At 38.7% G+C, this 53453-nt stretch overlaps 4 protein-coding genes and 1 pseudogene across 8 annotated transcripts; all 5 read left to right on the top strand.

Moving 5' to 3' along the window:
- Positions 1–4870: 4870 nt before the first annotated feature.
- Positions 4871–7515, top strand: LOC109177564. Its single transcript, XM_019326951.1, has 3 exons — positions 4871–6178; positions 6489–6965; positions 7051–7515. The coding sequence occupies exons 1-3, from the start codon at positions 4871–4873 to the stop codon at positions 7513–7515; spliced, it is 2250 nt and encodes a 749-aa protein (XP_019182496.1).
- A 625-nt stretch (positions 7516–8140) lies between these two features.
- On the top strand, positions 8141–10489 carry LOC109177860 (actin-related protein 2/3 complex subunit 3). The gene is made up of 5 exons (XM_019327335.1): positions 8141–8450; positions 8659–8707; positions 9364–9472; positions 9601–9870; positions 10007–10489. Exons 2-5 carry the CDS (start codon positions 8705–8707, stop codon positions 10147–10149), a joined length of 525 nt encoding a protein of 174 aa, XP_019182880.1. The 5' UTR covers positions 8141–8450; positions 8659–8704; the 3' UTR covers positions 10150–10489.
- A 1747-nt stretch (positions 10490–12236) lies between these two features.
- LOC109177857 (putative pentatricopeptide repeat-containing protein At3g47840) lies at positions 12237–15762 on the top strand. 2 transcript variants are annotated; one of them, XM_019327330.1, is made up of 4 exons: positions 12237–14604; positions 14720–14946; positions 15349–15457; positions 15550–15762. In XM_019327330.1, exon 1 carries the CDS (start codon positions 12257–12259, stop codon positions 14462–14464), a length of 2208 nt encoding a protein of 735 aa, XP_019182875.1. In that variant the 5' UTR covers positions 12237–12256; the 3' UTR covers positions 14465–14604; positions 14720–14946; positions 15349–15457; positions 15550–15762. The 2 variants fall into 2 exon arrangements, with proteins under 2 accessions (XP_019182875.1, XP_019182874.1); XM_019327329.1 differs by having other exon boundaries at positions 15349–15762.
- A 2529-nt stretch (positions 15763–18291) lies between these two features.
- LOC109177858 (galactinol synthase 2-like) lies at positions 18292–42932 on the top strand. Of its 4 annotated transcripts, none has more exons than XM_019327331.1 (4): positions 18292–18783; positions 19194–19517; positions 19707–20030; positions 42646–42932. In XM_019327331.1, the coding sequence occupies exons 1-4, from the start codon at positions 18439–18441 to the stop codon at positions 42703–42705; spliced, it is 1053 nt and encodes a 350-aa protein (XP_019182876.1). In that variant the 5' UTR covers positions 18292–18438; the 3' UTR covers positions 42706–42932. The 4 variants fall into 4 exon arrangements, with proteins under 4 accessions (XP_019182876.1, XP_019182879.1, XP_019182877.1 ...); XM_019327332.1 differs by lacking the exons at positions 18292–18783; positions 19194–19517; positions 19707–20030 and adding exons at positions 41278–41808; positions 41899–42219 and having other exon boundaries at positions 42331–42686; positions 42744–42932; XM_019327334.1 differs by lacking the exon at positions 42646–42932 and having other exon boundaries at positions 19707–20178.
- A 3956-nt stretch (positions 42933–46888) lies between these two features.
- On the top strand, positions 46889–49572 carry LOC109177859 (annotated as a pseudogene).
- The last annotated feature ends 3881 nt before the right edge of the window (positions 49573–53453 follow it).

The raw sequence follows: 53453 nt of genomic DNA, 5'->3' as shown, positions 1-53453 counted from the left end.
TACAAGGTTGAGTTTAATTTAATACACATTATTGAGTAGTGGTTACGGGTAATTTGAATTTAATAATAAAATTACAAAAATAAATAAACATGTAAGATAGAAATGTACCGGACTAAATATAATGCAAACCTATAACTTACTGTTTTTCAATTGGGCAACATAAGTGGAAACCTTAAACCGCCTCTTAAATCTACTTTCGTATCGTAAAAGCATTAGCAATAGGTTGAAAGGGTAAATTCAAAGGCATTTTACTAAGACTTACATATAAAATCTTGATTAATATAATATTGCCAGTTGTATATCATGTTAATTTGTTTCTAGCTAGGTATAAATGTTGGTAATCTAGGTAGGACGAAAATGAGTAAGGATAAAAACCCTCATTTATTATTTGACTCAATTTTTTAAAAATCTTTCCATTAAACCCCTAAAACGCATTCCTAAAGTTTCTAAAATTACACCCCCCACCCCCAACCCCCCCCCCCCCCCCAAAAAAAAAAAAAAAAAAAAACCAATCCTGAAATATTTCATGATTTTTTTTAATGTACAAATGCGACTTAAGTTCAAAAATGCGAAATCACCCAACTTTAAAAGTTTTTGTGACATAGGTTATAATGGTTGCATTTTAGCTTGTTCTCGAGTTACTGTATAGAAGGAAAAAGAACTCATAAAGAGGCTAAAATAAAGAGCAAATTACACTTTTGGTCCTATGACTATAGGGGGCGTGTTAATTTTGGTACGTGACTTTTAAAACTAACAATTTAGTTCTTTAACTATGATTTTTTAGCAGATTTGGTCCTTCCGGCCAAATCACCGGTGAAAATTGACCGGAAAAATGTAAACTTTTTAAAATTTTTATTCATGGAGGCAAAACGGTCATTTTATGTTATTAAAAAAAAAAAAAAGGACTATCTTTTACGTTTTTCTTCAGGACTATCTTTGCTTCAAATTTGTGAGAACTTCACCTCAAGAAGCACAATATACGCTAATAGCTCGGGTACATGGATGATCTTCACCGACGTCGACGAGTTTCTATATTCAAAATTGTGAGATGATTTCCACGAGCCATTGCGATTGCTGTTACGCTTTGTGTTTCTAGAAACCGGTGACATGGCGCAACTCAACATTGCTTGTCTCAAGTTCGAGCTGTCGAACTGGACTTCCTATCTGCCGGCGGGCGTAACACAGAGCGTAAAAGTGATAAAAATAATTTTCTTTTTTTTTTTACAACGTAAAATGACCGTTTTGCCCCTATAAATAAAATTTTTTAAAAAATTTACATTTTTTCGGCCAATTTTCACCGGTAATTTGGCCGGAAGGACCAAATCTGCTAAAAAAATCATAGTTAAAGGACTAAATTGTTAGTTTTAAAAGTCACGTACTAAAATTAACACGCATCCTATAGTCATAGGACCAAAAGTGTAAATACACTTGACTTTGAAAGATTAAAAATGTAAGTTTTCTAATCAAGCTAGAAATCTGCCTATCATACCCAGAAAATGTAATTTATAAAAGGAAATTAAAGGCTAAAGTAGAACGAAGACGTACAAGATGATAGGTCAATCTTTACGGCAAAATGAATGAATGATTTATTAGGACAGGTAGGGATTAGGAGAACTGCTCCTCCATTTTTCTTCTTCTTTTCAAATAAACAAAGAAAAATAGACACAGCATTTGCAAAATTTGTAATTCATGTATCTATGGTGCATGCGATTTCAAGGTTGTTTCTGGGTACGATAATTATGCAAGCAATGACGCAATGATTGGGCAAATTTTTAATTTTCTTTGATTTCTGGGACAACCTACACTAGCAAGATGCATTACGTGTGAAGCTCATCTTGTGATCTTAGTTAGCAAATGATCACAAAGAAATAAATCAGTTTAAATTATTTATTGTTGATCAGCTTAAACTAAAAAGACTTACAACTCTTATAAAAAATCAAAATTATAACTTTATAATTATCAAGTTAACTACGTGATTTGACTCAATTGGTGTTCGCTCTAAACTTTGATTTTTGTTGTGTTGCATAAAATTATCCCGTGACTTTTGACATCCTGCAGCAGGTACTTCAATCACACCGCCCAAAACCTGATATATTAATGTGTGTTTGAAAACTTTACAAAACGACACATATCACTTGACTAAGTCAACATATATAGCTTTGGTAACTTGTAATTCACATACTCTAACATCATATATTTTAGTACTTCTGTAATATGATCTTGTATTAAAACATAACACTATTTTGCGTAAGTGTTAATTACTTGAAGATGAGAAAGGATTGAGAGGGGATGAACCGGAAATGAGGATTAATGGGGGTATTATGAATAATATGAGTTGCATATTATTATTATTCTACATATATATTTGCAAAAGATGAACTCCTATATATAAAGCATATATTAGAGAACATTCTAACTTATTGTCTTTCCTTGTGTGTGTGTATATATAATTCTTACATAGAATGCATTTCTAGATAAATTTTAACACCTAAACCAAATGTCGAGCACTTTGTGCTCAGATAGCATGTAGTGACGGACCTCTTCCATGTTAGAGGTCATGTGATCAATGTTTGAACAGCTACTACAATGTAATAGAGTCAAGGGTTTTCAATTCAATTATGTAACTCCCAGTTATAACTACTACTCCAATTTTCATAAGTACATTCAACACGCTTGGGTTAAGATTCATATGTATGTGCATCCCCTCATTCCTTGGTTTTGAATTCTCCTCTAATCTTATAGGTTTGTTTATCTATAGTAGATTATACTTCCTAATTTGAGTCATATCTCTCTTATTTTGTGTTTATCTTTTGTGTATATGTTTTGATTTGTTTTATTTTGTTAATTATCATTGCTCACTACTAATTATGAATTGGGTAGCATTTTTTTGTTAATTCTCTTGTGCTAGTATCTAGTTTCTAGTTATTATATATTACGTGTTATAAATCTCAATTAGGAAAAAATGAAAAACACACATACAGACTCTTTTATTTCCTGCAGTGTTGATAAGAATCAACTTGCATCGACAATTGAGTTGATGTTAAGATGATAATTTGTAAGCAAATGTTGGCAAGAATCGTATGCATATCATTTGAATGAAAGAATGGACTTTTGTAGGTGCACACCACCGAGTTGAATCGGATGGGAGCAAACAAAAAAAAAAAAATCAACTAACTAAAAAACATGAAAGAGTTTATTACCAAAATGGTCTCTTGACTATTATAAAATTATTAATTTAATTCTCGATAATTTTTTTATCCAATTAAATTATCGATTTTAAAAATGTTAACCATTTTCGTCGTCCGTTAAAATTACATCCATAAGTTATTAAATTTAGGGAAAAGGTACAAATAGGCCATTGAACTATTTGGGGGTTAGCAATTAAGCCACCGAACTCAAATAAGCTTCAAATTGATCTATGAACCTGCAAAAAAAAGTGCAATTAACATTTTTAACAGGTTAACAACAAGTTACTGCTGACTAGGATGCCATTTGTAATTTTTATTTTTTATTTTATTATTTTTATTATCCTAATCAGCATTTGACACCAAAAAAAAAAAAAAAAAAAAAAAAAAACTTAAGCATTTGACCCTCTTGACCAAGACTACTGTCAAAATAAACCATATTTCTTCTCTTCTTCGTTGCTCCGAATCGGCTCCGATCTCTCCTCTTCTCTTCTTCGTTGCTTTGTCGCGAACATCAAATCCTCTTCTCTTCTTCGTTGCTTTGAATCGGCTCCAATCTCTCCTCTTCTCTTCTTCGTTGCTTTGTTGCGAACATCGAATCGGCTCCAATCTCTCCGACTCAACTTTACTTTTCTCCGGAAAACTCTACAATAAATTGGTAATTTCTTCTCTATTTTGCTGTTTTTCTATCTTTTGCTGTTGTTTGCGTTATTTTTTAACACTTACAAGTGAGTAACCAACTCATTTTTATCCTTCACTGCTTTTGGGAACAATTACAGGTATTGTTGTTACTCACTTGTATTCTTGTTCTTTTGGGTTCAGGCATCAAAGTAGAAGAACGGTCTGTTCTGGAAAGCGATAACCCTCCAGGTCTTCTCTTTTTTTCTATGTAATTCTGTGTTCGGGAAATTTCCATGTATTTTTTTTTTTAATTTTTGAATTTTTCTTCTAATTCATTTTGGTTTTTGAATTTTGTAAATGGAATCAAGATGATGAGGTTTGGCTTTGTGTGATAGTTTTAGTGAAAATAAAGAAATCTTGTACTGTAATTGAACTTGGGATTTTTGGGGGATGATGAGCTGCAATATAGCTTGGTATTCATGAAACTGAGGGCATGGTTTTGCTTTTGTTTTGGGGCCTGGTTTTGCTTTTGTTTTGTGTAACAATTGACACAGTTTTATTTGGAGTGAAAAGTTGAGATTTTGAATCTCATGTTTTTATGATAAATTGGATGCTGGTGTAGGTGTTCTTATTGCATTTGATAAAGTCAATTTTGTTAGAATATTTGTTTCACTAATTTTGTTAGTCATTAATTTCACCCCTAAAGTTATAATGAGCAGTTATAATGCATCCATTCTGGACAGTTTGAAACACTATGCTTTTATGGTCTAAATATTTCATTTTGGGCAGTTTCATTCTGAGCAGTTATAATGCATTTCCTTTACTTTGATGCATAATCCCTGCAATTTTATGTATTCCATTTTACAATTTTCAGAATGTATGACATAGTAGATTTGAGAATTCATTATGGGGGTAGTTTTGTGCAAGATCCAAGACTACGATATATAAATGGAGAAGTTGATGAAGTAACAACTGATCCCGATCTTATTTGTGTACCTCACTTGATGAAGTTCATAGCACATGAGAGATATGGTAAGGTCAAAAGTCTATCTTACAAGTTAAGTATGGAGGCGATGGAAAAGCTTAGGCCATTCTTTAATGACACCCACACGATGGAGTTGATGACGCTAGCACGTAGATATAAGAAGGTGGACATATATGTTGAGCATGGTGTTGAAGAAGAAAATGAAGGTAATCCAAGTGTTGATCTTGAGGAAACAAATGAAGGTAATGATGATGATGGTGAAGAGAATAATGATGATGAACATGATGAATGTAATAAGGATGATGAAGAAGCAGAAAAAAGAAATCATGGTGCAGAATTGAAATCAGGAGCAACACATGCACCAAGTAGAAAAAAGAAACATACAGTTCAAGAAAACACTATTGAGGATGATGAAGTAGATAGTGTTTATTATGAGTCAGATAATCCACCTAGTTACCAATCTGAGATGGAAGATGATGAAGCTCAACTACAACTGGAACAATCAAGTAAAGCCAAGGTCAAATGTAAATTTCCATCTTACAATCCAAGTGTTGAATTTCCCGAGTTAGAGTTGGGCATGTTTTATGAAGATGCATCAGAGTTTAAGAAAGCAATGATTAATTATGCAGTGCACTTTAAGAGGGACATATGCTATTATAAAAATGAGAGTATGAGAGTGATGTTTAAATGTGTTGGCATTGAGAGTATTGATGGTAAAGGCTGCCCATTTCATTGCACTGCTTCATGGGAGGAGAAATACAAGTGTTTTCAATTAAAGACTCTTGAGGCCAACCATAATTGCAATCAAAAGTTCAGCTTGCGTTTGGTGAGTCAAAGTTGGATAGAAGATAAATATGAAGAAAAAATTAGAGATAATCCTTGCATTGGACCTATAGAGTTGAAAAATCACATTGAGTCAGAATTGAAAATAAATTTAAGTATTAGCAAAGTGAGAAGAGCAATTAGGTCTGTGCTCAAAAAAATTAATGCAAGCTTTGAGGATCAGTTTAGGAGAATAAGGGACTATGCACAAGAGTGTATGAACTCTAACCCAGGAAGCAAAGTAAAACTAAAAACCAGTATGGTCACACCTGACAGTCCTTGTGTGTTCCAAAGAATTTATGTATGTTTTGATGCACTAAGAAGGGGTTTCTTAGATGGATGTATAAAGATTATTGGATTGGATGGGTGTTTTCTCAAAGGGTTGCTAAAGGGAGAAATATTAACTGCAGTAGGAAGAGATGCAAACAATCAGATGTACCCTATTGCATGGGCTGTGGTGGAGATTGAGAACACAGATTCATGGGGATGGTTTTTAGAGTTGCTGAAAAATGATTTGGGAATCACCAACACTTACCCTTGGACAATAATCAGTGACCAGCAGAAGGTATGCACTCTTAAATGTATTTAGTGATGTCATTTGCTCAAAATGTATTAGTAGTTCTTTCTTGCTATTTACGGTGTGAAAGAGGCTATCTTGCTCTTGTTTTTTGAATCTTAATTTTATTTTATCATGTTCTTATTTTATGTTGCTCTTGTTGCAGTTTTAATTAGTAGTATCTTAATTACATTGACTAGCTTGTGTTAATTACAATCACTAGCAGTATCTACATTACATTGACCAATGTATATTTGCTTCATATACAGTGACTAGTGTCTTTCTTACTGCATCATTATATATATAATTTTAATTTCAGGGATTAACAACTGTTATCCAAGAGTTATTTCCGGATTCAGAGCACCGAAATTGTGCAAGGCATGTGCATGCAAATTGGAGTAAGCGCCATAAAGGAAAAGTTATGAAGAATCACTTTTGGATGTGCGCCAAGTCAACAACAGAAGTTCAATTTCATGAACAACTAAAAGCCTTAGAAATGAGAGACAAAGAGGCTAAAGCTGACCTAGAACGGTATCCACCTAAGTTTTGGTGCAAGGCTTTTTTTAGAACAACAAGTAAATGTGACATTGTTGATAATAATATATGCGAAGCATTCAATGGGACTTTGCTTAAAGCAAGATGCAAGCCAATAATTCCCATGCTTGAAGACATTCGAGTGCTTGCTATGAGAAGGATAGCCAAAAAAATGAAGTTCGTAGACACTTGGAAAGGTAGATATGGACCACTTATTATGAAGAAACTAATTGCAAATAAGAAAGAAAGCATTGGATGGAAGGTACATTGTTTATACAATTTTTTTAAAAATAATATAACATTACATTTGTTGGGGTTTAAATTTGAGTGGTAAATTTTGTTGCTAGGTTGATTTTAATGGAGATGATGGATATGAGATTAAGAAAGGACGAAATCATTTCAAAGTCAGGCTTGAAAATAAGACATGTTCGTGTAGATCATGGGATTTGACAGGTCTACCTTGCCCTCATGCTATATGTGCCATCTTCGACAATGGCAGGAATATGGAGGATTATCTTGATCCATGCTACTCAAAAGAAGCATATCAAAGGACTTATGCACATGCTCTTCTACCGATGAATGGAGAACTCTTCTGGCCTAAAACAAATTGTGAGGAAATTTTGGCTCCAATCCCAAAAAAAATGACAGGTAGGCCAAAGAAGAAAAGAAATCGTGAGGAAAGTGAAGGTTCATCAACTGCTAGTAAGAAGACTCAACTAAGTAGGAAGGGTCGCATAATGAGATGTTCCATTTGTAGACAAGAAGGGCATACTAGAGCAAAGTGTAATTCTGTTAGAGGTGTTTTGGGTTAATGTTTTGGCAGAAGAGTAGTTTTGAGTTAATGTTTTGGCAGTAATAGATTAACAATATATTTATGCATATCAAATGTTGTAGTGTTGCAATTAACAATGTATTTTTGTATGGCAATGCAAACTATATTAACAATATTATTAATTTCTGCTTAGCAATGCAAATTTATATTAACATTATATTTTTTCACTAGTTAGTAAATAGACAAATTTTGTATTATATTATGCGCGTAATTTCTTAAATATTGAAATTTCAATGTATTTTTTCTAATTCAAAAATGTCGCAAACAATCGAAAAAGAGAGAAAACAAAAAATGTCGCAAACAATCGCGAAAGAGATAAAGCGAAAGGGTCAAATGTTTTTTTTTTTTTTTTTTTTTTGGTGTCAAATGCTGATTAGGATAATAAAAATAATAAAATAAAAAATAAAATTACACATGGCATCCTAGTCAGCAGTAACTTGTTGTTAACCTGTTAAAAATGTTAATTGCACTTCTTTTGCAGGTTCATGGATCAATTTGGAGCTTATTTGAGTTCGATGGCTTAATTGCTAACCCCCAAATAGTTCAATGGCCTATTTGTACCTTTTCCCTTAAATTTAACTCAAGTAAATATGTTTTGGCTTTTGCTAGACGGCCCAGACCCAATAATCTCTCGACGGAGGATCAAGATCTGCTGCTAATATCTCCAATAACATCAAAGTACGGGGGATTCTGATCTTTGTTACTGTCACCTTAGAAATCAGAATTGCTTCTCCGGCAAGCGCCCAGCGGAATCCAGCACCACCGCCGGCCCCCGCTGCTCGTACCCCTTCCAACTCTGCGCTCACATTTCCTGCGAAGTTCGAACACCTGCCGGCTGCTCCGATTTAAAGTTCTAAACACTGCGATCCGCCCACCGCCGACCTGTCAGCAAATCGTCGAGGTCGGAGCCCGGAGGTAATTTACTGTGATTTGAAACAGTTTGAAAATTGAAATTATTCACCACTTTTCTTGTTTCCGACAATACTTCGCATTCAATTTGGTGTGAAATTGAAATTACTCTCCGGATTACATTTGTTTAGTTACATTAACTTATTGAGCTCTGGATATTTGGACTTAGTTTTAAAAATTTTGGTCTATTTGTGCTTTCGGATTTTTGTTGCAGATAGTAAGAAGTTGGAAGGTAGAGAACAATATTGTATTCAAGCAAAATGGTATGTGGGAATGATTTTTTTTTCTTTTCTTTTAACTCAAAATACTTTATTAAGCAGTGTAGAGATTGCATTGTGATTTGTCTTAGTAGCTGAGAATGATTATCATTATTCAATTCTTTTCCTCCATTGTTTTTTAATGTTTATGTTGGAGGTAGGGATGGCAAGTGATCTTGATTTCACTAAATCTGGATTGGGACTGAATTTGACTGAGAAAAATCATGTTTGGTTGGGATGAGTAATGGCCTAGCCTTGATCAAATGAGTATCTAGACTAGTTGTACATGAAATGGTGCACTCTGGTTCCTACTGCTTCTTTTGGAACTAGACCGTAGGCCAGATTAAGTGGTTTTGTTTGGTCCAAGGTTGTTGCTATTTAAAGTTTGGTAACTACAAGGTTACAAGTTTGACTCCCAGCGGGAGCGGCCTAATGGCCTTCTTAGTTTGAGCCGGCCAGATATGGGCAACCTATGTTGGTTTACCTCCTTATTGTCCTTTGCCAACTAGGGTCACAAGGCAGGGTTCCTTAAGTCTGGTTAGATGATCCAGTTTTAATATGAAATCTTGTCAGTTGTCAGGCTGCTTCAGCTGTCTCTAGTTTTAGGGTCTGCAAGACCTAATTCTTTTCCTCATAAGTCCCAATAATGGTTTTGCTTGCAGGTATATCACTCTAGTTTTGTTGATGAGGAAGGAGTTTCTAAAGCTTGTGGGTGCCCTTTACTGCCACTTAAAAGCCACATAAAGGGACCTGCTCCAGTTTCAGAACAAGGTTAGACTTGCCAAGACATCATCTTTACCTGGATACGTACTCTAATAATCTTAGAGGATTTCTCTTTTCCTATGTTTCTTTTGTTCTTGAGAAGGGTGAGAACTGCTTATATTATATTGTTCATGCAGATAGCACGGATATAATTGATGAAGCAATCACATTCTTTAGAGCGAATGTCTTCTTAAAAAACTTTGATATTCAAAGTTCAGCAGATAAACTCCTTATCTATTTGACATTATATATAAATGTGGCATTGAAGAGGCTTGAAGGCTGCAGGACTTTAGCCGAAGGAACTAAGGCTATAATAAACTTAGGACTTGAAAAGGTTCCTGTACCTGGGGAGGCCGGTTTTCCCTTCCCTGGGTTATTCAGTGCACCGCAATCTCAAAAAGAAGCAAGTAAGTGAAAAATGAAGGGTGTACTCTATTGCACTTCAATCTCAATTCTTTATTGGTCTGATAATGGAATATGTTTTACGTGAGATTCTATAGTGTAGACTAAAATCTTGTACTCAACTATGACTTCTTATCACAGAGCTATTTAGAGAATACCTGAAGCAAATAAGGGAGGAGACAAGCGGGAGATTACTCAGTGTTGCATATCGGGCTAATGGGACTCCGAACAAATGGTGGTTAGCCTTCGCAAAGAGAAAGTTCATGAACATAATTGCTACTTGAAGCCGCCTAGTCTTGTAAAAGAGATGCAGAGAAGATTATATCTACTTCTCTTGACAGTCATTGGTTCATCCCCTACAACGGCCATTTGTCGAATGAGCAATTGTTGATAAAATGACTGCTTGTCAAGTTACAAAGGCAAAAGAATATCCTTTTTAAACACTTAAACTTACTACTCTATACATTTTATAAATTGTTGTTTAAATATCACATGTAGATAGTTGAACCGAAGATATACCCATGGCTGAAAACTCCATTTTATGATTGACTGCCCCTTTCCATTATATTCAGCTACAAAGATTGATGAACAGATGCAATGATTCAATACCAGTCTTCTTTGTAATGGGTTTTCTTGTTTTTATCTAATTTTACATTCCTGGTGTTCCTTGGTGGTTTACTCATCTACTTTGATTGCTGGAACAGACGAGTCTTTCTGTCTTTGTTTATGTTTCATTCATTTATTGAGGAGGGATAAAGTGCAGCATCTATCAACAAATGAAGACAGATTTCTTTTGAAGCTATAAATAATTTTAAAAAACAGGCACACATATCAAATGAGAAGAAAACCCAGGTGGTAGTTTAGATGGTAAATGACCTCTCTTTGTGGGGGAGAATTTTGAGATAACTTGGGTTCGATTCTCACAAGTGACGATTCCTCTCGAACTAGCTAACACGGACCGAGAAAGACTCGGATTACCTCGTGGTTACATCTAAAAAAATTCGATAGGAATCTAATTGTACAACAATTTAGGCTAATTAATCTTTTTGAACTTGCAATATATTAAAAGGAACTTATATCGGGTTAATGGAAAATTTTCTGTTTACAGAAACGGAGCTATCCAAAACGACGTTAACGGAGCGCGCATTTTTTGTGTTAATTACCAACTGAAACTACAATGTATCTATGTTAATTACCAACTGAAACTACAGTGTATCTAAACTGACAGTATAGTGTATCTAAACTAACACTGCCTCACGTATTATTTTATATATTATTAAATGAAACTGCAGTTATATCAAAATGATACTGTAGTTGTGGTGAAATGAAACTGCAGTGTATATAAAATGAAACTGAATAACATTTCACATATTTGAGTGTATATTGTGCATTGAAGTTGTAGTTATATCGAAATGATCATGGCTCTGTTTGGCAAAGCTTATTTAGGAGCTTATAGCTTATTTAGGAGCTTATAGCTTATTTTAAGCTACTAATAAGCTATAAGCTCTGTTTGGTAATGCTCCCAAAATAAGCTCCTAGCTTAAAATAAGAGCTTATTTTGGAACGCTACCTTAGGTAGCGTTTCAAAATAAGCTCCTAGCTTCCTAACTTTTTTTCCATCTTTATCCTTATCATTTTAAAGAAATGACATAATTTACCCTTCCCAATTAAAACTATTTTCTCTTCTTCTTTATCCGCAACTTTTACAGCAAATATTATTATTATTATTATTATTATTATTATTATTATTATTATTATTGAAGAGATTATTATTATTATTATTATTATTATTATTACATTTTTAACAATATTGTTACTTCATTATGAGATGCTAGATCATGATTATGCTAATAATGTTATTTCAAAATGTTAAATTTTAATATGTAAACAAACTAATTTAAATTTTATGAAGATGTCATTTTTAGTCTTTTTACATTTATCAGCTTATCAAAAAGCTAATTTTACCAAACACTTTCAATCATAACGGCTAGCTTAACAATTCTTCAGTTTTCAGCTCCGAGCTTATAGCTTTTCAGCTTTCAGCTCCTTTTCAGCTTTCAGCTCCTAACTTATAGCTTTTCAGCTAGGTTTGCCAAACAGAGCCCATGTAGTTGTGTTTTAATGAAACTATAATGTATATAAAATAAAATTAAATAACATTTTCACATATTTAAGTGTATAAATGTCGAATGAAACTGTAGTTGTGTTGAACTGAAACTGCAATGTATACAAAATGAAACTGAATAACAGAGGTACTTTTTGCGAAAGGGAGCAAAACGGGTACCGTTTCTTTTTCATTAAACAAAAATGTCGATTTGAAGCGCGGTGCATAATCGATTATGCACCGCGGTGCACGATATAATTTGACAGGGTGCTCTAGCTATTAGGCCCATGTTTGGAATAAAAGATGTAATGATTTGGTGTTGCGCTTCACACCCAAAAATGGCCTTAGCAGCAAGGCGATGGGGTTGCATCAGACAATGGCATGCAACATCGAGTATTGCCTACGCTGAATCCAGAGAAATATTGGCTGCGTGGAATAGCAAAGATCAACTAACAAAAGAAAGCAATGGCTTCGACGTGCTGGTAATCAATTCTCAGTTGAAGGAGCTGATAAATAAAGGACGTCTGGGAGATGCTCGTCAGGTGTTCGATAAAATGCCACACAGAGATGAAGTCTCATGGACCAACATGATAGCTGGTTACGTCAATGCTTCTAATTCATTCGAAGCGTTATCTTTGTTTTACAATATATGGGTCTGTCCTAGTCTTCAACTAGACCCATTCATACTTAGCCTTGCGGTAAAGGCTTGTGGGATCAGTTCAAATGCTAAGCATGGAGAACTTATTCATGGGTATTCTGTAAGAACTGGTTTTGTGAATTCTGTTTTCGTGGGAAGCTCACTTCTTGATATGTATATGAAATTGGGAAAAGCTTTGGAGGGTTGCAGACTCTTTGATGAGATGCCTACTAGGAACATTGTTTCTTGGACTGCTTTAGTGACTGGACTTGTTCATATGGGTTATAATGATGATGCTTTACAGTATTTTTCGGAAATGTGGAAAGATGGGATAGAATATGATTCATATGCTTACGCTATTGCATTGAAGGCGTGTGCTGATTTGGAGCATCTGAATTATGGAAGGGAAATTCATGCTCAGGTTATAAAGAAAGGCTTTGGTGCAGGCTCTTATGTGGCTAATAGTCTCTCCACAATGTACAATAAATGTGGGAAGCTAAATTATGGTTTGTGCTTGTTTGAAAGAATGAACTTGAGGGATGTGGTGTCGTGGACGACTATAATAACAACATATGTCCAGATGGGTCAAGATCAACGGGCAATCCAAGCATTCTTGCAAATGAGAGACTCAAGCACGAGTCCTAATGAGTATACTTATGCTGCAATCATTGCTGCTTGTGCTAACCTTGCAAGACTTGATTGGGGGGAGCAACTGCATTCTAATGTATTACGTGTAGGTTTCATGGCTTATCCATCCGTTGCAAATTCGGTCATGACAATGTATTCTAGATGCGGGCTGCTAGATGCAACTTCCATTGTGTTTAGTGCGATGAACAAGAGAGACATTGTTTCTTGGAGCACTATTATTGCAGGCCATGCTCAAGCTGGACGTGGAGAGGATGCATTTATACTTCTTTCAAGGATGAGAAGGGAGGGAACGAAGCCAACAGAGTTTGCCCTTGCTAGTGTATTGAGTGTATGCGGAACTATGGCAATTCTTGATCAAGGGAAGCAACTTCATGCTCACGTCCTTATTATTGGTTTAGATCGGACAGCTCTGGTACAAAGTGCTTTGGTAAATATGTACTCAAAATGTGGAAGTATTACAGAAGCCTCAAATATATTTCACATGGCACAGAGTAATGATATTGTATCATGGACAGCTATGATTAATGGATTTGCTGAGCATGGGAAAAGCAGAGAAGCTATCAGTTTATTTGAGAAAATTCCCGAGGCAGGTTTGAAACCAGATTCCATAGCCTTTATTGGAGTTCTCAGTGCTTGTAGCCATGTTGGACTTGTTGATCTTGGGTTTCATTACTTTAATGCAATGATCCGGGACTATAAATTAAGTCCGTCTAAAGAACACTATGGTTGCATGATTGATCTGCTTTGCCGAGCTGGACGATTAAGTGATGCTGAGGACATGATCAAGAGCATGCCATTTGAAAAGGATGATGTTGTTTGGTCGACTCTTCTTAGAGCTTGTAGAGTGCATGGTGATGTCGAATGTGGAAGACGTGCTACAGAGCAGATTCTTAAACTGGATCCTGACTGTGCCGGAGCTCATATTACTCTGGCTAACTTGTATTCTTCAAAAGGGAAGTGGAGAGAAGCAGCAGAACTGAGGAAGCTGATGAGATCAAAAGGAGTCATTAAAGAGCCTGGATGGTCTTGGATAAAACTCAAGGATGAGATGTATGCATTCGTTGCTGGGGACAAAACACACCCCAAAAGCGAAGATATATATATCATTCTTGAGTTATTGACTTCAAAAACTGATTTAACTTCCCAGGAAATTGCTTCCCTTGTAGAAGATAAGTCAAAACCTGCCATTGTATCAGCATGTAGTAATTAAAAATTCTTCAGACTATGAGCTGTGTCTGAAATAGAAAGAGGGCAAAACTTGTACAGTGCATTGCTACTCTCAGCTCCTCTATGTTGAATTATTTATGTTTGCATCTCCATGAATTTTGGAGAGCATTCACTGCACTTAAGGTAATCATTCAACCTGTGCCCTCCAATTGAGCTGTTCCTGTATACTCTATTGTTAAGGTGCATAAGTTTAGATTTTCATATTTTGGCTGATTTGGCATTGCTTATTCTATTTAAGGCTACAAGACCGAAGTTGATGAAATGAAGTTGCTCTCAGGGGCCAAATCACACCATCTCCACAGCCTTTTTAAATTGGTGGTGTTGAGTATGGCATTGATGAGATCCCATGCATTCATACCTTGACTATAGATGCTAGATACTCTCATAAGCAGAGGATGTTGTGTTGGAATGTGGAACTTGAACACCATTGAATCTCCAAATTTGGAGCTGCAAATTTGTCTAAAGGTTTGTTGCTATTGCGTTCTTTTTTCTGTTCCAATTAACCATTTGTTGATAATATTTATATTCAAAAATCAGAACCTACCAATATTTTGATAAGGAAAACAGTACAACCTTCAACTTTAACCAATATGCCCTGCAACTTTTATCCTTGTCAAGATTTTGTATGTGAGAATCTGCATCTATTTGGCCTTTTATTGCCTGTTATGCTACTCTTTTATTTGCAATTTTAAAACTATGTTCCTAAACATAGATGAAAATGGTCAAAGAAGATTAAAAGCTTGTTTACTAGTACTGAAATCTAATTCTCCTTCCATTATCAGGTAGAGTAATATATCAATGAAAACCTCAAGTTCCTTATGGTTTTTGAGATGTTCTGCATTCCTGAAAGAGCATTGTTTGTTGCAGATCACCTGTGTGTTGAATCTTCTGTTGTAACAACAATTTCCATGTTCAAGGTTACTCTATAAGGTGACAGTGATTTGCTGGGGCAGTTGGAGAAAAATATACTAATAAGGTAACTACTTTTCGACCAAGCATTATATTTATCAGAAAATCCAAATATGATTTGTCATTATACTCTCTAATTTCTCATATCTATCTATTCAGCTGGGAATGAATCTTGAGGAATATTCCTTGGTAGGTTAAGATTGTTAGTCGTTAGTCAATGCAAGCTCTAATGAACCAGAGACAACTCCAGTCAAGTTGGTTGGACAGTTAACTTAACAATTACAAGGTTCCAAGTTTGACTCATCGTGAGAACTGTCTATTAACCTACTTAGTTTGAGTTTTCCCTTAAATCAAAAGTTTTAATGAACTACCGTAAAGAATCCAGTACACAATTACAGCAATGTCAATATAGTTTTGATATTATATCTAAATTGCAGTTTTGTTATCTACTAATAAATTATATATAAAATTATAATAAATATATATAAATTATATAAGAGTCAATGATACTAAGGTTCTAATTGGAATATAAAATGTGTTGGTGTAATTATGTGCATTATTAACTTTTACCCACTTATCAATTATCATAATAATCGCATTAAGGGGACTTCATTAATTTTAAAATAAAATTGTTATGACAATTTTTTTTTTTTATTCTAATGATTTACATCAACTCTCATTTTTACTATTATTTTTTATCACAAGTTAAAAATACTTATTTTGATTATATTAAAAATAATCATTAATTTTATATTGATTAAATGAGCAAATACCAATTTTGGTCCTAAAAAAATTAACATGCGGTGGGGCGGATTGAATTCATGTTCCATGTACATTAGTAAAATAAGTATTAGTATGTAAATAATTATTAAAATTTGGAATAAGGGTCAAACAGGTAATTCTGGGTTGAATTGCGTGAGTTTGTGTTGTTCAGTAACCTAATTGCATTGTTTTTGAGTTCTATGACATAATTGGAGTTTGGTGTGCAATTGAGTGACTTATTTGATCCTTATTCCTTAAAGTTTTTATAATTTTAAGAGGAAATTTCAATTTTGGTCCCATTACTATAGGGGTTTTGTTAATTTCATTTCCTGACTTTTAGAAGTATCAATTTAGTACCTTAACTATATAATTTTTGTCAATTTTGGTCACTCCGGCCAAATTTCGCCGGAGAACTGATCATTTCACGTCTCTTTTCTTCTTCCCAAGCGAGTCCATCCCTTCCTCTCCCGTTTCCCACGAATGAAATGAAATAAAATGATGGGTAAAGGAGGCTTGATGATATTAAAGATAAGGTTTACGGGGAGAAAGAACGCCGGAAACGGGAGAGAAAGGGATGGACTCGCCGGAGAAGAAGAAAAGAGGCGTGAAACGACCAAAATACCCTTATTATTTTAATTATTAAAATTTTTCGGCGAAATTTGACTAGCAATTAGGCCAGAGAGAAAAGAGGCGTGAAACGACCAAAATACCCTTATTATTTTAATTATTAAAATTTTTCGGCGAAATTTGACTAGCAATTAGGCCAGAGACAAAAATTGACAAAAATTACATAGTTAAGGTACTAAATTAACACTTTTAAAAGTCAGGGACTAAAATTAACAAGATTCCTATAGTCATATGACCAAAATTGAAATTTCCTCTAATTTTAAGTAACTTTTTACTATTTTTATATTTAAACTATTAAGTTTATTTTTAAAAATTAACAATTTAGTTATTATATTTAGATTTTTTTATTATTTTTTATTTTAGTATAACTAATGAATTTTATTATATGTAAGTAATTTAAATATTATTTAAAAAAAAAAAAAAGTTAATAAGATGATAAGTTGTAGATAATCATCGTAAACACACCCGCATTCAGTGGAATGAAGTGGATTTTGAAAAAATATACCCAATACAAATCGGAAACAAAAGTAGATGAGTGAAAAATATAAAGTGGGTGGGGTAATCCTCCCAAACTATTGCCATTTATACTCTTTGATTTCACTCCATCGAAAAGTACGAAGTAATTACTAAGACAACCCGACATAACACCTAAAAAATGTTAGAAAAGTCAATTAGCCATGCAACTCACGAGCTGTCGTCCCTCAAGCTTTATTTCCATCCACGTGGCAAGATATTATCCTCTATCCAAGTCGTTGCAACGTGGCATTGCCGGTCCCACTTTTGCCAGAAACGTCGACAATTTACAGCACAAGTACTGGCGGCACTGATGCCATCATCTTCGTTTGGTAGGCTGTAAGGATGCTAATTAATTGAATTTACAAAATGTCTTAATTGTATTTGAATAAAAATTTTATTTTAAAATTAATTAAATTAATTTTTTTATTTAATCAGTTACTTATATGATTAATTGAAATATTTTAGTAAAATTTTTAAAAATTTACAGTAAATTTTATAAATAAAAATTTTTAATTTATGAAGCTGTTAGTGATATGATGTTGTGCAGTCAATAAAATATAATATACTGATTCAATTGTTATTTTCTTTTTTCCCATGGGAGCCAATTATTTTGTGTTGGTGAGCATCCATTCTGAAGGAGATTTTTAGCCTTTTTTTAGGCGCTCACCAGCTTAGGATGTGTTTGGTTCACACATAGGAATCAGAATCAGAATGAATATCAAATACTTGGTAATGTTGATGAGTTTTGGTGAAATTATTTAACATGTTTGATAGTAGGGTAGAATGAAAATAGTTAATAATAGTAGTGCTTGAGAATGAATAAGGAAATGAAACTCTTATTTTATTTGGGTATGAGTTTTTTAATTGATGGGGTATTCAAAATCCATAGTAGTATTCTAAAAATCTATCAACCAAACAATAACAATCACTTTTATACCCATTCCTATTGGCAAAACCCATCAACCAAACACACCTTAATGAGTCCCTTTATGTTGGGTGGTATTGCAACCTCAAAATTAACCTAACCTTAATCCTTTGCTTTGGTTTCAAGAATTCCCGACATAAAAAAACGTTACCTCAGTCAGCTCTTGTCACTGAAACCTAGCTTCAAGCTTCTCATAATATCTGTTGGTTGGGGAAAAAATGGCTCCGGAGATCGTTAGTGCTTCTGCTAATGCAATGGAGGATGGTGGCGGTTTAGTAGTGAACGCTGCTAGCCTGTGTAGCAGAGCGTACGTGACGTTCTTGGCCGGCAATGGGGATTACGTGAAAGGGGTGGTGGCGCTGGCCAAGGGGCTGCGGAAGGTCAACTCTGCTTACCCGCTCGTGGTGGCGGTCTTGCCGGATGTCCCGGAGGAACACCGCCGGTTACTGGTGAACCAGGGCTGCATCGTCCGTGAAATTCAGCCGGTTTACCCGCCGGAGAACGACACCCAGTTTGCTATGGCGTACTACGTCATCACCTACTCCAAGCTCCCTATCTGGGAGGTATGTTAATGGACAATTGAATCACTATAATTTAGTTCTTTAGTATTTTGTTGTCTTTCTTCCCATAAATGTTGAATCTCCAACCTCAATGGCCCTAGGTCTCTGAACCGATAGCTCGTGTTCAGCTGAGTTATCATGATTTATGGAAAGGATGATGTAAATATGGTAATTCATCTGAACATTGACTAAATCTTTGCTTATTAGTGTCTATATGGACAGCTCAATTAGTCACAATGACTTAAATTGAATCTCACCAACTGTAGAGTAGCCTCTCAAAATAAGGAGCTGTGGTTTAGTGTAGCGATTTTGCTATTATGGGCAAGAATAACCTTCAAAGACATAAATTGGGATTAAAATTATATTCCATGTATGGTTTTGAAGCTAAATGATGGTTTTTGAATATAATGCAGTTTGTGGAGTATAGCAAGATGATATACTTGGATGGGGATATTCAGGTGTTTGAGAACATTGACCACCTGTTTGACCTGCCGGACGGCTACTTTTACGCCGTCATGGACTGCTTCTGCGAGAAGACATGGACTCACACCCCGCAGTACAACATCGGATACTGCCAACAGTGCCCGGAGAAGGTCCAGTGGCCGGCGGCGGAGCTCGGCCCCCGCCCGCCGCTTTACTTCAACGCCGGAATGTTCGTGTTTGAGCCCAATCTTTCCACTTACGATGACCTTTTGAACACCCTTCAACTCACCCCTCCCACTCCTTTCGCCGAGCAAGTACGTAACAGATCTCAATCAGTAATTAACAATTTCTATTGCAAATTGAAGCATGTGTTCTATCTCAACTAAAAGTTTAAGCTGATAATTGAATTGCACATTTATGTTTATATATTATATATGAATGTTGATGAGTTTTTCCGGACTAATCCTGCTACTAATACAAATTGTCTGTTTTTAATTTTCCAGGATTTCTTGAACATGTTTTTCAGAAACGTTTACAAGCCAATCCCAAATGTGTACAACCTGGTACTAGCCATGCTGTGGCGCCACCCGGAGAATGTGGAGCTGGAGAAAGTGAAGGTGGCTCACTACTGCGCGGCGGGGTCGAAGCCGTGGAGGTTCACCGGAAAAGAGGCCAACATGGACAGGGAAGACATCAAGATGCTGGTGAAGAAATGGTGGGACGTATACAACGACGAGTCATTGGATTACAAGAATACGCCGCCGCCGCCGCCAGCGGTGGCAGTTGGCGGTGGCGGGCTTGAGGTTGAAGACGACAAGTTCAAGGCGGCCGGCGTTGTTCGTTACATCGCCGCCCCATCTGCTGCGTAATCAGCAGCCTCTGGTCCTTATATCAGAGGAAATGATTGGTTATTGGCATTTCATATTTAATTTTCAAACTATTAATTGTCAAAAACTAACCAAATGCATGATAATCATTATTCAAATAATAATAATAATTTTATCAAATCTTAAAAAGTAACATGATAAGAATATAAACTCCTACAAACATAAGTAATGTTTCCTAAATTTCTACGTATAAAAAAAAAGAGGATAGAACCTAAAATACTTGTGAATCTCTCGCAGGAATCTTTTAAACTTCAAAGTACATGAATAAATTACAATATAAAAAAAATATTGAAGTCAATTAAAATAAGGGAAAATGACATCTTTGGTTTTTTTTTTTTTTTAAGGTTGCTCTATTTTCAAAGCTAAGGATCAAACCCTTGACCTTTGGTTAAAGATTGATGAACATCTTTGGTTTATGAGTTATATATGTAGCAACAATTCAGTTCCTTAGTTATAATTGTAATTATTATTTTTTTTTTTGACACATAATTGTAATTATTTTAAATCTTCAGTTTTGAGTAAACAAGTGCGTGAATTTGATCCCTAACGTTAGGTTTCTGTCTCAATCTGACAAAAAATTTAAAATATGATTTAAGAATTATGCTTCAATAAAAAATTTAACATTTATTTTAACTTGGCAATCTTTAATACAATTGATGATACATAGATACCATACATGTACAGGGGCATTAAATATTTTTTTCAATTTATTATTAATACCAGTTATAACATGCGCATTGCGTGAATACATTTCAGGAGATGAGAGTGACAGCACAACATTAAGCTCAACCACCTCTAACCTCTCTCAACTAATTCTGTTACCTATTGTACTTACAGTTCTTTGTGTATCTCTTTTCTATTCTTCCCGCTCTCTTTTTACCCTCTGTAAATATATAAACTCTGTATAGCTTCCTTAATAGCTTAATGAGAAAACACCTTTCACAACTTTTGGTTCCCTTTGCCTTCAATCTTTCTGTTCCAATTTTACAACATACAATAATGTTCAATGTAAAAGTTAAAATAATTAATATAATTTTTATATATATAATTTAATCAATATAAAATATAATGATTATTTTCAACTTGTGATCAAAAGTAATAATAAAGATGAATATTGATTTAGATCATCAGAATAAAAAAAAAAAAAAATTCTCATAACAATTTCATTTTAAAGTTAATGAAATCCTCTTAATGCTATTATGATGATAATTCATAAGTCGGTAGAAGTTAACAATGCATATAATTACACTAACACATTGTATATTCCAGTTAGAACCTTAATATCATTGGCTCTTATATAATTTATATATAATTAAACTGCAATTTAGATATATATAATATCAAATCTATATTGACATTGTTGTAATTGTGTACTGGATTCTTCGCGGTAGTTCAATAAAACTTTTAATTTAGGGAAAAACTCAAATCAACTAGGTTAATAGACAGCTCCTAAGGTGAGTCAAACTTGAAACCTTTGTGATTGTTAAGTTTTAACTGTCTAACCAACTTGACTGGAATTGTCTCAGTTGATTAAAACCGACCATATTGAGAGCTAGCATTGACTAACGACTAACAGTCTTAACCTACCAAGGAATATAATATTCCTCAAGATTCTTTCCCAGCTGAATAGATATGAGAAATTCCACGTTCAAGGTTACTTTATATGAGAAATTCCACGTTCACAAACATGTTTGTTAATAAGCAAGTTCACGAACATGCTCATCAATGTTTGTGAACATGTTCGTTCACGTTCGTAAACACGTTCGTGAATGCTTAATAACCAAACATATGAACATGTTTATGATCACAATTCGTTCGTGAACTAGAAATAATCTATGTTCACGGAAAATAATCAAACAAGTAACACAACTACAAAGAGAATAAAAACAAATATTAAATGAACACAAATGATCTTGTTTGTGAACATTATTAAACGAACACAAATGAGCATTTTCACAATCTCTTAGCAAACGAGCTTATAATTGTTCATACTAATAGATATGAGAAATTCCACGTTCAAGGTTACTTAATATGAGAACACCTAACAAACATATATGAGAACGAGAAATTAGAGAATATAATGACAAATCATACCAAGACTATGTGGTCTAATGGTACCCGGGTTGGACTTTCATTTGGAAGCGTTATTGGTTCTTTGTGTCTCAGTAGGTTGAGAAAGTATATGAACGGATACTACAACGTAATAGAGCCAGTAGCATTCAAAAAAAAATGACAAATCAAATATAATGCTTGGACGAAAAGTAATGCATTTTCCTATACAAGTAATAAGTATTTGTGTGAGACCGTCTCACGGACAAATCCTTGTAATTTGAAATGTAAAATTTATACTAACAAATTTAATACTAAATCATGAATAAAAATATTTATTACTTAATATGGGGAAATGCATTATTTTTTAAAGAAAATGTACTATTTTACATTTTAATGTAAAATTATTACTTTTTTCATCAAAAATATTATATTTTTTCTTATAAGTGATTTACTAATAAACATGTTTTGTTGTAACAATATATTATAAAAAAAAAAATGTAAACATATTATATTTTTTCGTTCTCATATATGTTTGTTAGGTGTTCTCATATAAATGGAAACAAAAGTAGAACAAAAAAAAAAATTTAAAAAAAATGAACCGAGTAATGGATTAACTAGGGGCGTTAGTAAACAGAGCTTTCGTTAAACTACTCGTGTTCGTGTTCGGTAAGCGTTCGTTTATGTTCGTTTATTAAGGTAAACGAACATTAACAAACAAAATTTAGAGCTCGGTTAATAAACGAACAGAGTATGAACCGTTATAAGCTCGTTTGCTAAGAGATTGTGAAAATGCTCATTTGTGTTCGTTTAATAATGTTCGCAAACAAGATCATTTGTGTTCGTTTAATATTTGTTTTTATTCACTTTGTAGTTGTGTTACTTGTTTGATTATTTTCCGTGAACATAGATTATTTCTAGTTCATGAACGAATTGTGATCATGAACATGTTCATATGTTTGGTTATTAAGCATTCACGAACGTATTTATGAACGTGAACGAACATGTTCACAAACATTGATGAGCATGTTCGTGAACTTGCTTATTAACAAACATGTTTGTGAACGTGTTCGTTAATATTAACAAACGTGTTCGTTAATATTAACAAACATGTTCGTGAATCTGTTCGTTAATGTTTACGAACACGTTCGTAAATATGTTCGCAAACTTTAATAAACACTAATGAACGCTTAACAAACGAACATGAACAAAATTTTCAAAAATCTTAACAAACAAACATAAACCTAAACACTCTAAAAACTTTAACAAACACGAACAATCTCCATTTATTTATGTTCGATACGTTAACATCCCAGTAGTCCCCAATCCATTGCCATTCATACTCGTTGATTTCACTCCATCGAAAAGTACGGAGTAATTACTAAGACAAACCGACATAACACCTAGAAAATGATTGAAAAGTCGATTAGCCATGCAACTCACGACTCACGAGCTGTCCCTCAAGCTTTATTTCCATCGACGTGGCAAGATCATATCCTCTATCCTAGTCGTTGCAACGTGGCATTGCCGGTCCCACTTTTGCTGATTCCTTGCCAGAAACGTCGACAAGTGGCGCCACTGGTGCCATCATCTTCGTTTGGGTAGGCTGTAAGGATGCTAATGTAGTAATTAATCGAATTTACAAAATGTCTTAATTGTAATTGAATATAATTTTTATTTTTAAAATTAATTAAATTGAAATTTTTTATTTTTAAAAATTTTAATTTATGAAGCTGTTAGTGATACGAATCGTAGGCGGTAAATTATTATATGGACCATAGTCCATACAATGTTATGTAGACTATAATTAAAAGTACATTTTTAATATATTAAATGTACATTAATTTTGTACTGAATGTATATTATACAATATAATATACACTCAGAATAAAAATAATGTATATTCCCTGAATACAATGTATATTATTTTTGTACTGAATGCATATTATTTTTATACTGAATGTACATTATTTTACAGTAGACAAAATATAGTCCACATAACTTATGTGGACTATGATCCACACAATAATGATTGATTATACGATGTTGTGCAGTCCATAAAATATAATATACTAATTCAATTTTTATTTTCCACTTTCCCATGGGAGCCAATTATTTTGCGTCGGTGACTTGGTGAGCATCCATTCTGAAGGAGACTTTTAGCCTTATAGGTGCTCACCAACTTAATGAGTCCCTTTATGTTGGGTGAAATTCTGGCAACCTCAAAATACTATGTTTTCCATTCTTCCAAAAGGTCGAATCCCAACCCTAAGGGGCCCCATACTATTCTATTTGAGAGAATATATATATATATATATATATATATATATATATATATATATATATATATATAGAAAATCGCTCATATGTGGTCATGTCATTAGGTGTGGTCGTGTGGTCGTATCTGTGTCGTAGAATCAGTTTAATCTAAAGGCTGTGGTAATTCTGAGGATTTTCGCGCGTTTTAGTAAGTGGGGTGTTATGGTAATTACAGTGACCATTTATAGCGGGCGCGTTCCAGAATACACCAACAGTGTTGACAACATACACCAATAGTGTAATAAAACACACCACAGTGAAACACACCAATGGTGTATTCCCGTGTTATGGTAATTACAGTGGCCATTTATAGCGGTCGAGTTACAGAATACACCAACAGTGTTGACAACATGCACCAATAGTGTAATAAGACACACAACAATGTGATTTTCCATATTCCGGTGTTTTATGACAAGTTTACCCTTACAGTTCACTGGGTAGGAGAATGTGCACGAAAATACTGAAAAAATCTTGATTAATATGATTCATTAGATCTATCTAATCTAATGGTCTATAATTGACCATATGACCACACCTAACAACATGGCCACATATGATCACTCCTCTATATATATATATATATATATATATATATATATATATATATATATATATATATATATATATATATATATATATATATATATATATATATATATATATATATATATATATATATATATATATATATATATATATATATATATATATATATATATATATATATAGGGATCAGGTGCGGGTGGAGCTTTCTGTGCGGTTGTGCGATTGGACTCACATTAAGCATTAAACTGAACGTACTTTAAGTACACAACACACACACATTAAGCACACAGACAAAATACCTTCAGAACACAAACTCACGCATCTTAAGTACAACACTCATGCACCTTAAGCACAAACTCACGTACTTTAAGCACAAGACTCACGGACCTTAAGCACAAGACTCACACACTTAAGTACAAAACTCACACACTTTAAGCACAAAACTCATGCACCTTAAGTTTCAACAACTTAAGTTTAATTACCAAATTACCATAGTAATTACACGAAAAATATGAATGATAATTTATTTTGTTCTAATAGTATTATACCTTAAGTATAAATAAATAAATAAATAAATAAATAAATATATATATATATATATATATATATATATATATATATATATATATATATATATATAATTGTAAATAATTATTTAAAAAAATTCAACAATCTATGTTTACCATAATAGTTATTAGTCAAATAAATAAATAAATAAATAAATATATATATATATATATATATATATATATATATATATATATATATATATATATATATATATATATATATATATATATATATATATATATAATTGTAAATAATTATTTAAAAAAATTCAACAATCTATGTTTACCATAATAGTTATTAGTCAATTATATTATTACTCGTGTAATTTTTAACTTAATTACCATAATAATTATTAGATTTTATATAGTAATAATTTTAGGGTAATTTGAGTGAAAAGTTATAAAAGAATGATTTTGTTTTTATTAGTAGTATAGATAAGTCAAACGGTCGTTATAAATTAATTAAGTAATATAATGATACATAATTGTTAAGAGTTATGATATGTGAGTAGGTCTAAATGATCCAGTATCATCAACCAATTCACCATATGCTTCATTGAGTCCAATGCCATAGCTTTTCTAATTTTATACATAGCTAGAATGAGACACACTAATGGGCTGTTTGGTTCACAGAATAGGCTTGAAATGGCATAACATTCTCAGTAATAGGCCTATTCCTCTGTTTGGTAACCCCTTGTATTCTCAGGAGCATTGTTCTCGGGAATGACCTATTCCCCTTGCAAGGGGAATAGAGATTCCTGGGGGAGAGGGGGGGGGGGGGGGCAGGTATTAGGCTATTCCTGAGTTCTCGGGAATAACCTAAATTTTCTATTTCCTATATCACCACCACCACCGCCATCACCACCACCACCATCGCCACCTCCGCTACCACCGCCACACCACCGCCGCCACTACCACCACCATCGTCGCTGCCGCCGCCACTGTCGCCACCAACACCACTGCCACCACCACCACCATTGCCACAATCACATATTTTTATAAGGGTATTTATGTCTTTTAAAACATATTTCATTTATATTCCTTAAATCAACCAAACACTGTAATGTAATCCTAAAGTTTATTCCTTCTGCGAACCAAATAATAGAATACAATTCCTATTCTATTCTTTATAGAATAAAATTACTATTACCTCAAAATTCATTCCGTGAACCAAACGTGCTGTAAGAGTTTAGACACGCGTTAGAACACACAAAGGTCGGGTGCCTAGGATTATACTGAATAGTACCATGCCACTCTCACGTCTTCCATTGGCTAAAGCAATAATACAAAGGACTCCTTTATGTATGAATATAATATATTCATATATTATATGCAACGTTGCAAAAATCTCACCTAGGTATCAATTTATTGGCGCCTAGACGCTAGGCACTGGCTGGACGCTTAGTGCATCACCATAATCGGTAGTTTAGGTGGTTGGCCGGCTTGGTGGCCGGCTAGGCGGGCAACTAGGTCGCCTAGCTGGCTGATTAGCTATTGTTCCCTTCTTTTTTAAATGAGTTATTTCACTCAAAGCAATATTGTTTTGAGCGAAATAAACCTAAATTGTTCAAATTCTAGATGTTTTTTAGGGGGCATTTGGTTCAAGTCATCTTAGATTACCTAGGTAATCTGAGTCTGGTAATGTTATATTGCCTTGTTTGATTCAAGTTATGATATTACTTGGTAATGTTATATTACCTGAAAGTTGATGTGGCGGTAATGTTTCATGGTAATGTGATTACCCCCGTTTTCTTAGGTAATCTTAGATTACCTTGAATTATTCCAACTTTGCCTTTGTTAACTACTCTCTCCGTCCCAAATTGATTGTCTCATTTGCTTTTTACACGGTTTTTAATACAACATAACAAACGGTACTAACTTTTACAATTTTGCCCCTCAAAAGTAGGTGTTGTTTGTACAAAGTACAATTGTACTTACCTCCATAAATTTGAAAAGTCAAAAGAGTAAATTGAAAAATGTAGAGTGGTAGTTATGTTCAATTTTGGAAAGATGACACTATTTTGGAACAAATTAAAAAGGAAATTAAGACACATAAAATGGGACGGAGGGAGTAATTCTTAAATAATAATAATAATAATAATAATAATAATAATAAATATATATTTATATAATCAAATATACATGTGTGTATATTTATATATTTATTTTGTTTTTTTAATATTTAAGCATTCACACACACACGCACACACACACACACACACACACACACACACACACACACATATATATATATATATATATATATATATATATATATATATATATATATATATATATATATATATGGTAGGGAATATCCCGACCGACACAGCTTCACCACGACCGAGATGCCTTCGTCCTTTTCTCTTTGTCTTTGCAGGTAACAGGTCGGGCTCCTTGTGAAGAACCCGGTCGGGGTCCGACCGGGAATTGCCCGAACCGATCATGTTGACCACCGAGCGGTAGCCCTTTGGCGAGAGAGCTGACGAAGGACACGTGGCGGCTCTCTACATCGACAGGCAGGGCACCCGGGAGGATGACACGTGGTGGCTACGTGGAGGACATGCCGAACGGCTGGAATCCTGTCCCCGGCACAGCGGCTATAAATAACCACAGTAGCTACAGTGTAAGGGACTTTTGGACGATCGATAGGTTGTTGTTAGAGAATCCCGACCGCAGTCAGTCGGTACTCAGAGCAACCAAGTAGATTGTACTTAGGGCCTTTACCGTGATCAATAAAGACATTTACTTGCTTTATTCGGTCTCGGGTTATTTCATATTGCTTGCGTATAATTAGCAGTATCATTTTGGCGCCGTCTGTGGGGAACCGGTGCAACAAAGCTACGTCTTGACGAGCACTCGGCCTCTATATCAACATGTATCCGTGGGCACACAACAACTTTGCCGACGACCAGGCGGATGCGGCGAGCTCCTCCGACCACTATGCTACCCAACAGCAGGGTCAGACGATGGACCTCAACCTCAACCTCTCACCACCGCACCCATCAAATGCATACCCGGCCACCCAACAGCCGGTGAATTACATACAACCGGGATACCTAACACCCGGTTTGCCATATCAACAGCAGCCGATGATGTATCCCGCCCAGTATCCGTACCCGGTCCCACCTCCGCCGTATGGGTATTGGCCAGGCCAACCGATGTGCTACACTCCCCCGGTTGGTTATCCACCATATACGCCTGCTTATACAGCTCCAGCCGCCGCCCCTCCAGTACAACCGACCGCACAGGTAGAGCCGCAGCGTCAGTCCGCGTCCCGGGCTCGACGCTCGGCTCATTCGCGGTTGGGGTCGGGGGGTGCTGATGCGATGGAGGCACCAGCTCAGGCCGTCCAAGCGGAGGACCCTGAAGAAGTTGCCCGAGCGGTAGCTTTTGATCGTCTTCGACCGGAGATGCGCCAGCGTTTGGGACCCCAAGACCCGAACCGCAGGCAAGAAGACGTACAGATGCAGGAGGCTAGTCAGGAGGCCTCATCTGGGTATAGCGGGTCGAGATCTCACCGACGGCGACGCGCTCGGGATACAGCCCAAGCCGCTCAAGCCGCCGAGCTTAACGAAACCCGAGGACTGCTCTATAACCTCCAGGCGGAAGTTGCGCAGCTCAGGAATGTGTACCCTGCAACACCCCCGGTCAACCAATCGACCCTACACCAGACGCCTTTCACAGCAGCGGTAATGGCCCAGCCTTACCCGCTTGACTTAAAGGTCTCTGGAGAGAAGAGTTATGACGGACGGGCAGACCCTGAGGCCCACGTGAATGATTTTTTCAGCAACATGATGCTGAAGGGCGTTTCGGACGCCGTGATGTGCAGGGCCTTCTATTCGACCCTCACCGGTCAGGCAGCAGAGTGGTTCCGTACCCTGCAACCGGGGTCGATCGATAAATTTGAGACCTTGGCGATCAAATTTGTAAGGAAGTTCATCACTTCCAAAGTGGTGAGGAAGTCCTACATGTATCTCGAGAAGGCCAAGCAATTAGAAGGGGAAAGCTTGACCGATTTCCTCATCAAGTGGAAAGCAGCGGTCGGGGAGGTCGAGCCTATGGACGATGCGACCGCCACCCATATGCTTCACATATCTCTCCGGGCGGGACATTTGTATCAGGATTTCATCCTACACCCCCCGACCAGTTATGAGGAGGCCCTTCGGAGGGTCACAGATTATGCTAACGCCGGCGAGGCGAACGCCGTAAAGCGCTTGCAGGAGGTCGGCTCTTCGTCCCGTAAGCCGGCCGGCCGGGCGGAACATCGCTCGGGAGATGACAATCCCCGATCCCGCACCAGGCCTGGCGAGTTTACGGCCTTGAACCGATCCGCAGCGGAGGCCATGCAATACGCCCAATCCTGCAATCTCATCAAACTCCCCCATCCCGATCGAGACGGCCCTGACAAGAGTAAGCACTGTGCTTACCATCGATGTGCCGGGCATGACACCGAGGAGTGTACCCACTTACGCCAATTGTTGGAAGATCTGCTTAACAGGGAAAAATTGGACAAGTGTGTGGGGAAGAGAGAGGACAACAAGAGGAACACCGATCGGAGGGATCATAGACGTTCTCATCACCGCTCCGATCGGTCAGGTCAAGACAGGAGGGACGATCGAAGGGACGATCGTCATGATGACCGACGGGACCCTGACCCTCCGTCTGGTAGCCGCCCGTCCGGAAAGCCCACCATCCATGTCATTTTTGGTGGGCTGGAAGATGCATCCCGACCGAGGACTGATTGCCCGGTCGCGATAGTAGATTCCCGGGGGACCGGGAAGAGGCAGAAGATGGAACCCATAACCTTCACCCTTGAAGACCAGCCTAGCAGCGGCGACCACGGCATGGAGGCGCTCGTGGTCACGATTGACGTTAAGGGGACAGACGTTCAGAGGGTTATGGTCGATACGGGCAGCAGCGTGAACGTCCTATACCTGGACGTCTTTGAGAAGCTTGGCCTCGACAGGAAGGAGCTGACTCCGGTCGGTGTACCACTGTCGGGATTTACCGGGGCTCTTATTTACCCCGAGGGAAAGATAATGCTCCCGGTTGAGATCGGCGCACCTCCAAAGTCGATCAAAACGGAGCTGGAATTTGTTGTGGTCAACCTCCATTGCGTCCACAACATAATCTTGGGCCGGCCTGCCATTATGAAGATCGGTGGGATAATTTCTATGCCCCACCTGTGCATGAAATTCCCCACCCCCAATGGGGTCGGCGTGGTCCGCGGCGACGTTCAATCCGCCCGGAAGTGTTACACCCGAGCAGTCAACAGACGTGATTCCGGTCCGTCTTCCCGGGTGAACACCATAGCCAAAGAGGAGGCTAAGGAACGGAAGGAGCAGCCTGAGCCCTCTGAAGAAATAGAAGAAGTTCCCCTATCCGAGGACCGCCCGGATAGGAAGATCAAGATTGGCCGAGCCCTCACCCTCGAGCTTCGAGCGGAAGTTTTGGCCATACTCCGGGAGTATGCTGATATCTTTGCATGGGGGCCCGAAGACATGCCCGGAATCGATCGGTCGGTCATCTGTCACAAGTTAGCCGTCGATCCCGCAGCCAAGCCGGTCGTGCAGAAAACACGACACCTTTCCTCCGATCGCCGCGAATTTGTCAGGGAGGAAGTCAAAAAGATGGCGGCGATCGAGCACATCCGTCCGGTGGTCTATCCCGAGTGGGTGGCAAATATCATTCTTGTTCCTAAGCCCCCAGCATGGAGGATGTGCATTGATTTCACGGACCTCAACAAGGCCTGTCCGCTCGACCCGTATCCTCTACCGAGCATTCACCAGATGGTCGACGAGACGGCCGGGGCCGAATTAATGAGCTTCATGGATGCTTTTAAGGGGTACCATCAGATCATGATGCACCATGAAGACGAGAGCAAGACAGCCTTCGTGACCCCGGATGGGCTGTATTGTTACCGAGTGATGCCGTTCGGTCTCCGGAACGCAGGAGCGACCTACCAGAGGATGGTCAACATGCTCTTTGCCGATCTACTGGGCCGAACGATGGAAGCTTACATCGATGACATGCTGGTCAAGAGTCGGGACCGATCCGACCACACTCGGGACCTCCGGGAGTGCTTCCAGATCATGAGGAAGTACCAGTTGCGACTGAACCCGACTAAGTGCACATTCGCGGTTCAGACCGGCAAGTTCCTCGGTTATATGATGACCAAGAGAGGAATCGAGCCTAACCCGACCAAAGTAAAAGCGATTCTGGACATGCAACCACCTTCCAACGTTCGGGAAGTCCAGCAATTGACCGGTCGGTTGGCAGCTCTCAGCCGGTTCCTCTCCAAGCTAGCCGAGCGCGCTTTACCTTTCTTCAAGGTATTGCGGAAGGTTAATGGATTCGTCTGGGACGAAGAGTGTCGAGTGGCTTTTGATGAGCTAAAGGAATATCTCATGTCACCAATCGTGCTCTCAAAGCCCGAGCTCGGAGAAGAGCTAGACGTATACCTCGCCGTCTCCGATCGTGCAGTAAGCGCAGTGTTGTGCCGAACCGATCCGGAAGGGGTCCAGCGACCGGTGTACTATGTAAGCCACGCGCTACATGGTCCCGAGTTCCGGTACTCCCGGCTAGAGAAGGTCGTCTATGCCTTATACGTTGCCGCGAAGAAGTTAGCTCCCTACTTCCAAGGTCGAGCAATTCGCGTGTTGACCGATCGGGCCAGTCCTCCGAACTGCTTCATCATCAGGTCGCCTAGTCAAATGGGCGTTAATGTTGACCCAGTACGCGATCGAATACCGACCGAGACCGGCTATTAAAGGTCAAGCTCTTGCGGACTTCTTGGTCGAGTGCACCGCCCGGGATACTCGGCCTCTTGAGGTTGCGGATCCCGAGGCTGAGTGGTGGTCGCTGGCTACAGATGGGTCAAGTAGCAAGAAAGGGGCAGGAGGAGGAGTGGTGATCACAAGCCCGGAGGGATTCAAGGTCTATTTTGCTCTCATGTACCAGTTCCACCCGACCAACAACGAAGTCGAGTACGAAGCGTTCATTAACGGCTTACAGTGCGCTCGGGACTTGGGGGCTGAATACATTCGAGCTCAGACAGATTCCGCGCTCGTGGTCGGGCAAGTTCTCGGGGATTATGAAGTCAATGGAGAACGTCTGCAGCTTTACCGAGATCTTGCCATGGAGAAGCTTGCTCAGTTCCGGGGGTATACCGTCCGACACATACCCCGATTGGATAATGCCGACGCAGATATTTTATCTAAATTGGCTCAAGATGCCCCGGAACACATGTCGAAGATAGCTCGGATCTTGGTGATCCCGAGACACAGTATTCATCGTCTACCGGTCAATCCAATCCAACCGGTCGAAGACAATTGGATCGCCGATCTGAAGGAGTACCTCGAGCATGGTCGCCTCCCAGACGACCCACAGCGTGCTCGGAAGGCCAAGCTTAGAGCCCCGAGGTTCCAAGTTTTGGACGGTCGTCTCTACAGGCGATCGTATGGAGGCCCTCTGATGCGTTGCTTGACCGCATTTGAGGCCGATATAGTCATGAAGGAACTGCACTCGGGAATTTGCTCTTCACATCAAGGAGGCCGATCCCTGGCCCGTCGTATCATGCTGATCGGGTACTATTGGCCGTCCCTCCAGCTAGACTGCGAAAAGTTAGCTCGGGAATGTGAGACGTGCCAACTGTTCGCCCGGATGCCTGGACGACCGGCAACCTTCTATCAGCCAGTCACGACCGCAATTCCTTTCGCTAGGTGGGGGGTGGACATCTTGGGCCCCTTCCCTCAGCTTTCCGATCGAAGAAAATTTGTGATCGTCGCCATCGACTACTTCTCCAAATGGATAGAAGCCGAGCCTTTAGCCACGATCATCTCTCAACAATGTGCTCGTTTCCTTTGGCGAAATGTGATTTCTCGCTTTGGTGTGCCCGTGCATCTCATCAGTGACAACGGCCACCAATTCGTAAGCCAATATTTCCAGAACTTTTTGGCCACGATCGGGATAACTCACGTTCGGTCGTCGGTGGCTTACCCGCAGGGAAACGGTCAAGTAGAGAACGCGAACCGGACGATTTTGGAAGGTCTGAAAAAGAAGTTACACTCGGCCGGTCGTAGTTGGGCCGATGAGTTGCCATATGTTTTATGGACTTATCGGACGACCCCGAGGGAAGCTACTTTGGAGACCCCTTTCGCCCTGGTTTATGGAGCAGAAGCCCGACTCCCGATCGAGGCTTGGATCCCGACCGATCGAGAGAGAACCTAAAATGCGGAGGAAAATGAACATGCGATGGTCGTGGATCTTGACGGGGTCGAAGAAAGAAGAGAGCTAGCCGCTCGGCGTATGGCCGAGTACCAGAAGCGCGTCAAGAGTTCGAAAGACGTTCGGGTCAACCCTCGTTATTTTCAGGTCGGAGACTACGTTCTACGACGAAGGGAGGCCAGTCAACCTCTAGAGGGCGGAAAGCTAGCTCAGAACTGGGAAGGGCCGTACATCATTAGCGCGGTCATACGGCCGGGTACGTACCGATTGGAGACAACAACCGGTCGGGTAATCGAGGGGACTTGGAATTCCGAGCACCTCGTTATGTTCAGGCATTAGCCTATTCCTTGTAATCTTTGGATGAAGTGGGGGCTTGACCTGCGAGTTAGTCCCGGTCGTCGTTTGTAATTAAATTTTATGCTTGTAAGTATTTGCGTAACCGCCTACGAGCGGGAGGTTTTAATGTATATACGATCGGTGATTGCTCGACCGCTTGCATGCGGCGGCCCGGTCGGTTATTTTCTTTACCTCCAGTGCATGACGATCGATTCCTCTTCAAGCTACACCGACCGGGCGAATTTATCGGCCGGTCAGATGCGCTCCACATCAGCAGACATTCGAGTCACGCCACCGATCGGGGAAGCCAGGAGCTCTCGGCATCATTCCCCGGTCCGTCCAACTTCTTTCCACGACTGCACCCACTCGTGCCTCGAGCGCACAATCGTGTGGGGGCTGGGTTGAAGGGGGTAGGCCCGTCGCTCGGTTACATTCCGACCGTAGAGGCTTGCTTGTTTTCAAAAATTTTCGTCAAAGGCCTGGAGATCGGGTCGGCCAGTTTGACGTTGAAGTCTCGAATGCGCGACCGGGCCATAAGGCCGTAGGGTCGGGCGTCGAACGGGTCGAGTAGTGCAAGACCGGGCCACAGGGCCACGAGGTCGAAGCATTGAGGATCGGCATTTGCATGACTAAAAGTAAAAATGCAAAAAGAAAGAACGAACAACACAAGTTAAACGAGAGAGAAGTTTCATTTATCATCAAAAAGTGCCCGGTACAAATTCGGGACCGGGCTCCCGATTGAGGTCGCTTACAAAAAAGAAGTAAAACCTATTCTACTTCTTCGCCTCGGCATCACCTTTCCTCGGCGCCCCCTCCCCGCTCGGGGCGGCTTCGGCTCCGCTCGCTGCCGTCCGTTCCTTCGGATCGAAAGGTGCTGGCCCCGGGTCGGCTACCTCGTCGGGGAGTGTGGTCAAGACCAACTGAAGATCATCCCCTTCAAGGGCTTGTTCCATGATCTTCTTGGTTTGATCACGCATCTTTCGTTGACTGGCTTTGTACGCCCACCGGCCAAACGTCCATATCAGCTTCTCCCCGACCTCTGTGCCCCGAACGGACTGGAGAAAGCGAGCGCCCGATTTGGTGTCTTGGAAAAGATGCTGGGCGAGCTTATCCGGGTCGTTTTGACGAGCCTTGAGCTCGGCCGCTTCCCCGATCGCCTGTTGGGCGACCTGCTCGGAAAGGTCCCGCTCGGCCTTGGCCTTCTTCAGCTGAACCTCCAGCTCCCGGATCTCCTGCAGCCGCTGGTTGGCGACCTTCTTTCAAGCCCTCCGCTTCGTTGGCCTGAAGGGCCCGCTGCTGAAGAAACTGGGTCGCTCGGGAGATCTGCACATATGAAACAACCATGTTAGCCGAACGGCAATACTTCGAGAAAATTCGGAAGAAGGAAAATACGCTTACCTCAGCCAAGTCGTAGCCGATCTTCTCGGCTACCTGGCTCGGGGTCAGCTTGGAAAAGTCTTCCTTGGCCGACCCGGCGTTCCCGATCCGAGCAAGGATCGACGATCCGCCTCTGCTGCCCCCGCCCGATGGGGTCGGGCTGTGTTGTTCCCGGCGCCGCTTCAAGGCCCCGGTCTCTGCGGTGGTCTTCTCTGCCACCTTCTCCTTCCCCTTCCCGACCGCCACTCAGGAAACTAAGACCTCTGAGGCGTCCACCACGAAGCCTTCGGTCGTGGTGATGGTCGACGCCCCAATGGGTCGCGCATCTGGGATCTCCTTCTCCCCGGCCGGCTTGGCTTGGCCCTTTTTCTTGCCAAGCGAAATCTTGGCCACCGGGCACATGGGGACATCCTCATCTCCGAAACCGGCCATTGCTGCAAATAAAACGAAGTTGGTTAGATCAAGAATAGAAGTAATCGGGTGTGAAGGGTCCGGGGTCGGGATGGCCATAAGGCCTCTACCTTTCCTCTTGCCCCGGGCGGGCATCCGCGCAATCGTCACACCCGCCGGCTCGGGCTTATACTTCTCGGGCTGGTCATAGACCGGATCGGGCAGCCGGGCCGCTTCGTAGCTCTCGGGCGACTTGAAGATATGGTATTCGTAGATCTCGCCCGAGATCCTGGCCACGGCGTCGATGAGGGTCGGCGTCTCGACTGGGATGACTTGCTTCCGAAAGCGCTGGCTCCAAACCCTCTCGACCGGGAGGATCCACGGATCATACTTCACAGAGAAGATCCGGTCCTTCCACCCCCGGTTGTTCCCGGGCAGTCCCTCGATCGAGCACCTATCGGCTCGGGACTGTGTCATCAAGAAACCCCCTCCGTACGCGGCCGCTAGCACCTTCACTTGATAGACAAAGTTGAAGAGCTCCATGGTGCAGGCCACGTCGTGTCGTTGGCAGATCTGGGGGAAGCACGCGATCATTCGATGCGCGTTCGGGCAAATCTGCCCGGGCATAACCTGGTAGTACCCTAGGAACGCGGTGAGAAGGCTCAAAAAGGGGAATGTGATCGGGGCCATTAGCGAGTCGTAATGCAGCCCGATCCATTTCCCCTGGTGCCGCTCGATGATATTCCCGAGCTGCCTGCTGGTGTCGACCTCGACCCGACCAGCGAGAACCGCCGCAATCCTGCTTGCATCCCCGTTGGTCAGCAAGCTCTTGTGGCCTTCCACGCTTTCGCTGTTGAGGAACTCGTATCCGTCCCCGCGTGGCGCGGCCGGCTCGGCTGGACTTCCTTCAACGGCCTCTGCTACGTTAGCCTGATGTTCTTCTTCAGGCTCGACCTGAGGGTAATCCCCTATTACCCTCAGCGGCGTTCCTTGGACGTCCTCGGCCGGGGAATTCCGTCCGCTCGTAGACGTTTCTTCGTTCCCCGACCTGCTGGAGCTCGATCCCGACGTCTCCGACGAGCTGGTGGATGCTTCTGGCTCGGGGGCTCGCTCGGGCGCTGGCGGCGGTCGTTGCTCGACCTCTGGAGAATAGGACATGATGTCCACCTCCTCGCTGCTTTGCTCGAGCGTATTGTCGTAGTCCGCGACCGAAACGTTTTGACTATCCGAGTCCGACATAGTTCTACCTAAAGGTCGGTCGGGAGTTAGTGCAGGGTTCGGGAAGTTAGCTCGAAGTTAGTGATATCCTACTTCTACGCTAAGTGAAGAATAAAGAAAGAGTAAAGAACTAGGAGCTTACCGAGTGAAGAAACTTGGAAGAGGATCTGAAGTTTTGCTTTGCTTGATCGGATTGCTGATCTGCTGCTCGGGACTCTCTGAGGGTGCCGATTGCTTCAGAAGATTGAGGAAAGTTCAAATGAAGGCCTCAGGAACCTATTTATAGGAGAGCGTTTGGGCGGGAAAATCATCCACTTGCGTGACACGACCAGCGCTGATTCCGAGGCGACGGTTGCAGTCGCAGAGGCCGGCAGTGGCCGACACGTGGCGAGGAAGGGAATGACAGCTGGCCGGTCGGTTTGGTGGCCGACGGTTGGGCTTCTTCATCCCGTCCCGTTTCTTCCCGGACGGTCAAAAAGGCCCGGGCAGGGGGGCTCTTGGTAGGGAATATCCCGACCGACACAGCTTCACCACGACCGAGATGCCTTCGCCCTTTTCTCTTTGTCTTTGCAGGTAACAGGTCGGGCTCCTTGTGAAGAACCCGGTCGGGGTCCGACCGGGAATTGCCCGAACCGATCATGTCGACCACCGAGCGGTAGCCCTTTGGCGAGAGAGCTGACGAAGGACACGTGGCGGCTCTCTACATCGACAGGCAGGGCACCCGGGAGGATGACACGTGGTGGCTACGTGGAGGACATGCCGAACGGCTGGAATCCTGTCCCCGGCACAGCGGCTATAAATAACCACAGTAGCTACAGTGTAAGGGACTTTTGGACGATCGATAGGTTGTTGTTAGAGAATCCCGACCGCAGTCAGTCGGTACTCAGAGCAACCAAGTAGATTGTACTTAGGGCCTTTACCGTGATCAATAAAGACATTTACTTGCTTTATTCGGTCTCGGGTTATTTCATATTGCTTGCGTATAATTATCAGTATCTATATATATATATATATATATATATATATATATATATATATATATATATATATATATATATATATATATATATATATAATTTGAGGATATTGTAGTAAATTGATCCATATGACCTAAAATATAACCATTAGCCAAACGAGGTAATATTATATTTCACAATCCAAACCAAACACTTAGGGGTCGTTTGGTTCACGGAATGTAAGATTACCTAGGGAATGTTAGATTGCTGGGAATGTTAGATTACTGGGAATGTTAGATTCTTGTGTTTGGTTAAAATTGGGGTATGTAATATAATGATGTTTGGTTTAGGGTTATCTTTTATACACACTATAATATCCTTAACATATTTTCATATATTTTAATAAATTTAAAAATTAAAATAAATAAATAAGATAACGGTATCATATATAATCACATGATTTTAAAATATTAACTAAAATCTTGAACTTGAGAAACAAAATTATTTTATAAACTAACATAACATAATAAAAAATATATATATATATATATATATATATATATATATATATATATATATATATATATATATATATATATAACTAACATAACCAAGGTTATCTTAGATTACCTAAGATTTTGAAGGGAATCACATTCCCTTCAAAATCCTATGTGGAGGGAATGTGACATTCCTTGGGAATGTTAGATTCCCTGAGATAATATGAACCAAACACCGGAATGTGAGCTTTGGAATGTCACATTCCCTTGGTTATCTTATATAACCTGAACCAAACGCCCCCATAAGGTAATCTTACATTCCCAAAATCTCAGATTACCTTCCTGCAGGTAATCTTATTATTTGGGGTAATCTAAGATTCCCTGAACCAAACACCCCCCTTAGGTTAATATTTAATATTTTAGTATTAACTATTAAAATAATGAATAGTTTATAATTATCAAGTCTTAAAAATTTAAAAATTTTAAACAAATGTTTTAAAAATAAAAATAGAAATAAAATAAAAAACACGGGCGTCTAGACGCTTTGCGCCCCCAAGCGTCCAAGGAGCGCTTAGCGATTTTTTCAACCATGATTATAAGTAAGCAATCTATACTGAGAGTAGTAAAATTCTGTCAAAATTTCACTCATCTAATAGTTGTAATGTTCTTCAATACTTTAGCATTGTCAAGAAATACAATTATTATTATTATTATTACTAGCCTTGTTTCATTAACTTTTGATTACGATTGTTATTGAATCTTCCAACCTATCTTTTACGACTAATTTTGGACAACAATATAATTAAAAACAAATAAAATGGTTACTAAAAACAAAAAAAAAAAAAAAAAAAAAAAACAAAAAAACAAAAAAACAAAACAAAACAAAACAAAACAAAACAATCACATGAGATATGGGATTATGGTGGGGTCATGGATTGTTCTAGTAGGTATAGACGAATAGTATCAACTTGAATAAATTACCACCTCAAAATGGAAAAAGATAGAGCAACAAATACTACTATTTTTCATATATGCACTTCTAGTGAGTTGCTGTCATAATTTTATTGATAGATGAGGAAACAAATTAATAAAAACTGTGCGTTATTTTTCAAAAAATAAATTAAAAATGTCACGTAAATATAAAATAGAGTTAATACCCAAAATAGTCCTTCGACTATGTCGTAATTACTAATTTGGTCCTCGATTATCATTCTTACCCAATTAAGTCCTCAACTATACAATTTTTACCCAATTTAGTCCTTTGTCAATTTGACTGTTTGTTGACTGTCAAAAGTGAAAATAAAGTTGCAATTATACAAGTTTTCTCCTTCTTCCTCATTTAGCAGCGCCAAACCATGTAGCAATAAGCTCTGGTTGGGTTCTAAACCTGTTAGTATCGAAGTAGTGGTTATGCATCGGATAGCCCATGAATTTGATTTCTAACGATTTTTTGACGATCGAAATCTGATCGGAGTGTATTGCTGCATGGTTTGGCGCTGCTAAATGGAGAGGAAGGAGAAATCTTGTAAAATTACAATTTTATCCCGACTTTTGACAGTCAACAAACAGTCAAATTAATATAGAGGACTAAATTGGGTAAGAATTGTATAGTTGAGGACTAAATTGGGTAAGAATTATATAGTTGAGGACTTAATTGAGTAAAAGTTACATAGTTGAGGACTTAATTAGGTAAGAATGGTAGTTGAGGACCAAATTGGTAATTGTGACATAGTCGAGGGACTATTTTGGGTATTAACTCTATAAAATAAAAATGAAGAGTATGTTTAATATTATTTTATTATTTATACTAGGATGGTAACGGGGCAGGGGCGGGGGGGGCAGGGGTAGGGGCAGGGGCGGAGTGGGGGTGGGGAGTATACTCTCCCCGGCGGAGAATTGAAAATAGTTCTCATTCCCGCCCCGCCGGAAATTAGGCGGGGACGGGGATTCCTCATTCCCTGTAATTCCTTGTTAAAATTTTAAATTATTGTAATTTTTAATTTTATAAACTAAATTTTTAATTTTAAAAATTATATATATATATATATATATATATATATATATATATATATATATATATATATATATATATATATAATTTTTATTTATTTATTTTTTATTATTAATTTTTTAATTATAATAATTATATATATATATATATATATATATATATATATATATATATATATATATATATATATATATATATATATATATATAATTTTTATTTATTTATTTTTTATTATTAATTTTTTAATTATAATAATTAATCGGGACGAGACAGGGTGAGAAATTGTATCCCGTTCCTTGCCGAGAAATTTTAAAAATTTTCCGTCTCCGTCCCCATCTCCATCCCCAACAGATCGGGCACATTGTCATTCCTAATTTCCCTAATTTATACCATCACCGGGTGGCCTCCACTCATCGCCGGATTTCCAGAAGTTTCCTCCGGGCAATTAAACAACGTAATCTTGGTAGCCGTTGGATGAAGCCTTTTGCCACGCGTACAATCGGATGCATTGCTTCACATCGTAAGACAGTAGCAGTGATACGACAGTAAATGCATACGGCGTCTTATCATTTGCTACGGCTCTATGCGCTAGATCTCTCCACAGAGCTCGCGCCTTCCATGGAAAATTACGGACATAATAATAAATATTAATAATTTATTCCCAGAGTCCTATAAAAGCGACCACTCACTTAACCTCAAAGACACCAAAACATCAAACACCTAATTAACCTCAAAATCTTAATATCCTGTCCTGTCCACTAAAAGCTTCAACAACACTCCCAAATTAACCTCACCTTAATCCTTTGCTTTGGTTTCAAGAATTCCCGACATAGAAAAACGCTACCTTCTCATAATATCTGTTGGTTGGGGAAAAGAATGGCGCCGGAGATCGTTAGTGGTTCTGCTAATGCTGCAATGGCGGGTGGGGGTTTAGTAGTGAAGGCTGCTAGCCTGTGTAGCAGAGCGTACGTGACGTTCTTGGCCGGCAATGGGGATTACGTGAAAGGGGTGGTGGGGCTGGCCAAGGGGCTGCGGAAGGTCAACTCTTCTTACCCGCTCGTCGTGGCGGTCTTGCCGGATGTCCCGGAGGAGCACCGCCGGTTACTGGTGAACCAGGGCTGCATCGTCCGTGAAATTCAGCCGGTTTACCCGCCGGAGAACCAGACCCAGTTTGCTATGGCGTACTACGTCATCAACTACTCCAAGCTCCGTATCTGGGAGGTAATTAAGACTAACCTTCAAATTAAAAACATAAATTGGGATTAAAATTGCATGGTTTTGAAGCTAAAAAATGATGGTTTTTGAGTGCAGTTTGTGGAGTATAGTAAGATGATATACTTGGATGGGGATATCCAGGTGTTTGAGAACATTGACCACCTGTTTGACCTGCCGGACGGCTACTTTTACGCCGTCATGGACTGCTTCTGCGAGAAGACATGGACTCACACTCCGCAGTACAAGATCGGATACTGCCAACAGTGCCCGGAGAAGGTCCAGTGGCCGGAGGAGCTCGGCCCCCGCCCGCCGCTTTACTTCAACGCCGGAATGTTTGTCTTTGAGCCCAGTCTTTCCACTTATGATGACCTTTTGAACACCCTTAAAATCACCCCTCCCACTCCTTTCGCCGAACAAGTACGTAACAGATCTCAACCAGTAACAATTTCTATTGCAAATTGAAGCATATTTATGTTTTTCCGGACTAATCCTGCTACTAATACAAATTTTCTGTTTTTAATTTTCCAGGATTTCTTGAACATGTTTTTCAGAAACGTTTATAAGCCGATCCCGAATGTGTACAACCTGGTACTAGCCATGCTGTGGCGCCACCCGGAGAATGTGGAGCTGGAGAAAGTGAAGGTGGTTCACTACTGCGCGGCGGGGTCGAAGCCGTGGAGGTTCACCGGAAAAGAGGCAAACATGGACAGGGAAGACATCAAGATGCTGGTCAAGAAGTGGTGGGACGTATACAACGACGAGTCATTGGATTACAAGAATACGCCGGCGCCGGCGTCGGCAGTTGGCGGTGGCGGGCTTGAGGTTGAAGATGACAAGTTCAAGGCGGTGGTGCTCCCCAAGACCGGCGTTGTTCGTTACATCGCCGCCCCATCTGCTGCGTAATCAGCAGCCTCTGGTCCTTGTATGTATATATATATATACGCCGTAATGTATGTTTTTGCTTGATATTTCGGAGCTTTTGGTAATTGCAAACGGTTGGGAAGAATTTAACGTTATCAATCATCTCGATGTTTATCAACAATCTGCCATTAAAGAACTTACTGCTGGTGCGAGTAATTATCTTGATGGTTAAGTAAAACATTTGTATTTTGACTATTGTCTCATATTTTTGTGGATATTTTAGGGAAAAAAAAAAGTATATCAGATGAAATGATTGGTTATTGGCATTTGGCATTTCATATTTAATTTTCAAACTATTAATTGTCAAAAACTAACCAAATGCATGATAATCATTATTCAAATAATAATAATAATTTTATCAAATCTAAAAAAGTTACATGATAAGAATATATATAAACTCCTATAGACACAAGTAATGTTTCCTAAATTTCTATTAAAAAAATGGATAGAACCTAAAATACTTGTGAAAATATTGAAGTCAATTACAATTAATAGCATTAATTAAAATTAAGGAAAATGAAATCTTTGGTTTATGAGTTATATATGTAGCCACAACGCAGTTTTTTAATTGTAATTATAATTGTAATTATTTTAAATCTTCAGTTTTGAGTAAAGAAGTGCATGAATTTGCAAGGTAGACACGGTTCCACAACATAACGATTGTGAATTTGGTTTCTAACGTTAGATTTCTATCTCAATTTGACAAAAAAATTCAAAAATTTTTATTATTGGAGGGGTAAAGTAAAAATTTCACAGGTTATTTGCCTTTTTATATTGAAACCAATTTTGCAGTATCATTTTTCACTTCTCAACTTCTCATTTCAAGGTTCGTCAGTCTCAAAAGCACTTCAATAACTCTCTTATAACTTGTTTGGAACTTGAACCATGTATAAATAACTAAGACTCAGTAGAAATAATGGAATACTTGATCACCGTCTTCAGACACGTAAATTCACTATCATAAAAGTTTCTTATTTCACCTACTAAGTGACAAACGTGATTAAACTAGACTTTTGAGATACGAGAAAAATGTCAAATTTCTTTAAGTTGCTTTTATGAGAAATTCATCAAAGAGTTATTTTAATCCTTCAAATACTAAAATTGTCATTTTATGCATAATTTAAAAATTAATATAATCACACATATAACTTAGTGATTAAATCTATACCACCGATATAACTAGATCAGAGGACGAAAATACATTTTTCCTAAATTTGATTTAAGTCCTTTTCGACATAACACGTGCTTTTAGAAAAAATATATGGCTCTTAGATCAAAAGAGACGTTGAACCAATATTGAATAGACACTTATCAATAAATATAATCAATAATTGCTTACCATTTTAATTTCCACCACACTTTTCTAGTTCCAATTACTTATTTCTTGTACATCTTCGAGAGATAAATATATTGGACTATGGTCAATATTACAAGACTGACGTTGATACAAATTCAATTTTAATATATTACAAATTTATTTTGACTTGTACTACTAGTTTTTATACGCATATCATATTTAATGTTTATTTTTAAATATGTACTTCAAAGTATATCAATGTAATATTATATACGAAATGTTTATGCATAAGTAATTAAATGTTAATTTTGTTTATTTAAATCAGTAAATCAAAGTATGTGAATACAACATAGTATATGAGAAGTTGATTGTAATTTTCATCAAAATAGATATTTACAACTTTGTAAAAACGATTGCCTAAATATTTAATCTAAAAACGATAGTCTAAATAAATATTACTTTTGATTTGAATTTCTCTAAATCTTCGTAATTCTCTTTTGAGTAACATTGTCATTGTCTTTATCCTCCGTACTTGTCTTCTTCAATTCTTCTTTATTGGTATGTGTCATATACAATTAGGTTACTGGTGGTAGCATAGAGGGTAGCGTCATGCAATGATATTATGGTGTAGCAAGCTAAGTTGTGGATTTGCATTGTTGTGTATATGATTGGATCTTAGTTGTACTATGAATTCTTGATCTTGCAAACGCCTGTTGATATTTGACAGTGTTAATTTTTTTCCTACATGTTTTATGTGTTGTGAGATGTGTGTCGTAGATTCACATGTGAAAGTATTGAACAAAATATTACTCCGTAATATTTATTATATATGTAGAAGGTTCACGAGTAGTACCTCTTGTTCTAGTTCCATAACTTTTTTACTTGATAGTAAGAACAATGACTCTACAAGTTGTCCAAATACTAATGTCGCAATGTGTCCAGTTTCATTAATAATTTTTCACATCCATTTTGCACATGTACATTTTGAAGTTCATATTTTTAAAATTAGTATGAATGAGTGTAGTACTTGATTTTTTTTGTGTGTGTTTTTTATCTGTAAATTTTTTTTGGTTGAATTGATACTAACCTTGGAGTACCCGCTGCTGCCTTTTGACCACAATGCATGCGATTAAGTAGTTTGCCACTTTGTACATAAATCTTTTTAAAACAGTGGTTACATACACACACCCACCGCCAAGTATTTTTGTTGTCTATGTTGGTTCTGGTTTTGCCTTTAATCAAAGCAGGTTAAGTCTAGAAAATGAAATGAATTGTAAATTTATATTAGTTCTAATATATTTAAAGGATGCACAATAAGTATTTTACATACAGGATCAATGAATGTTGCAATTGTGGCTATTTTTGAAATTTGATATTTTTCATTTTCTGAATTTGCAAGATTGATTGCAAAATTGTTGTAGTCTCAGCATCTTTTCAAGACGTCAAGTGTGTCACGATGTTCTATTGTCATATATTGACATTTTTAATAATGAATTTTAAATTTAGCTATATAAGACAATGATCTAATTACCATTTACATATAATTATCAGCATAAAAGTATACCAGCCATTTAGGTGTTATGATCGAGGTACTTTTAGTTCAATCATTATTGTTAAATAAGTTCTTGTGGATAGAGAAATTCTTAGTTTATTTAAGGAATAAAATTTGATACGGTAGTAAAGTTTTATACATTTTGTAGTACAAATAATACACATTTTTCCTTAATATAGGGCGTCGTATCATTGGCTACGGCTCCATGAGCTAGATCTCTCCACAGAGCTCGCGGCTTCCATGGAAAATTACGGACATAATAATAAATATTACTCCGTAATAATTTGTTCCCAGAGAGTCCTATAAAAGCAACCACTCACTTAATCTCAAAGACACCAAAACATCAAACACCTAATCTCAACAAAATCTTAATAGCGTCGTGGCGCCGCCTATACTCGTCAATACAAGTTACATGATAAGAATAGAATTAATTACCGAAATGTTTTATTGACTATAGTGAAATTACCAATTTAGTTTTTGATTATTATTTTTTTATTAATTAAGTCTCTCAACTTTAAAAATCTTAACCAATTTGTTTATCTGTTAGTTTTTTCGTTAACTTGGGACCAAATTGGTAATTTGGTTTGGTTTTCCCGAACTGAACAACCAAGCGGTAATAGATTCTTGTATACTGAATGGTTTGGTAATTAAACAAACACTTAGTGTGCCCATTCCTTTCTGATTCCTTTTCTCAAAGTTGGGTAAGAAATGTGATAGGCTTAGCTATGGTGAAGTCATACTCTCGTAGGAAATACACCAAATCCATAAACTTCTTGCAAAATTGGGCTCTAACTAAACAAAAGTGAATACAATTCACCATTCTCACAATCAAATTCATCATCAACATATTTAAAAAATAAATTTAAAATGTCACGTAAATATGGAGTAAAAATTAAGAGTATATTTAGTACGATAGTATTATTTTATTATTTATACCTCCATCGGGTGCCTCCACTCATCGACCGATTTCCAGAAGTTTCCTCCATGCATTAAACAACATCACATCTTCGTAGCCGTTGGATGTAGCCTTTTGCCACGCGTACAATCGGATGCGTTTGCTTCACATCGTAAGACAGTAGGACAGTAGCAATTCCAAATAGTTAAACGACTAATCTGGAGGGTGTAGTTAATTGGAATGAATTTATCTATCTTTATAACCAAAGTTCAAGAGTTTGATTCTTGGTTTAAATTTTCAGGCCAACTGACCAATCACTCACTTTAACCTCAAAGACACCAAAACATCAAACACCTAATCTCAACAAAATCTTAATATCCTGTCCTGTCCACTAAACATCAAACACCTAATCTCAACAAAATCTTAATATCCTATCCTGTCCTGTACGTCCACTAAAAGCTTCAAGAACACTCCCAAAAGTCACCTTAATCCTTTGCTTTGGTTTCAAGAATTCCCGACATAAAAAAACGTTACTGAAACCTTCAGCTAATAATGTAATGGCGGGTGGCGGTTTAGTACTAAAGGCCGCTAGCCTGTGTAGCAGAGCGTACGTGACGTTCTTGGCCGGCAATGGGGATTACGTGAAAGGGGTGGTGGGGCTGGCCAAGGGGCTGCGGAAGGTCAACTCTGCTTACCCGCTCGTCGTGGCGGTCTTGCCGGATGTCCCGGTGGAGCACCGCCGGTTACTGGTGAACCAGGGCTGCATCGTCCGTGAAATTCAGCCGGTTTACCCGCCGGAGAACGACACCCAGTTTGCTATGGCGTACTACGTCATCACCTACTCCAAGCTCCCTATCTGGGAAGTATGGCGTACTGCCTGTGAACATATAGCCATTAACGTACAATCCAACTATCAGCTTCGACTTTTAGTTGAGATGGAGCACATGCTTCAATTTGATATTAGAGCTAGACCAAAGGTCATGGGTCCAAATCCCCACCTCACACGTGAAGGGATGTGTGAGCAGATTGCCTAGGTACGGACTAGGTCTTTTTTATTTTTTTAATAAATTATTGTTGGAAAAATTAGCTTAAAATGGCATATTAAGTGGCTATTTTGTGGTACAATTATCAGTGGGGTCCACTTCCGATTTGGGTCGGGTCAAAGTGGATTCGGATTCTTCGTAGTAAGACGAAGAGATTGATATATTGTACGCTCAAAACGGATAATGGGTGAATGAGATATTGATTCTCAAAGTAGACCCATTTAAGTTGGGAAATGAAGGGAAAATGTAGGACTTTGTCCCACATTGGTTTGGAAACAAGATTTGCCCCCCTTATATACATGAGCTCTTTTCAAGCTTGTAGAATTATATAGCATAGAGGCTCTCTCGCGCGGGGGGAGGGGGGGGGGGTGCAAATCAAAATCCAACTAGAGGACATCAAAAAGGCTTGAAATCAAGCCCGAGCTCGCGTGCGCCGGCACCTGCGGGCACGAGTGTCTCGTGCACCCCAACGTTCTGAAACCCGAAAGTGCAGAAGATTAAACTCATCTGTTACGGAATTAATACTGTTTTAATTCCAATTTTTAAATTCTGAGTTTAATCCTACTTAGTGGTGACCGTTACAGGTGTTACACAATTGGTTTTAACACCAATTTAATGGCCATGTTGAATGCTATCACTCCAACATCCCTATATAAAGAGAGGTAGAAGCAGTAGCATTTTACACAGTGAAGAAGGAATTCCAGTAGCTTTATTCTCTCAAAAAAAAAAAAAACTCTGCTTCTACTCTCTTCTTTAGCCAACCAGTGTTCCAAGCTTTGCTTTGTTCAACGGGTTCCTTGTTTAGGTGCTTAAACAAGGAATCGTAGCACGTTTTATCCTGGGAAACCTAGGCTACAACGCTCCTAGCACTTGTGGGAGGTAGCAAATAAGGTTTTAAGGAAAAGAACTTTGTGTTCGAACTCGTGCTAAACCTTTACCTAAACACTCAACCTTTTCCTTCCCAATTCTTTCTGTTTTCCCATATAATATTAATCTTTTCGTAGGATTATTATTTTTGGGAATTTTCAACCATATTACCCAACAATTATTTCACTCAAGACATCAGGGAGAAATAATCTTAAAATTTTTAAACTCTAGATATTTTTAGCTTAATATTTACTCTTCTGTCCCATTTTATCCGTCATACTTACTATTCATTGGTCAGACCAACTATTTATTCTTAGTTTATTTTCTTTATTATTATTTTTACTTATTTTTAAACTTGATTTTGATTTTTTGTGTCTAATAAGACTTTTAGTATAGTTTCTAAATATATAAATTTTGTATATTAATATTAAACTTAATAATTAATATTATGAAAAATTGAATTAAAATAACTTCAGTCAAGTTTCGTTAATCGAATCAAACACATAAAATTAGACGAAAAAAGTAATATTTTAATATTAACTATTAAAGTATTAAATAATTTATAATTAAAAATTCAAGTATTTTAAACATATCTTTAAAAAAAAAAAAAAAAAAAAATACATGAGCTACTAGGCTCCTGATTAATGAGGAGTGCCTAACAATTTTTCAACATTCCTTGGTGTAGACTAACCTTGAAAGACATAAATTGGATGGAATTAAAATTGCATGCATGTATGGTTTTGAAGCTAAATTAAATGATGATTTTTGAATGCACGCAGTTTGTGGAGTATAGCAAGATGATATACTTGGATGGGGATATCCAGGTGTTTGAGAACATTGACCACCTGTTTGACCTGTCGGACGGCTACTTTTACGTCGTCATGGACTGCTTCTGCGAGAAGACATGGACTCACACTCCGCAGTACAAGATCGGATATTGCCAACAATGCCCGGAGAAGGTCTAGTGGCCGGAGGAGCAGCTCGGCCCCCGCCCCCAGCTTTACTTCAACGCCGGAATGTTCGTGTTTCCGCCCAGTCTTTCCACTTACGATGACCTTTTGAACACCCTTCAACTCACCCCTCCCACTCCTTTCGCCGACCACACGTAACAGATCACAATCAGTAACAATTTCTATTGCAAATTGAAGCATGCGTTCTATCTCAATTAAAAGTTTAAGCTAATACTTAGATTGCACATTTATGTTTTATATTATATATATGCTCAACAGCAATGTTGACAGAGTTTTCCCGACTAATCCTTACCCCAAATCGTCTTATTAGGCCTAGTAGAGTTAATTCCAGCAATAATCCTCTGACTATTGTGATTTTTCAAAATTAGTCATCGTCTTTTAATTTGGACAAAAAAGACCCTTGACTATTGAATTTGTTCCAGCATTAGTCCTTCCGTTAACTTTCTGTTTATTAAGCGTTAGTGTAGGGCTAAAATAGTCATTTTCTCCTATTGTTTTCTTCTTCCTCATGTGGTGAATATATGTATGTGTTACACGCAGAGAGAGGAGCAAAACATACATATACTCACCAACATGAGGATGTTAATACATACAAATATGTCCATTCAAAAACCAGAAACCAGAAATCACTGCATCTCTAGCTATCACATTCTTTTTGAACCAGAATATGACATGGATGGCCATTCAAAAACCCATGAAGCAAAATACCTTTCATCAATTCCAAGTTCAAAAATTTCATCCTCTGAATCCAATGTTTTGAGTCTACAGTCCTCCCTTTCAAATTACACTTGAGTTAGCTAGGCTGCCAAGTATTTCCTATGGGCACCCCTTGTGATTTCCGAACACCAAATACCTCCACCATCGAGAATGAATCAGTAGAACCAAGCTTTTTGGAAACAGATGGGTCAGAGTCCGAACCTGAACCCGAATCCGAACCTAAACACTATATGGCTGTATGCAACTGTTGTACCATTCTAGGCCTGACCCCTGTGTTAGAGATAGAAATTTCTGCCCCAATCATCAGAGCTTTGCCAGGAACCGGGGGAGGAAGGCCAGAACTCACCAAGTCGATCGATGCCTTGGCCCGTGGACGTAGCCACAAATATACTGGTCTCCTAAGGCAAGTTAACCGGTAAATAGACAGTATCTGGTGCCCACAGGCGACACATGGGGAAAAATGCAAAAACACTGTTAACGACCGTAAGAGCAGTGATATGCGTACCTTATATGCGAACCAGAAACCCTTTCCGACCTTCAATCTCGTCACCAATGGAGCAAATAGGAGTTACCGTTTAGGAAGAAGAAAACACTCATGGGAAATTACCATTTTAACCCCTATACTAACACCTAACAAACCGGAAAGTTAACGGAAGGACCAATGTTGGAACAAATCTAATAGTCAAAGGTCTTTTTTTGTCCAAATTAAAAGACGAGGACTAATTTTGGAAAATCACAATAGTCGGAGGACCATTGCTGGAATTAACTCGACTTAGTATTAGGACTTTTTGTATTTAACTCACATTATAATTCACAATCCCAGTCTTCCTATAATTCCTCTTATATATATTCCTGTACAGTTGTGATTTAACAATTTATTCAATACAATTCATTACGTTCTCATCTTGTATCAGTTAGCTAGGGTTTACAATAATTCCTCTCTTTTTCTTCATCGTTCTCATAAAAAATAAATAAATAAAAACAAAATAAAAACAAACAATCAAGATGAAGGGATGGCGTGTTGCTCTCCTCTGTGACACAAAATAATGAATATACATGCAAGAAGTTCTGAACGAAACAAGTGCAATGTTAATCTCAACAAACTGCTGCAATCAATTCTCGCAATTCGGTGCTTGCATTTGCTTTTCAAAGATTGGAATTATGCTACAATCAACTAAAACTTCCTGAGAGCTACAATAACAAAAGCGACAGAACCGCCGTTCAAAGGTCAGCGCATGCAAATTAGAGGTGGCGCAACATCAGCATGTCGGCACAAATTTTTTTCGGCAGTGTTGATTCTGATTCAATCACGCAAATGTCACAGCGTGGTAGTCTGGTAGATATAGCTTTGATGATCCGTGTCAAATTTGTAACGGTTTCGGTCACACGGGAGCCAATTGTTCTCGGTGCTATAATGAATAGTGTCAACTTTGTAAAGGTTTCGATCGCACGGGAGTCAATGTTTTTGGCGTTATTCAAGGGCTCCGAGTTCTCAGGCTAATTTGGTGTTTCAAGATGGTTTGAGAACTAAAACCTCGTCAAATTTTCATACTTGGGTTCTGGATATTGGAGCTACAAATCATGCAACTCCAAACATAGCTGCCCTTTCTACCTCGGAGAAGTACACTGGTAATAACACTTTACGTGTCGGTGATGGTATGGGTTTGTCTATTAGTCATGTTGGTCATGCTACTTTTGATACCCCTTCTAGGTCTATTAGTCATGTTGGTCATGCTACTTTTGATACCCCTTCTAGGTCTTTTACGATGTCTGATATATTGCATGTTCTTGGTCTGTCTACCTCTTTATTATCTGTTCAATATTTTGCTACAGATAATAATGTATTCTTTGAGTTTCATCCTTCTTTTTTTCTTGTGAAAGATATCACCACCAAAGAAATCCTCCTATGGGGCAGTAGTTCGGGTTGCCTATACACTTGGCCTATTCCAAATTCGGCTCCTTCTGCGTTTCTCTCTGCTCGTGCTTCCACTTTGGTTTGGCATGATCGTTTGGGTCATCCTCATCAGCGTGTCCTTACTCAAATTCTTCAGTCTTGTTCGGTTAGTGACTCTAGTCGTACTATTCGTTGTAATTTTAGTTTATGTTCAGTGTGTCAATTGGGCAAATATGCTCGATTCCCACTATTAGGAATTGTTCATAGACAGTCTTGTGCCTACACTCATGAACAAAACGGTCGTGTCGAACGAAAGTATAGACACATAGTTGAAACGGGTTTAGCTATGCTAGCTCGTGCCTCTGTTCCATATAAATTTTGAGATTTTGCTTTTGAAACTGCAGTTTGTTTAATCAACAAAATGTCATCCGTTGTATTAAATAACTCCAATCCTCATTTAAAATTGCAAAACTCCCGTCCTTCCTACTCTTTTCTTCGTGTCTTTTGGTGTCTATGCTATCCGTATCTCAGACCATATAATCGTCACAAAAATGTCATAACGTTCCTCTCCATGTGTCTTCTTAGGATATCCTCAGTCATTCCGGGGTACAGGTGCATGGACTTATAGACTAACAAGATTTATGTGGGCATGCATGTGAGGTTTGAAGAGACAGTCTATCCTTTTGCTACTAAAAATAATTTTCAGGCATCTCCTCCAGTACAGATCACTCTGTGGGCTGAATCAGTATTTTACCCTGCCGCGATCATCACTACCCCTCCTAGGCAGCCTCACGGGGTCTACAACGCACCCTCCAATGACGGTACCGCCGCAGCAGCACCTCGCTGCTCTGCCCGAACCTGAGCCTACGGATCACACTGTCCAGCAGGCTGCCAGGCCTCGTGGTCGACCTCGGGGAAAGTCCGTGAAGTCCACCGTCCGGACTCACGTGATGAGTACTCGGAGTCAGTCTAAAGGCTCCTCCATCAGCTTTAACGGGTCAGGTTTGTCCTTCTGATCCCATTTATTACACTTAGGTAGTTAAGTACCCAGAATGCGTGAGGACATGGATCAAGAATTTAATTCTCTTCTTTCGAATCAAACATAGTCTCTCGTACCATCACATGTAGGTATGAATATTATTGGGTGTAAGTGGGTCTTTTTGTACAAAACGAAAGGCAGACGACTCTATTGAAAAACATAAAGCAAGACTGGTAGTAAAAGGGTTCAATCAAGTACCTGGGCAAAATTTCTTTGATACTTTCAGTCTGGTGGTCAAGCCAACTACAGTCATATAGTAATAAATCTCCAACTTATTACACTCCCTTTATATAGTAATAAATCTTCAACTTACTTGACTAGAAATAAGCTAACCATGCCGCTTTCGGTACTAGTGGTAGCTGTGCTATGGGATTGGGGTGGGTAATACGTGATGAGCATGGCTCTTTCATTGCAGCAAAAGGGGTAAAATACTACGGCTCGTTTGGTGTAAAGGA

This window comes from Ipomoea nil, unplaced genomic scaffold (genome assembly GCF_001879475.1).
Source record: "Ipomoea nil cultivar Tokyo-kokei standard unplaced genomic scaffold, Asagao_1.1 scaffold0805, whole genome shotgun sequence".
Lineage (NCBI taxonomy): Eukaryota > Viridiplantae > Streptophyta > Magnoliopsida > Solanales > Convolvulaceae > Ipomoea > Ipomoea nil.
The sequence above is the reverse complement of the archived record's forward strand: the minus strand, read 5'-3'. Positions and strand labels throughout refer to the sequence as shown.

Coding starts and splice junctions, on each gene's coding strand:
- LOC109177564 (XM_019326951.1), top strand. CDS start 4,871: ATGGAGGCGATGGAAAAGCTTAGGCCATTCTTTAATGACACCCACACG. Junction 6,179..6,488: donor TAATCAGTGACCAGCAGAAG/GTATGCACTCTT, acceptor TTTTAATTTCAG/GGATTAACAACTGTTATCCA. Junction 6,966..7,050: donor AAGAAAGCATTGGATGGAAG/GTACATTGTTTA, acceptor TTTTGTTGCTAG/GTTGATTTTAATGGAGATGA.
- LOC109177860 (XM_019327335.1), top strand. Junction 9,473..9,600: donor TGCTCCAGTTTCAGAACAAG/GTTAGACTTGCC, acceptor TTGTTCATGCAG/ATAGCACGGATATAATTGAT. Junction 9,871..10,006: donor GCAATCTCAAAAAGAAGCAA/GTAAGTGAAAAA, acceptor TTCTTATCACAG/AGCTATTTAGAGAATACCTG.
- LOC109177857 (XM_019327330.1), top strand. CDS start 12,257: ATGTTTGGAATAAAAGATGTAATGATTTGGTGTTGCGCTTCACACCCA.
- LOC109177858 (XM_019327331.1), top strand. CDS start 18,439: ATGGCTCCGGAGATCGTTAGTGCTTCTGCTAATGCAATGGAGGATGGT. Junction 18,784..19,193: donor CCAAGCTCCCTATCTGGGAG/GTATGTTAATGG, acceptor AATATAATGCAG/TTTGTGGAGTATAGCAAGAT. Junction 19,518..19,706: donor CCACTCCTTTCGCCGAGCAA/GTACGTAACAGA, acceptor TTAATTTTCCAG/GATTTCTTGAACATGTTTTT.